Source organism: Apaloderma vittatum, unplaced genomic scaffold (genome assembly GCF_000703405.1).
Source record: "Apaloderma vittatum isolate BGI_N311 unplaced genomic scaffold, ASM70340v1 scaffold32648, whole genome shotgun sequence".
Taxonomy (NCBI): Eukaryota; Metazoa; Chordata; class Aves; order Trogoniformes; family Trogonidae; genus Apaloderma; species Apaloderma vittatum.
Genome location: NW_009729742.1, coordinates 1 through 50,785, shown reverse-complemented (window position 1 = coordinate 50,785; position 50,785 = coordinate 1). Strand labels below are relative to the sequence as shown.

The following is a 50,785-nucleotide window of genomic DNA, read 5'->3' as shown; positions in this document are numbered from 1 at the left end:
CAGCAGGAAAAGCTTCAACTAAATCAGGTTACTCTGAGCCTTGCTTAGTTTAAAACCATTACCTCTTGTCCTATCACTACAGGCCCTGGCAAAAAGATTGTCCCCTCTTTCTTATACAACTTCTTTAAATATTGGAAGGCCATTATAACATCTCCTCAGAGCCTTCCCTTCTGCAGGCTGAAAAACCCCAACTCTCTCAGCCTGTCCCCATAGTGGAGGTTCTCCAACCCTCTGATCATTTTTGTGGCCCCCCTCTGGACCTGATTCATCAAGTCCATGACTTTACTGCGCTGAAGACCACAGAGCTGAACTGCAGGTGGGGTCTCACAAGAGTAAAGTAGAGGGAAAGAATTCCCTCTCTTGACCTGCTAGCCATGCTTCTTTTGATGTGGCCTAGGATATGGGTGGCTTTCTGGTCTGGGAGCACACGCTGCTGCCTCCTGTTCAGTTTTTCATTCACCAGCACCCCCGAGTCCTTCTCTGCAGGGCTGCACACAATCTCTTCATGTCCTGGATGATCTACTGGAGATTGCCCAGCCCATGTGCAGGATGTGTCCACTTGGCCTTGTTGAACCTTGCAAAGTTTCCACAGGACCACTTAAGCTTGTCCAGGTCCCTCTGGGTGGCATCCCTTCCCTCCAGTGTGTCCACTGCACCACATGGTGTCATCTGCAGACTGGCTGAGGGTGGACTCAATTCCACTGTACATGTCATTGATGAAGGTATTAAGCCAGCATTAGTCCCCTGAAACACCACTTGTCACCCATCTCCATATGGACATCAAGCTGTTGACCACTACCCTCTGGATGTGGCCATCCCGCTAATTCTTCAAGGAACAGCTAACATTTGGAATGAAATGAGACAAATGTGACTAAAATGTTTTTAATAGTATTGTCCCTGAGTAGTACTTTATATTTTCTATTCTATAGATAAATTCTGGAAACTAGTTGAAATACTTTTGTAATTTTCATCTGGTAGTACAGACTGAGGAATTTTCATTTAGACCTTTAAATTTGAATTTAATATATGCTACCTAGAAATTTTGGCACAGGTGATTATTGTGTTGTAAATGAGCTTATTTGCAAAGGAAAAGTTTGTGGCATTTTTGTGAATTTATTCCAGGTGAGGGGGAAGAGGAAAATTCTCTTGAGTTTTATTTGCTAAGAAGTTTAACTGTTTTGCAGGGTCAAAAAGGTTAACCTATCTGCTTAAAATATGTTCTGTTCTCTCACCCAGCAGAGATAAAATGTAGGGAGAGAGAGCGCTTTGTACTATATAACGTGCCTACTGCCACCAGTAAAGCTATAATTGTTTGAATCTAAGTGTGAGAGAGTGACAAATTGGTGCTTCTGCCTTGCCTGGTGATGTGGCTCCAGTCATCTCTGTGTGGTTTGCAAGCTGTAGCATTTGCAACATGCCACCCCAGGTTTTATTTTCCAAGTACAAGATTATAACAAAAGCCTGGAAAAAACATTCCCTATAATCCAAATGTAAACATATAACTGTTGATGGTATACCTATGACTCTAATACATCTTTGTTACAGTAGGAAGTGGGTAACACAAAAAGATGTTACCTAAGCTTCAGCATTTGTGTGGAATTGTCCCCTCATTTTCAATGACGCTGCAGAATATGTTTTTCAGAAGACTGTTTACACTTTCTATTGCAAGCTGAATTTCATGCCTAGATTTCTAACTTGAAGCAGTTGAATATGTGAGAATTGAAACGAGTGTGCTGTCTTGTTTGAAAAACACCATTTTTCCATCATGAAGTAAGACAGTAGAGTGGGGACCTGTGAAGTGTATGGACAAGCAATTACGTTTGAAACACAAAAAAATGCACGTTCTCCACACAAAAGTATCTCGTACCGCTTGGAAAAGTGGTTAGATGAATGAGAGTAGTTTTAGAAGCCTGCAGTAATTCTCATTATTGCCTTTGTCCAATTATTTCTACAGTTCTGTTAAAATTCTAGCTCAGAGAGACTATACACTTTCTAAGTGAAAAAGACTATTAAATGTCTGGACACTTGAAATAGCTTTTTTAAAAAATCCAACCAAGCAAGCAAAAAAAACCCCAAACACCTACATGTACAATGTTTTCAGACATCTCTTTTTGGAGTTCTGGAATACTGATCTTAATATAAATCTCTTAGAAATAACTGTGTTGGCTTTATTTATTTGTTTATTTATTTCTTTAATTATACATGGTATATTATCATTATTTCAAGTGAGAAAATGGAAGTATGTTGAAGCACCTTGCAAATAGTAGCATCTTCTGCTATTTAGCATAACTGTGACCCAGGCAGGCATGGTTTCGAAGGCTTAAAAGCACTGTAGGCTAACTTGAACATCTGTATACAAACAAGGTGAGAGGTAAAATTTCATCCCAGTCAAGTAACTCACGTTGTGTAGTAGTGGGGAAATATGCATTTAAAACCATGTGGACTCTTACAAAGCACATGCTACATTTTCGAGAGCGTGCTCAACTACCTCTTTTTCAGACTAACGCTTTTCAGGATAATACTCTGATGCACAAGCATAGAATTTATTTCTCCTTCATGCTAAAGCATTATTTCTTCCCTGTTTGTCAGAGCTGTTCTTTGCTCCAGAATACCTAAAATCCCAGTGGGCATGACATTGATCCATTTTATTTAAACAAACAGTGGATTTGTTTGTGTGCTCTCCTATAGGAAATTCATTATTTGACCTATACTTTAATAATAACAATAATAAAGCAGAAGGAATTTAGCTACTGTAAAAGCATGTCACTTTTTCTTAATGTGGCTAAATAAAATGCAAATGTAAGTCATTTAGCTCTTGTTAAATTATCTGATGTGGAATTTTTCCCAGTAAAATAAATCCTGGTTTATATGTTCTTGTGCAATGAAACCTCGCAAAAAAATCTTATTTATACCTTGTTTTCAGTTGTAGTTGGCTGGCTAACATATACAAAAGGGCTTGTAAGTGATGTATAATTAGTATTTTATATTCTATATATTATCCAGAACTGTAAAAATAATACAAACTTTAATTGTTATTTGATTGTCAAAGATCTGTTAGTCTTTTAGTGAAACCAGTATTGATTAAAGTTTATATGTATTTATCACTGAATAAATATAATTTTTAAAATATTTATTGCCTAGTTTGATAAAACTATAGACATGGTTCGTCTTTCCCCTTTGTGTATTGCTTCTGTGCGGTACGCTGGAGCTGCTGTTGCCAGATGTGGACATGGTTCTTTTGAAAATAACAATATTGCTGTTATACACAAGGCTCTGGATTATTTGCTTCCCCACCAGAAGAACATTGTGTGTGGGCGGATTATTGGCATTTTAAGGTCTGTGCAGAGTCTGGGAAGCAGGATCCTACTGTAAACAGAGCAACAGACAAGAGTGAGAGCGGAGAGGGGCGTACGTCTTGCTGATTATTTTAAGAAGACAAGTTCCAAGAAGTTCTGAACTCAGATGTAGTACAGGAAACTTAAACAGACATTCATGTTTTCAGGGAATTGTGTACATTTATTAAACACAAGAATCCACAGGCTGAGCTAGCACATGAGATATAGAACATTTTGTTGCATTCTCTGCACTGGCACAAATAGTGTCTGAATTTACTTGTTTGTGGTAGAATTGCCTTTTTGCAGATCACTGAAAAATGAATAGGTTCAGCGTTTCCATTACCTTTGGCACATTTATTATGTTAGTGGTGTTTTCTGTTATGCCTCTGTTTGGCCTTGCAAACTGTTAATTAACAGTGTAAAAACACAAGTAAGTGTGTATAAGATGACCTGTAGATAAAATCTCTTCATTTGTATTTCATGATTCATTTTACAGGTCCTTCAGCAGCTTTTAAATCACTTTCAAAAAAACAAGGATAAAGTTCTTCTTTTCTCCTTTTCCACAAAGGTGAGCTCCATATGATTTTTATCAATTAACTACAGCAATGAGTTCTGAAGTGTAAAGGACTGAGGTGACAGCTATCAACCGCATTTTTGTTGTTTCTGTAGTATGGGAAATAATGGTGAGGGCAGTGTGCTGTACTCCAAAAGCATATTGGAACCTTATGTTATTTCATGAAAAAAAATTTTGATGGCAAAACAAATATAACACTGCCTTCCTTACAACTTCTAAAAAATGTTACATCAGGTGTAGATAGCTCATACTGAGTTCAGCTGGTATGTCTTCAGAGCAGTGTCACAGAAAAAGTACGAGTGATAATGTCATGTAATGTCTGTGTTAGCACTGAAAGTAGTTAAATTTCCTTTGCATTAATGGCTTTTGACCATCAGCAGTGATGAAACTTCAGCCATAAGACTTACTACACCAGTAAGCTTGAACTTAAAATTTTGATTGTTTAATTGGAGCAAGAGTTGTATGCACATTTTGCTTTTAATGGACTTGATCCTTGATTTTCTTGTTGGGGAATAATGTGTTTCCTGCAATGGTGCGATCTAGAATATGGTTTTCTTTACTTAAATACTTGTAATGATAGCACTATTTAAAAAAAAAAAAATTGAATAACAGTTAAGAGTCTTAAATCTCTAATAATTTTGTGGCTTTAAGGAGTACTGCAAGCTTAATACTTAGATGCAGTAGTAAAATGCTTGTGTGTCTTAGGCTGTGCTTTGTGGTGTTCAAGACCAGACTGACTCCTGGTTACTGCAGTCTCTTTCATTCCATCCCTCTGAACTCTCTGCATACTGGTGTGTTTCTCTGTGATGGCTCTGGTGCTTATTTACTGTATTTCAAGTCATTGTAACTTGCTAAGACAGTAGGAAACTGTTCAAGTTGCCTGCCAGCTCATTGGATTGAACTGATTCGGCATCACTTGGAGGTGGAACAGGCAGCCAGGGCTAGCGGATTAAGTGGCACCCCAGCAGACCAAGATAAGAACCTTGAGTGCTGTAGAATCACAGCTAGAGTCAAGGATGATAGAAAAATGGTGAAAATTTACTCTCATTTTCAGTGCTTGGTCTACTGAAAATATGTTTGAGAAACATGGCCTCTGTGATTGTGTTTAATTAAAAAGATACAGCAAGCACTTCTTTTTATTTTTTTTTAATTTTATTTTTCCACCCAGTTGCTAGATGTTCTGGAACAATACTGTATGGCATCTGGGCTAGATTACCGAAGACTTGATGGAAATACAAAATCAGAAGATAGAATCAGAATTGTAAGAGAGTTCAACAGTGTTCAAGAAATTAACATATGTCTTGTATCTACAATGTAAGCAAATTTGTCTGTTTTCATTCTGCCTTTCTGAGTGTTGTGTAAACAGGTTACTGTGCATTTTGCTTGATGACCTTATGAGGGATTATTTTTGTTTTGGAAAGCGACTCAAGTCTGTTAGTAAACATATACTCACTGCTGTGCTCTGAAGCTTCTTAAAATATTTTGAGACTTCCTCCTTTCCTCCCACCTCTGCTTTATGAGGATTTCTAGGATCTGAAGCAAGTGGGTCTTCTGAATCTTAGTTTTAGATTTCCATTTGCTGTAGGAGTGAGAAAAGTTTTTAAACATTATTATTAAAATATTATTATGTCATTGTACTTAAAAAGTTTTTGTTTTAATGTAGATAGACTCAATATCTTGTGCTGTACTAGTAGAACTAGCAAATGAGTGTACATGTGAAATGCTATATTGCAAAATTCTCTCTTGGTGTTACTGTAATTTATTAACTGCAATCCTTGGTTTTAAAATCCAATCAATCCTTGTGTTTTTAAAATTTTTTTTACTTAAGCTATATGTTCAACTAGAAGTAATGAAGCTATCATGACTAGTTTATTTTTGGTTTGGCTTTTTCCATTTAGCCAGAAGGTTACTTTCATCTTGGATGAAGTTTGTCAGCAGGCAAGGGCACAAAGGGAACAAAGAAAGACTAATCTTCTTGCCCAGAGGAGGACTGTGAAACTCGATGAAACATGCAAATGTGCTGTTCTTGGCTGTACAGTCACTTCAGTTCTTTCCTAACAGTGTGTATGTTGGCGTTTGATAAACTCTGTTTAATTAGAAGTAAGACATAATATTTAAGACTATTGCAAGTGCATGTCAGAACTCTCTTCAGATACTTCCTGGTGCATGTGGGCAGCAGGGCTGTGAAGAGACTCGTGGTGTTGGTCACACACATTTGTTTGTAATTTTCATCAGCTGTGGAATCTGTCCGTAAGGCTGTCGGGAATCCCTAGTCCTTGCCTCTGTAGACAGCAGGAAATTACTGCATCCGTAACATTAGGAAAGACTGTAGTTTGTACTTCTGTAAGTCTAGTTTAGTTGCGTAAACATAACCTTTTCAACTCCATTAATTTACATGGAAAAAATAAGAAGGTTAAGTAGACAGAGAAGGGCTTTCTTCTCTCTGCTAGAAAAACTTGTGAGTACAGGGACTGGTGAGCTTACCATGCCTGCTGGTGGTGCTTGAGACAAGAGTCTATGGTTCTGTTTTTTCTGGTGTTTCTTGTCTTAGTGAGTAAATGGAAGGATCAAGCAGTGATAGAATTGCAGTCCATGTAACCAGTGTTAACTAATCAAAACAGAAGGTGCAATACTTTGTGTGGTTTATTATACGTTAACAAGAAGTGATCTTTTTGCTTGCTTGACATACAGTAATGGAATCAGCTTTAATTTTGTAATCCTTTGGAAATCAGAAGGTTCTACTCTACAAGAGATTCATCTTCCCTTCAGGCATTAGTCAGTTGACAGAATTGGGTCATACTATTTTGTCTGTACTTTCATGCAAAGTTTTTGGCTGACTGTTTTGTGTAGTCAACTTGTGTGTGTTCTGAAAGTCTCATTACTTGAAGAGCCAAATGTTGATTTTTGCTGAAAATACTTGCACAGTCTTTTGGCTGCAGCAATGCGTTCTGCAAAGGATGAATTCCCTACATAGTGATCTTGAGTCAGTCATTATATTCCACTGACATAGTTAACATACAGCTTTAAACAGGAAGCTCCAGCCCATAAATTAGCAAGTTACAGTGCAGACAGCAGTGCTGACTTCACTGTTAAATCTACAGTGTTCCTGTTCTATGTTCCTTTTTTTTTTATATACTGGCAAAGTGCTATTTTTGTCTGGAATTGCCTATGTATAGCTTGTTAACATTAGGATATCCTGATTTTAATTGTTTGGTAGCTTTTTGAGAAATGAGGCCTTAAACAATTTGTTTTAAAAAAAGAACTTAAGAAGTCTATCTGTATAGCTTGACCTCAAATCCTGCAGTTAGTGGTAGTATCAAACATAGTCCATAATGCTTTTATTGATAGCTATGACTAATATAGCTATATGAGTAAATATATTTTATGGCTATTGAGAGAAAATATGATTTGTTTCTTCAGAGCTTGTAAATTCCATCAAAACATTCGGTATAATTCACAGATTTCAGCCTTGAGTTTTGTGGAAAAATAGGTTTATATCTGTTGGAACTTTAAGGTTTATGAAGTGAAATCTTTTTCAGAATATTTCAGTTGTGCAGGTCTTGCTAGGAAAATGTATGATTTTGTGGAAGAAGAGAAGGGAGATTTTTGGGCATGATTAGAAGGACTGGAGTTGCTGAGAGAATGTCAGAGCTTGCAACTCACTTGCTGCTTAGCCCGTGGAAGGGGAAACACATATGTACAATACTGAAATCGGTGCCCAGTTCCATTGTAGCGTTCTGGAACAACGAAGAGCAGCAAGTATTTCCACCTTTCTGCTTCTGGGTTTCCTATACTAACTAACAGCTAGTTAAAATGATAGTAAAATATTCTTTACAATGCACAAGGTAACTACTGCATTCTGTACATCAAGGATATAGGAACCATTCTTTTTCTGTTTTGGAATATCTGAAATTTATTTGGTATATATAAATATATGGAAAGGTAAAATCTTTATAAAACTAAGTGTCTGTCTTTGTTCATTTTTAGTCAGTATTTTACTTGCACTAAGGCTTGCACTGAGGTTTAGTTCGTATTTGAGTTCCAAATACTGCAATTTTTAATGAGAAAGCATGTGAAAAGTGTCTTATGTTTCAGTCTGACTGCAGTGTGGATTTGGTAAGATGAGAGACTGAATTCTTTCCTCACTAAAATGAAATACACAAAATCTCCCAAATCAAACACAAAGAAAAACACAAAGGTTTTTATTCAGCTTTTCAAACTTTAAGAACACTCATCCTCTGGAAACCTCCATTAATATTAGCAGGTTCCCACATCTTCTCCCTTTCCAGATTTTGTTCACCCAAAACCACACCTGAAAGAAAGAGGACACAACTGTATTTACACTGACAAGGATTCCGTGAAGAGCAAAAAGTGGTGGGGCTCCATAAGCTTGGTTCCATCTCCCTTCATTCTAATATCTGGAAGCTTCACCTTTCACTCTGCTTTGAACAAGCGGAATATAAAGTAATCTCTTAAAAACCAAGCGCTTGGGGAATTAAATGAAACTGACTCTTTCAATTTTGTTGTACCTCAGCCAGGGATGGTAAATTTTAATTTAAATTTTAAATTAGTGCTGCCTATGTCAATGTGAAGAATTGTTTTAATAGTTAAATTAATAGTCATGTTTAGCATGTGTTTGTGTAAGAACTTGTCTCTCTGTAGGACTGTTGGTTGAGCAAGCTGAAAGGAATTTTCAGTATTTGCTTGTTTTGCAGCTGGATGAGAAGTACTATTTTTCCTCACTTTTGTTCCTATTAAATAATTCAGCTATGGACATGCCAAACTCTCATGTAATTGAGCAGTTTTGTTGGATTCAGAGGGCATTAGTTACCTACCATGGGTTTGGCATATGCTCACATTCTTCACTGGCTTGCAGGCTTTACCTGAAAGCACAGTACAGCTGTTGATTGTTTTGGTACCCTTCTGACCCTAACCCCCAGAGCAGATGATTTTTGTACAATGACTTTTTTCCTTGTAATGACTGGTTTGAGTCTTGGTCATATGCAGCTGTGTGGTCAACTATTTTTAACAGTTGACTTAAATACTGGACAGCTATACTTGTGACAATTGTTAATTCTTATAGGTGTTACTTACCCTAGACTGTGACTATTTTAGTGGAAGCTATGTAGTGTTATTGTCAAAACTAAATACTGGGATTAGAAGAAGTAAAATTTTAATTTTACTTTTTATTTATGCTATACTTTATCTGCTTCTGTTAACTGGCATAAAAGTGGTTATGAATTTCTATGTAATTATTGGGGGAGTTGGCTTGTATAGGACTCAGTGAGTACGACGTAGCAATGAGGACTTGTGCTATAATAAGTTCGTAGTGGTTGGTTACGACTCAGCTAGTCATGCAGTTTGTAATCTTCTTGCTACTTAGGTGACAAGACTGCATTTTACAGCAGTGGTTGTTTGAGTATTTGGTGATTGTTAACACAGCTGGAAAACAAAGCTTCAGCCCCTTATTTTCAGTATCCCTGTTATGCTCTTCATTGTTTTATATTTGGGGGAAGGTATGCCGAGATGGATCTAATACAGTGGAAAAAATAATTAATTGTTCTGTTGGGGGTTTTCTTCTTGTTGTTGTTGTTTTTTAATTATTAAATAGTTCTGTTTTTCATTTTTATGTTTTTAGGGCTGGTGGACTGGGTCTTAATTTCGTTGGTGCCAATGTTGTCATCCTGTTTGATCCTACCTGGAACCCAGCAAATGATCTTCAAGCTATTGACAGGTATACTCTCAGATCACAGAACTTGATCCATGTTGTACTGTTCTTTTGCTTTGATTCTGTAATCTGATAGTTCGAGTAAAATTTTCCTTGGGGGAAGAAGTTTTTTACACAGTCTGGCTTGTCCGCAAGACAGTAAGAAATGTCCAGCTAAAATATTTTTAACTTTGTTCTTGTTTTTAACCATGACTGTTGCTGCTGAGTTTCCATTTTATTTTTATGGCACTGATATGGTGGGCTCGTTTAAGAAAAAAAAAGGTAAAAACTGCCAGTATTGCTGCAACTTTTTGGGGCCTCTAGGATGTGTGAGTGCATATATGTAGCTGGCACTTTTCCTGTGTTTTTCAGGACAGAGTACATAGTAGTTGACCCTAGTTCAAGTGGTATTTTGAGTTCTAGAATCCTTAAAGAAAAACATGAATGTTCTTTTTTGCTTCACCTTTGTGTAGATTAGTGTCCCTTAAGCACTCACTTCCGTCTCTGGTATTAGGCCATTGGTATATTTCCAGGAATCTGGATTTTTCTTTCAAGGCATTTTGGCCATAGTGTGTTTCCCTAGAACTTCAGGACAGACCTTTAAATAGCTGAAGTAAAATTGGAAGCCTTCAAAATTAAGTAGATTTATATGATTTCATGAGCGGAAACAAACTTGTTTCTGTTGACCCATCCAGTTATGTAATTCCATTTTAAGGGTCTTTGTGCCTTCCAAGAGGTGTTCATGTGGATTTTTTCTAGAGAAATGTGTGTCAGAAATGTGTATTATTGAAAGTGACTATCTTCAGAGAATCTTTCTAAGAAGCTGTTTCTATAAATTAGTTCAGTCTCTCTTGAATTTTTGGAATATAACCTATTACAAGTCTCAGAATTTACTATTTGGATAGAACACTGCCTTTTCATTATCTGTTTTTATGATGTTGTAACTTCCAAAGTGCTTTATGAAGTTAAGAAAGAACAGACTGCCTCAAGTAATCTATGATCTAACTCCTGTATAATACAAATAGGAGAATATCTTGTGCAAGAGCCGATGGCGGCAGAGAGGGGGGAAAAAAAACCAAAACAAAACTGGGAAGGCATAGTGGAAGATGTGCTTTCAAGAAAGATGAGAGACAGGCAGTATTATACAAATGGAGGAGAAAGCTTTTTCAACTGGATTTGTCTGAGAAGAAATGTAGAGAACTAAGGGCAAAGGAAAACAGAATGAAATACTGAAGAAAATTTTGAAAAGTAAAAAAACAAACAAAAACCCCAAATAAACAACCAACCCCCCCAAAGCAAAACAAAACAAATAGCCAACTTATAAATGATTTAGAGTACTCCTGTTTTATTGAAATGCGTTTAGTTAGTTTTTCATGTCGCTATCCTGAGAGCTCTTTTGTATTTGTGTTGATTTATTTTTTTGCTATGTGACTGTTCTTGCAGAGCGTATAGGATTGGCCAATACAAAGCTGTTAAAGTGTTTAGGTTGATATCCTTGGGAACTGTGGAGGAGATGATGTACTTGCGACAAGTTTATAAACAGGTAAAATTCACAAACTTTAAATTCAGACTTCCTTTTTATCAGTCGCAGTGACTGAAAGGTAAGTTAGCCTATAGAAAAATTGTAGTTTACCTTGGTTTTATGGTATATGCTGTTTCCTTAGTTTACTAAGCAGAGATACATAACTGCAATTTTCAAAGAACGAAACATAATTATATGTGCATTAAAGTTTTTCCGTAACTTTTGACAGCTTAATTATGCAGTACTCTTTAATAAGTTTATACGCAGAACTGTGTTACTTGAAGATTTGTGAACTATATCTGTGAGACTTGTAGCCTCACGGTCTGTAGTCAGACTGCAGCAGTCTGATTCAGGCAGCTTTTTCTTCTGAAAGGTTGGAGAAAGGACAGAAGTCTTGCTGGTGTTATAGAAGAAATGCAAGAAGGCTTTGCTGTTCACCTTCCTGTGAAAACTTGCTTATAAAAGGAGGGGAAAACAGCTTGTAGTTGCCACTGTTATGAATATAAGTTGTTTGCTGGAATCCTCAGCCTGAAACACTTGCTCAAAGTTTTTTTTGTTATCATTGATAAGTTTAAACACCTAAGATTAGAAAAAAACGAACTGTGCAATTTGAGGAACACATAATCTAATAATTGTATCCAGATGAGATCGGAATTAAAAAATAAGCAAACTTGAACATAAGCAAGAGCAGGCTGCAGAAAAGCTAGATGAAATATAGAAATGTTTTTCTCAGCAGAAGTTGCAAGTTAAGAAATAAGATGATTGAATTTAAGATACTGACATTATAGACATAAAATTGGAGGAAGGAAGGAAATCCGTGAGATACAGTTGTTCTGCAGAATGCATTACATAGAAAAGACAAAGTAAGTCCCTTTAGTGGGCAAATGATATTATATATTAAAGAAAGCTTTATGATATTTGATGGATTAGACTAATAAATTTGAATTTTTGGCCATAAATAGGAAAAGTTTGTACGAGCCTTTGGTTACAAGCACCCTCTTGTAGGTGGTTTATTTACAAGGAGGAGGGTAGGGGCTGAATGAGTGGGAAATGCAGTAGCATGCAGATTGTCATTATCCTCTTAAGATTTAAGTAAGTGACAAGGTTCATGGAGCAAATAGTCAGAAAACCCATAGCTGGAAGATCAGATCTTGAGCTGCTCCCGGAACATGTATGGCCTTCTTTAAAATGTTACTTCCAAAAAAGCCTAGCAGTGACACTATCTCACATAATTTCAGTATTTTGTGGAAGCCAAAAAGCCATTAGAGTTCTGTTTAATTTTGATGAAATTATCTAAATAAAAAAGAGGAAACTTCTTTAAGAAGGAATTAAAATTAGTAGGTGATGGGACAAAGTGCTCACAGGTAAGTGAGCAATTTTCAGAGACTATCAAAAGCTCCGAATGAAAAAGATGTTACATTAATAGTTGAAGTTGTGTACTAATGACACAAGTCAAAAATAAAACACAGTCTAAAAACTGTTTTTGAGAGGCTTGAAAATATAGAAGCTAATGATTTAGTTGTCTAACACATTGGGAACAGGAATTGCACTGCTTCATGGGCGCCTTGCAGAAAAAAATACGTAATTTATTCTTTGTAGCCATGTAGCTAGAAAAGCTTAGAGAGCATCCTATTCCAAAGTTTTTCTTGTGTGAAGTACTTTGGAAGATTCATTTCAACACCAAGTATTGGGAGGAGAGGTCTCAGAAAGACTGACAAAGCAAGCAATAACATTAAAACCAACCATATTCACTCCAGTCCTGAAGGAGGGAAGTCATGCGTAGAGGTCGTTGGAGCTGGTGATCTTGTAGATAAAGGAGACCTGCATATTGTCTGTTTTGATTTCAAAAGACATGTATAAAACTTCTTGAAAGGCTCATTTGCTGGGTGGGGGGTTTTTGGTTGGTTTTTTTCAATTTGATTTGTGTTTTTCAAGTCAACTAAAAAACAGTCAACAGAGTAATTGTAGATTTTGGATATATTTTTTTTTTTTGGAGTCTATAGTTGGATGGCATTCCCTGCTATTGACACTTGAGCACAGTTAGGAAATTTTCAGTAAGTTGTGAAGGAAATACATTTTTTGGCTGTTTAAAAATCAGAAACCATGAATGCATGTGGACATGTGGCTTGGTGAACTGTACCAATGTACTCTCTGAGCTAATTATCTACCATCTTTTTCATGAAATGAATTTATGTGAAAATGCTTTATCAAGTTTCTTGTGTATTTTTACTGAGGGATCTACTGGATTTTAATGTTGCTGGTTTTCTTTTTAATTAGTATTGCTTAGTTCTCTTGGTCATGTGTGGTTGAAGAATCTGATGTAAATAAAATTGAAATCTAGCATAACAGAAACCCAAATAAGTTACATATGTATCCTAAAGTGTACTTTTGTAAATATTGTGCATAATCCAAGGAAGTGTGCTTAGCTACAGTTAAATTAGAATTTGACTGTTACTGGCCTGCATAATTCAAGAGATGTGCTGTTCAGGAAAATGCCTGTTCAGTGCTAGAACTAGACGGGAGTAGAACTGAAGAACCACCAACTGCTTAGAGACCGTTACAAAAATATTACAGGTCTGGTATCCATAAAACTATGGTTTTGACGTTCCTCTACTTACAGTCAAAGAAATGAAGTATTTAAGTCGTGGAAATGCAGCTAAACCTCCCTGACTTAGAAAATTTTTTTAATTCTGCCTGACAAAGTATTTACTTGTCATTCCTTTTCACCTGTAAGATTTAAGTCGATTCAGTCTGCTTAGCAAGCATGCCTAATAATTAAAATATTCAGAGATCAGTAGGAGTAATCTTGTGGCTTTTTTAATCCTTCGCAAGTAAGCATACAATGTAAAGTATGAAAAACTATGACAAAATAGTAAGAATTTAATATTGAGGAAAAATAAGCAGTCAAGATGCAGTGGAGTGTCAGTAGTGTGTATAGCAAGTGTCTGATACTAAGCAAAATGAAGTAGAAGACGTGAATTTTTGGTTTTGGTTTTGGTTTTTTTATTCATTTAGGCCAGGCAGTTCATATTATATACCACAATCTTTTATACCAACATCTGCTAGGAAAATGAAAATATTCTCCCTCAGGAACTTCTCCCTGCTCTAACTAAAGCTGTGTATATAATGTGGATGCCAGGAAATTCTGACATGTTGCTGGAGCAAACACTTCTGAAATTGCTTGTGTTGTTCTGTTTTAGCAACTTCACTGTGCAGTGGTTGGAAGTGAAAATGCCAAGCGGTATTTCGAGGCAGTGCAAGGATCAAAGGACCATCAAGGAGAGCTTTTTGGGATCCATAACCTCTTCAAACTGAGGACTCATGGCTCTTGTCTTACCAAAGACATCCTGGAGGTGTGAAGTCCTACACTTAATTTTGGATATTAGTTTTACATTTTTCCTTTTCTCATGAGATATTTTGTGATAATTTTGAATGGAAACACTTTATAAAACAGAATGGTGAAACTTAAACAGCACCTGTCTATGCAGTATCTTCAGTGAAAATAGACATATTAATTTCTCACTCTGATGTAGACAAATTTCCTTAAATCAAACCAGAAAAATTGAAAAAGTTTGAATTACTGTTTTCAAAAGTTTGCTAATGTATTTCTTTTCCTAATAAAAATGCTCACACTTATTTTTGTGATACATTCTCATACTGTCAGCTTTGTGCATACGATACCTTTTATTCATCAATAGCTCAGAGTGACCTTTTAAGCCAGAATTCTGACTGCAAAACTTTTTTTGTGATCACAGTAACTTTTTTATAGTACATTTTACGATGTCAAAAGCTGTTTAATAACATATATATGCTGTATTTCAGAATGCTACAGGGTGGAAGTAAATAACTGAGGCTTCATATTTTAAGATTATTTTCTTGGTTACTCTAAAAAGGCTGTTGGGCCAACTCCATAGCATATAGTGCAAATTAATTTTAAGTATATGTAGTATTATACTTTTTTCTATCCTGCATGTTGCTGCAGCTAACTTGCATCTTGAAATTTACCACAGCTTTATTCTAGGTTTCTTGCCATCCTTCCCTTTATTTTGTTATTTTGCCTATACTAGGCGATGGCTGTGATTCTGTGTGATTCTGTGCTGTGGTACAGCATTATAAAGATAGCATTAACCTCAAAACTTCTTTAAATTAATACAGGGCATGTAATATGAACATTGTAGCAAATAATTTCCTTTGGAAAATAGTTTAAATTTACCAAAACAGTGTAGGCTACTTTGCGTGCAGGTTATGCTTTAGATCAAAGAACAGTTAAGTGTATCGCCAAAATGTCACAGACTTTCCTGATTGTACTTCTGGTGCTTACACGACCGAAAGAAACTTTTTTTTTTTTTTTCCCCTGGGCTTTCCTTTGTTAACTTGTTAACTCAAACAAGTACAGTTTTTATAGTGTATGTTGTTCATTGATTTAGAGGGAAGGGCGAGTAGAAGCAGGAGTCATGACAGCAACCACATGGCTAAAGGAAGAGACTCCTCCGTGCAGCTCAGAAAAGGTAAGGTGTCTGTGGACTGCAAACCAGAGCGTGCCAGTCCCTCTAGTTCCTAGTACTGCAGTGGCAAATGAAGACAGTGTGTTGTTAGGCTGATAATATTTTTTACCCTAGATTGTACTTGTGGATTTTATTGTCTGCTTGCTTTTGGATTTACATATTGTAAAACATCAGATAATGTCATGCTGCCTGTTATTTCTGCATTTAAGATGAAATATTCTGTACATCTGGTAATACAGTGTGCTGTTCAATAGTTGGATATACTCAATCTGGGCGAAGGTATTACTAACCTGCTGTTACTACAGAGCAATGTGGTTTGTTGGAGCATTGCTCTGTAGTGTCTTAAGGGTGACAGCCTTGTGAAATATGACATGGCAGCTTTTTGATCAAGAAGTCTGTTGAGAATCTGACGCCTAGTGTTGTTCAGAAGATTTTGGGTACAAAATTGTGGAAAGGAATGCAATTGGTTTGGAGAATTGAAAGGTTGCGTCAGATATGTGGACCTGTGTGGAAGACGTGGGCTGTTTACTTGATGTCATCAGACAGTGATTCCCACCAAATCAATGGTCTGTTCAATGCTGAGCTTTTATTTTTTTAAAAAGTGCATCTAATTGATTTTCTTTGGGAACAAATTGTTTGATTCTTTTTTTTTCCCCTTGAAAATGTTGAGTTTAATGGGAGCATTTTTATGAGTGTTCTTGACTGAACGCTGTGTTCAGGTGATTTAAAAAACAAACAGCTACGTCTACAATAAGGCCTCTAGGCATGAAAATATTGTTAGATTAGATCACTCTAAATGATATTAAAAATTAGGCACTATTGCTTGTGCTTTATAGAAATTTCTTCAGGTAAATAAACCAGTGTGCCATCACATTGGGCATAACTTCACATTGCTAAAACATCACTGTATGATCACAATGGACTTCATGACAATCAGTAACTTCTTTAGCTCTTGTTAAATTGTTTTTGTTAAGCAGGGTGTTATCAGGATTAATACATTAATTTTAAAACTTCTCTTCATGTACATAAGTTCAGTATTTACCCTTTTCACTTTCAATTTACATAGTGTCATAATTCTTGTCTCAGTAATACACAGTGTTGGAGCTGTATTCTGGACTTTTATATCTTGAAAATGTTTCAGGCTTGCCTGGGGATAATTTTTGTTTGATTACAGTAAACTTCAGCTAAGTTTAGAGTAGACTGTTATGTATTGATAGCTCTTTTAAAATGTCTTAGCACCTATATACAAGGATCTTGACCACTTCTGTGAGATTATTTTTTTGAGTATCATTACACAGTATTATATTATTTCTGTATTATTTGTTTTATATTTGCTTTATATTTATGTTACTGGAATGCTGTTTTGTATATTATTTCCTTTTGATTAACATAGTTAGTCATAATTAACACTGCTTTGGAATTAGGTATGTTCTATATACTGTTTATGTTTTAAATACCTTTGCTGTAAATTATTTTTCTTTTTAGTATGAGCAACCAGACTGTAAAGAAGATGGAGATCCCCGAGGTATCCAGGCACAATTAAAGAGAGAAGAAATGGATTTTTGTGATGACTTTAGTGATGATGATATTCTTGAAGCTTCTGTGAAGAAGTGTGACAGAAGGAAGCCTTGCAATGCAAGTAATTTAGTGGTAACAAAGGGACAGCTTTCCTTAATGCAGTGTGGATTCTCTAAGTTGTTGCAGAGAAAAATTGAAACTGCCAAAGAAGGAGATAATAGTTACAATTCTCATCATTCAAGTTCTGATGATCAGACTATAAGAACAAACATAAAGGACAAGTACAGTGATTTCCAGAAAAGTCAAAGCCATGTGCCTATTGGGGAGCATGGGAAAGCGGCTCAGTCACTGAATGGAACTGATAAAGATCTTCGTAGTACAGACTGGCTTGTTTTATCTGACTCTGAAGAGGAGAAGGACAGAGAAAGCGAGGATCAAGGCATTTCAAAGCAAAGTGATATAGTCATGGAAACTGAAAGCAGTTCTGAACAGGATGATCCTACACAAGTTCCAGCATGCCAACAGCAAATACTTACTAATAAAGTTGAAATACACAGATCAACATCTGAAAATTGTGAAGAATTAGCAAAAGAAAAACATGGATTTTTATTTAAGGGAGACAGTAGGCAATTTGGGTTCCACAGTGCTGAGTCAAATTTCACCAAAGTCATGTCTTTTGAAGATATCAAGGACAACACAAGAGATCTGAAAGGAGCAAGTGATGTAAGTGATGAGTCTGATGATATTGAAATTTCCCATAATTTTGAATCAAGAAAGGTAAGAACTTCCAGGTTTCCGAAATGGAAGGAAAGACATACCCATAACAATGGACTAGGTAACGTCTCCAAATCTATTCTACAAGCAAAGAAGCCCAACAGAAAAGAAGAGGAAAGTGATTCTCAAAATATAGATGAATTTTCATCTTCTGAAGATAACTTACCAGTTGAGAAAATTTGTGCCAGAAAGCAAAACTCTAAACATAAAATCTGGAGAGGCAGAGTTTGGTTTGGGCCTAAAATACTTCATACTATTCAGGATACCTCTGTTGCACAAATGAAGGCTAGCAATTATGGTGTGCATAGAACTTCTGCAAGTAAAACTGAATTTGAAATTCAAGAGCAAAAAATCGAATCAATGGACAGGTATTTAGGTAACTAGTAATTTAATTTCTTTCATTTTATTTCAGTTGAATTACTAATTTATCATTGTTAGGAAGTTTTAAATTCCTCCTGCTATATGTGTTTTTGTTACAAGATAGCATGCTAAATTATTTAATTATGTCTTTATCTTTCTTTTTGCCTATTAGCCTTGTCTTCTGGTGTGATGGGTTGCTTTGTAATGTTTCATTAAACACTTACTGTCTTGAAACATGTAAAGATTGAATATTTGAACTGTAAAGCTTCTAAAATCTTGACAGGGCTGTTGAATAAACACTTGTGTAAATGAAAAACGAACAGTCATCTGGGAATTTGAAATACCATGTAGAGGATTTAATTTTGTTAGAGACTTAACTTTGAACATTAGTAGTGCAGCCATTAACTCATAGATGCTTTGAAATTTCTTTGTCCATCTGAAAAAAAAAATCACACTAAAACGGAAGTAGTATTAAACTGCTTGGATAATTCTGAATAAGTCTAATGCCAGTTGTTAATTTCATAGAGCTGAGAAGCTTTGTGCTGAGTGAGATCACAAATTTTGCAACTTTTGTGTAAAACTTTTTTTTTTAACTTACACCCTGCGCTGAAGAATGGTATTTTATGTTAAGGGTTTTGGAATAACTGACATCTTCAATTATACCTTTCTCCATGTCAGATGGTGTTCAAGAGGTGGCATATATTCATTCAAATCAGAATGTGGTTGGATCCAGCAAGGCTGAGAATCGCTTGAGCCGGTGGGCAGTGCGAGATGTATTTGAATTGAAGCAGTTTTCCCAGCTCCCTGCTAATGTAGCAGTCTGTAGTGCCAAGGTAAAGAGAAATGTTTGGGAAATGTTGTTTTTACTTTTTTTAATCCTCATCTTTCATCTTAAAAAGCTCTAACAAACTTGTTTTTCTGTTAATGGCCACCATGAGTGATCAAAGCCACTGAGGATGGGAGGAGGAGGCTCAAATGGAGGTCTAATAAATTACTTCTGTGTTTTGTTTTTTTGGGGAGGTTTTTACATTGGCCAGCTCTGAAAGAGTTGCAAATTGAGCAGCACAGCACCCTCTGTGGGATTTTTCTGCCAGAGAAATGGTAAGATTAAAGATTGAGTGTTTGAAGCCAAATTCTGTGCCATGTTTTTCTGATTTGAGTCTTGAAAAAAATACAGTTTATTCTAGATGCAGTTAACAAAAATCTAGTTGCCACAGTACATGCCAGAATCTCTGTAGCATGGAAAGTCAAATATAAATCAGTTTGCATATTTTTTTATTTTTTCATTTTGGTGAAGGGAGACATGCGGTTGCTATATCTAGTTGCCACAGTACATGCCAGAATCTCTGTAGCATGGAAAGTCAAATATAAATCAGTTTGCATATTTATTTTTTTTTCATTTTGGTGAAGGGAGACATGCAGTTGCTATAATAAGTTAAATTGCCTATGCTTAATGTCTGAAACACAAAACTAGAGTTTACTGGGAGTGCTCATGTGCAGCAACAGATACTTTTAATGCTTTTTGTTGGTTATGTATCTTGTTTAATTGCGTTTGCAATGCATACAAATCTGGAATAAATTCAGGTACAGCTTCCAGATTTTGTTCTTTATTCCATAGTGGTTTTAATATGCTCTGATTATGGGATGCTTTATTTGCCTTGTAATAAACATTTGCAGTTTTCTAGATTGTTTCTTAAGATAAACCACAAGCATAGAATAAATAATTGGTGAATGTGCACTTTAGGCTTTACAAACATGTTAGCAATCACTATTGGAATTGTAGACATCAGACTATGTTGTTCTGGGTATTGAACATCCACAGTGGCTAGAAGAGTTTCTTCCAATGCTGTTAATGTACTGTTTTTAATTAGACCATTAGGATGGACACCAAAGAATTTTTACACTGGGAAGATCAAACCAGGCCAACCAGCAATTCTAACACATTTGCATTAGAATGTCACTTATTAACAGAAAAGTTTGGTCAAAAATAGTAAAGAATACTGCAGAGAGGTACTTATTTAATAGCAGTGGCTGATAAGATTATCAAAACTAAGTATGAATGAAAGAAGACTTTGAAGAGAGTACATTGATTGACCTATGTTCAAAACTGGTTTGTGGGAGTTCATTTGTGTTGGTCATGTAACTTGTGTCTCATTATTAAGAGTTTGTGTGACCGCAAGTATTACAAATGAAGTTCTCTTGATTAGCTTGTCAGTTTTCCTAAGGTGTCTATTTTTCACTCTGAAGCAACAGTAGTATCAGTTCTCATGGAGATTGAAGTAGGAGGAAAGACATCAGTAGTTTTAGAGAAGGCTGCCTCTTCCTTTACTTCCTCCTCTTTCTTTTACATAGAGGCACTAATCTAGAAATAATCCCTAGATGGCTGCTTATTCTTAAATGAGGAGCTTTGAATTTTTTGTGCTCTGCTTAAAAAAAGAGCTACCAGAGCTTAATTGACAGCTTTGAAATATGATCTACTTGAAATGTTACTGCTACTTTCTTCACTATTTTATTTTTGTTTCAGAAGGTCTTCTGTGAAAAGCTTGATCATTGTTGCCCTTCTGGCCATCACTTTTTGTTGATCACTTTTCACTTATTTGCCATCAGCTTAAGTTAGGACATTCATTGTCAGAGGAAGTAATTACGTTATGATAAAGAGAAAGTTGATTTCAAGTGAGGTTTAATAAAAATGTTTTTCAACAGATTAAAGTAGCGTTATGTGTAATTTGGTCAGCTCAAATTTCTCACTGATACGGCTTTCTAGCATCATTAGTCTAAGAGCGTTTCTCAGAAACTGTTGTGTAGCTGTTTCTGATTGTCTGGGTTTCAATTATCACATTCTTAATTAGAAGCATTTTATATTTATATTGAAGCTTTATTTGATAACATCATGAAGGCTCCTGAACAATGCCATGATAATGTTTATGTCACGTTTTAAGCACACTTAATCAAATTGTCTTATTTCTAAGTAGGAGAGATCAAAACAGGATCCCTACATTTCCTGCATAGTTCTCTTTAGGACAAAAGTAAAATATGCTTTGTGCTGTTCAGTTTACCTGTGCCAACTCTGTCTTCCTGTTTTCAATTTTTACTCTGCAGTCTCTCTGTAATACTACATATCTGACTTCAAATTTTAAATAGATTTATCAAGAAATGACTAGTGTCTCTGGGAAAGAGACGCAAGAGTAATTAAAAGCTGACAAAGTATTCCATTGAATGGATGAGTTGTAAGTTGGGAAATACAGCTTTTCCTACAAATCTTGATTGAAGATCAAATGCAAAATTTTGGCTTCATGCTTGCATATGGAATGACAGGCTTAATAAACTGTTAAATAAGCAATAAGTAAAATTTAATAATAAGCAAAAGTAATTGATAAGACGACCTTCTCTAAGAACACTGATATTTTGTTGATTGCTTGCTGTTGACTAGTCACCTAATCATATTTTGGCTTTACTAAATTCCCATGAACTTTTGTGTTCTAGGTTAAGCTTTCTTGTTGCAGTAGCTCATTTATGGAAATAAGCTGAATATGAATAACAGCAAAAATAAATTACTGGAAAGCAATATAAAAAAAAGTCTTCCTAGTTTTCTACTGGCAGTAGATAGAAGGAGTAGAAATTAGGTTTATTAGTCCTTCCTTTACTGCTGAAGCATGGAGACTAATGTAGTCTTGAGTTGTAGAAACTGCTTAAAACTGGAGCAGACTACAAAACCTGTGAGGACTCTTCCTTCAAAGTGAGAGAGTTTGCATGGGAAGAAGATCATTGAGAGACAGGGAGGAGGGACAAGGAGTTTTGCTCCTCAAAAGAGAGCTTCGAAAGTATGTAGAACATCTCATTTAAGAGCAGGAGTAACTAATGAATAAAAACTTAAGCTTTAAATTGATTATAAAAAATGTAATATTTGAACTTTGGGATAAGAAAAGGTGTTCATCTTAGTGATAATTTCGTTCTATGACTTCAGAAGGTCTGCGTTAGAAATGGATCATTTGCATTAATGACAAATCTTTCTTTAGCTTTTAAACTGGAAGTATCAATCAGGCATATTTTTTATCCAGTAATAAGTAATCAGTCTGGTCTTAGCATTACCTGTGCTAGTATTCATACTACACAGTTACCTTTTCTCTGAAGGAACAGAACGTATTACTTTTATTTACTTTTTTTTTCTGCACCTTTAAAGCCCTAAGGGAACAAAATGTTGGTTCTTTTTATAAGAAGTAGGTCTTACTACTCTTTCTTGTGTTCTTTTTTGCTTTGTGGTTCAGGTAACTCTGGTACTTGGCTTCAAGACTGTTGCAGAGCCTTTGACTCTTCTTTCTCCAGAGGTGATAGAGAGCATAGTTATACTCTGTAATTTGGTTTGTTTTAAGAAGAGTTGTGCAAAATGACTAGTTTAGCTAGAAGGTTCTTGTTTATAGTACTGAATGCTTGTTTTTCTGTGCATTTCCATAAATTCTATATGGCTGTTGAAGATACAGTTAGGTAACAACCAGAATACTAAGTCTGCTGTTGAGACATAAAAATAGGACATCATGAGAGCTCTCTCAATACTTAGCAGTTATGAAACATGAGAAAAAATCTAAAAGTAGTAGAAGCGGCAGTATGAAGTGTGCACTAATTGTACAAGCAAGAGGATCAATTGTACAAGCAAGAAGATATTCAACCATGTTTTGGTTGAATATCATTAGTCAAAATAAATCCTGTCCAACATCTGAATTAAAGACAGACAGCTTGTATACAACTATAATAGAAGCAAACAAATATAAAAGGACTTCTTTTATCTCATGATCCTGAAGGAAGGAAAATAAATTGTGTTTTAAGGAGTATATTCCTTTTATCACAGAAGTCTGTGGGGTTTCATAAAAGTAGAAGATTGTGTAGAGTTGGTTAAAAATTCATTGTTTTTTCATGGAGCAAGTGTAAGATTATTGTCTCTATTACCCCATCACTATCTGTTAAGAAGATAGCTGAAAACCAAAATGAATGAACCTGTAGACAGGTCATAGTGGATTTATAAAGCCAGATTTACAGAGCAGACTTACAGTTACTTCGGCCTTTCAAGAAAAGTCTCGAGTCATTTATGACTTGAGCATATATATTTTGAGCATATAGTGCTCAAAATTGTTCTGACGTTATTAGTTTTTGTGAAAAAATGAAAGTGTTAACAACTTCTGTAAGACCTTAACCATCTACTAAGTAATTTTAGAGGTTTTGATTTTTTTGATCCTTTTTTTCTTTTTTTTTCTACTGGGTTCCAGGCTCTAAAGCAAACTGGCAGATTTTCAGTGCAAGATCTTCTTAGTTATGTTGATTTTTGAATAACTTGCACTGTTACTTGTGAAGTTTTTTCTTAGCTACTGTAAGAAATAGAAGCCTCCCAAGGCAAAATTAAATATCTTTTTTCAATGTTTCCAGTCTATTATGAATTAAATTACTTCATTCAGTAATTTCCTAATTAATTGCCATGTTAATTGGCAAAAATAGCCAATGTGAAATGTTTTACACAAGTATAGAAGTCGAGAATAGGCTTTATATAGTTCCTATAAAGCTTTATTTGGATAATATTTCTTCAGTGGAAATCCTGAGTGGGGGTTGGAGCATGGGGAAGACTTTGGAGAAGGCTTGGAGGCTTCACCAAAAAGACAGAAAATGGGAGCAGGACATGCTAAACAATTTGAAAAGCTGGTGATGTCCCACATTAGAGCTAATTTGCACTTTTTAATATGTGGACAAGTATTAGTCACAAGAAGTTGTACTGTACCTGTTGAGTACTCTAGTCGGTGTTTTTTTTTTCAGCCAACGGCATGTTTTCAACTTAAGTTTACTTAAAGTTTTACTGAAAAGAAATGTACAAAGACAGCCATTCAATTGAGGATTAATCACTATGGCAACAGAAATGTGGTGACTGAAAAGGGGGAGGATGTATTCTCCCCTCAGCTTCCTGCCAGCTGTCATATTCAACCTCTGTGGCATGAATTCAGGCCAAAATATAGACTGTGACCAGCTCTAAGAAACTATATCTGTATTTTTATAAATTCGTACAAGAGTTGCACTATAAAAGAAGACTTAATCCTCTGAATTGGATGACAGACATTTGGCACTCTTGCCAGTGTTTGACAGAGAAATAACGGGATGCTTTGTAGTAAAACCTGGATTAATGGTAAACCCCTCTTTATGTTATTGCAGTGTGGTGTAAAGGAGAGAACTAAGCATTCTGTCAGCCTAGGAAAAAACGTGCCCTTTGTAAATCCAATGCAGATTTAAGTGCTGTTGAGAATACTGTAAATACAAAAGTTGTGTCATTAAGAACTCCTCTTTATCTTATTTGTATTACAGTGACATTTTAGATTATTCAGACAAAGACTTGGATCAGTTATAGTAACTCTGATGCAGTGTGTTTGCACAGCTTCCAGATTCAACAAGTTTAGATAGTTGCTTACAAAGAGTAGGCTTTTGGGAGATAACATTCCATTACACATGGAGAATGCTGTTCGGCTTTAAAATAATTGTTCCCAAATGATTAGCCTGTAATGCAGCTTTATTGACTTTGCTATTCCAGTTTGCAATGGAATTAACCATTTCAATATGGCCTTTCGTTGTTTTAACTATGATGAGTTCATATGTGACATTCTCTGCAGCATGTAGTTGCATTTTCATTATGATATATGTGCATGGCTTTAGTTTTTGCTGCTGTTTGGAAGGATGAGAGAGTGAAAGGAGATAGGTGCAAATCTATGAGCAAGGAATTCTTGTTTCACATGTGTACATGTAGGAGAGAGAAGGAAACAAGACCACCTCCCCCTAACAAACAAACCCAAAACAAAAAAAACCAACCAACCAAAAATAAACCCAAAGAAAACTATAACAGGGAAAAAGATTAGCTGAAATAATTTAGAATTGTTATTTGGGTAGAAAAATTCATTGCAATGCAATATCGCCTGATCAAAATAATAGCAATTATTCAAACCTCATTGCACCTCACAATATATCTGGAAAGTCATGTGTTTACTCAAGTTTTGGTGAGAGTGGGAAAATATGAAGTAAAATGTGGCATAAAGGTTTCTTATTTGTTTGTAAGCTGTGTTTTAAGAGGACAATCATACTGAATTCACTGTGTTTCATGCTGGTTTTTTATGATTTAGGTGACTGCAAGGCAGCTAGGGGTTGATAAGGCCCTTCTTGTTTGCTTTAGAAATGAAAACAAACAATGAAACTGTGAAATGGAAAGTGTCCTGGATATCTGGCAGCAGTGGTTTCATGCACACCTGAAGAGAAAAGCCTATTCACACTGTTTCAGCTCTGAGTGGGGAAGTCAGAGAGAGTTATTGCTGGCTGGAAGTCAGTGTCTGGCAAGATACTTAACCATAGTGATACTTTAGGTAGTCAGGCAGTAGAAGATCCTTGGATGCAGTACAGCTATGGCTGAGAAATAATTATGCAAACATGTTTACAAGTTCGGTTTTGGCCTTTTGAAAGAAGTTAGTATCCTTTAAGTCTGGTGACTTGAGGAAGTGCGACAACACTAAACAGAATTGGTTCTGTTTAGCTCAAACTCGGACATTAGCATTTGTGGCAGTTCCTCATCTTACTCCTAGCCTCTGCTCGCTTACTTTCCCATGCATTTTCATCTTGCTGTATTTGAAAAGATGAACCATTCTCTTTTGCCTTGCAAAAGGGCAAGAGAGCAGGAGGGAAGTCACATGCTTAAGCTGGCCAGTCATCGCTCTGGAGTGTAGAGCCATCTCTTCATGCGTATGGTAGGAAGAACAGACACTGAAGTTCTGTATTTTCAAAGGCAGACAAGAATTGCTTTGGGTAGGTGTGTAATATTGCTAAATCTTCTGTAACTATGCAGCAGGAGATGATTGTCACAGAGCTCTAATAGATGCTCAGCTGCATGTCTTCATACTTTTTGAAGAATGTTACTCATAGGTATGAGCTGCTTTGGCACTTTCAGAGTGCAGATGCCACCACTTTTGTTGGGTTCTTGATTACAGCCTGTATGTAACTGCATATGTAATACATAACTGAAAGAAACAGAAACTTGGTATTAGTAGCCAAAATTTGATAGATACTTTTAAGAACAAGAAACATACATCATAAAAGAAGAAGGAAGGGAAGGAAATATCTTCTGTGGCAGGAAGATAAAATGTATTTGTGTTGAAAACCCCATAGACTAAATAGAACACGAAAGGTGGAAAATGCTTTCTTTGAAGTATATTTTCATGTGTGGTAGGAGTCCTTGGGCTTTCTGAATATTTTAAAAACTAATCTTTGCACAGCTATGTAATAATCTTTCTTCTTTCCTGTTGCAATATATGGAAAGCCTCTTCAGAGTAAGAGCAGTAAATGAAGGGCGGATAGGATAAGAAAACAAGTGTAAAAGGAATGGCTGCAGTTTTGCACAGTATTGTCCTAGTTCACAATAGCACTTCACAGTTCCATTTTACTGTACTTTCATTAACTTTATTTCCTTCTATTTAGTGGGTTGTTTCCTGTAGCGCAACCTTTTCTCATGTCACTTTTTGAATCCAAAAAGTGTTGCCTTCTACTAAACATCCTGCATCTGTGCAAAATAAATTGTTGCTTCCTTTTTAACCTTGCGTGAAGATTTTCTTGTCAAAGTAGAAGTGCATGAAGTTGAACAAAGGAGTAAAATTGTTACTTTCAGAAATTAAATCAAAATCTTTTATATTTGGTGCCAAAGGAATTCTTTTACTGCACGATTTTTCCTCCACCAAGATACTGGTTTGAGAAAGGAGAAAATGTGGAGAACACAGAAATGTATAATGATGTTACAGATTATCCAGTATAGGCTCACTTAATTTATCAGATGACCAATAAGTATGTGGTCAAACTTAAGTGAAATTTTTCCACTTGGAACAGTGGACATTTCTTAACATGCACTGCAAGTGCATATTGGTTAGAAAAGACTAAATACTTTTGTGATTACTGTCAATCTTTTTGTAAAAATTCTTGTAAAATATATGTAGAAGTAGATGAAGAAGGTTTTAACACACAGTATGTATGTGATGATAAAATGTTTGGGAAGAATGCTCTTGGATTTCTATACTGTGATTTTTAGTTGTCATTTGAAATTACTTGGCCATAATCATGTATTTGGAAGATTTAAGCTTTTTAGTGTGAGAGAAAAACATGCTATTACTCATTGAGGTACTGAATGGAATCTTGATTCCAGGACAAAGAATTTGTACTTACTTAAATATATTAATTAACAGTAAGTTAAACAAAGATAATGAGCACTTCCAAATGCACAGGATATGTCTTGTGTCAAAGGATTTTTGTTTCCTTTATTATTCCATTATTTCAGTTGTAACAGTTATTAATGCATAAAGGGTCTAGTGATCAGTAATATATGTAGATTAAATGTGCTAATATCAATAGTGTAAGAAAAAGTCAGAGGTTCCTAGCTGAATCAAATTGCATTGATTTCAGTCTTTCTTTGTGATGTAGTTATGCATATGTTGTGCATGATAATTCAGATTAACAAGAACAGTGCTGTGAAGTCAGCATGGGATTTCATGTAGCAGGAAACAATGGGGGCACGCAGTAGTTTGGTAGAAGAGTGCTTAAGGAGTGAAAAATAGAAAGCTGTTGAAAGAAAACTTTCATTGTGAAGTAGATTTCAGTTGATGAGTTAGAAGGCAGACATAGAAGGAGAATCTGAAGGAGTTGGCCATGAGAGGGAGGAATTAGAGTGATACATAAAGTCAAATTCAAAAGAAAGCAAAATAGTGTGGAATGTTAACAGTGCTGGAACACTGATTGGAATTTTCACTTTTTAAAATGGTAACGCTAGGAGAAAGATACAGGGAGTATTTTCATCTATATTTTCATCTGTTTGTGTAAAACTTTATCTCTACTTAGAACCTCATCCATGTATTACTCAGAGTAACAAACTTCAAATTTGACCTTTAGCAAACATGGAGACATCTTAAGAAAAACTGAAATAAGTGTTTTAATTTTACTGACAAAATGTTTATCATTTTTTCAAAAGAAATTGCTGGATTTGGGAGTTGGGGGCTGGATTTAAGTTGGCAAACTTTCAAAAACCTTCCCAAATTCAACAGAGCCAGTTGTTGTGTTTCAGCCTAACTGGGTGCCATTTAACCAACTGGCTTTGCTCCAGAGAGCTAAGATAAGTTTTTCAGGAGTAACTACAGTGACTGTGGGCTTGCCCTGGAATTAGCTCCTGCAGCTCTGTTACTGTAACTTGTTTACAGTAACTTTTTTTACCTGGAGGAGAAAACTTTGAGCAGCTAATTTAGGTAGAAGAAGAGGAGCTCTTTGTGTACGCGTAGTGGTATTTTGCGGTTTTCGTTTGAGTTTGGCAGTGTGGACCAAAGTACTTAAGACTTTTGTCTATCCATAGTTCAGTACACCATTTTTGAGTTTATTTGCAGTTAGCAGTACTTTTTACATTAATTCTGGTTCTCTCTCTAATTTTATAATGTTCCGTGTGTTTACAGCATTTGGCTTTTTTCACAAAGAGATTTTTAATCTTCTGTGTTTCAGTGAACGTAAAAAACAAAGTATTACTGCTTCCTGTGCTTTCATCTTGTTTAATAATAGGTGGGTGAATGCACATATATGGGCGTTTAGAGTACTTTTAAGACACACATTAATTGATGTGGTTAGGCTTGTATTCTACCCAAGTTACAATTGCTTGAATTAAATAATACAATTCTGATTTCCTGACAGAGCGACAAATACACTAGGTATTATCATAGTGAGATTCAAAATACCATGAATATTTTTTCTACAAAAATTCCATCAAAGTAAATATATATTGAAAGTAGCTTTGCTCTCTTCTTTTAAAATACATCTTCCAAGTAAAATTTTGTATTATCTATGTGTCTCTTAAAAAAAACCAAACACATTAAATACGTGCAGAATTAGCAAGATAACTGCTACAGATAACCTTGTAATTCAGTCTTAATTTTGTTACTGTCATCATAAAATTAGTGGGAGAATAGAATTTTTGTCTCAATAAAGGCCTTGGTTTCAGCTTTGTATAATCTAACTTCTAATAGCACGGTAAGATTTTAATCTTTAGAGTTGTGTGTTTAGCTTAAAGAGTGAAAATTTATGCCTATAGGTTCCTTAATATTGGCATCTCTCTCTGTGCTAGTTTGAGGTTACTCACTAAAGTAATGGATTGAGATCCTCAAGTTTGAGAATGTTGTGAACAGGCCATGGAAATAAAGGAAGTGCACATGGGTCAAATAGAAACACTTTGGGAAGGAGCATTGTAGATCCAAAAGCAAATTTTGAACTGCAGGTGGCAAGGTGTGAACAAAGTTTGTGTTTTCATCTCTAAAGTAGTGGTAGTGGAGGGACCGAGGACATCATTAAGCAGTTATTTTTTACTCTGATCTTATTTGGAGAAAAAAAAAAAAAAAAAGATAATGTCGCTGTTCTGTTTTTTTCTAGTTTTCCCTGCTCTTCCAACACATTCTTCTATTTTTCATATTTTCCTTGGCTGGCTTTTCAACAAAGGGGAAATTTTTTTGACAGTTATGGGAATTTGTGGAAAAATAACTGAGGTGTAAGTAAGATTATATTTTTGTGCAGAACATTGACTGTCAATGCAGGGCGAGTTGGTCTGTAGCACAATCTTCTCGAATTTGATTCAAACATTAGCTTTTTATGACTATTGCATTTAAAATTGGCATTCTCCATGGAAGAAGCATCATGTGCTTGTTACTGTTTTCATTTATTGTAATGTGTGATTTTTTTTCCTTAAGAAGCAGCTATATTGATACCTCTTGTAAAAGTATCTTTACAATTGTTTGTATTATTGTGATACTGACAAAAATGTTTTTACTAAACTTTTGTTCCTTGAGTAGTATTGTGATTATTTATAGTTTATAAGTGTTAAATTGCTGACGTAACTTAAGAGTTCTAGATACATACTATGCAAAAATTATGTAATACATATTAACAAGCAGGAAGCAGCGAATCCAGATAATCTATTATTCATGATAAATTAATCCAGGAAGCTTTTTTTGTAGCCTGTAAGACTATAAGCTATTGACACAGGCGTTTTTTATTTTGTAGTAATATTTGGAGGTTGTAACTGAGATTTGGGTCCTCTGGCACAGGATTAAATATTTGCATAACCCGTTTTTGCATTAGAGAAGATCTGCATTACAGAGATCTTTTGATTAGTCTCACAATTAATCAGTGTGGAAAGATATCCCACTGTACTCTTGGAGAACCAAGACTTACCTTCAGTGTCCCTGAAAGTTTGTGACAGTAGAGAATCTACTCTGCAGCTCTCCATTTCAGTCTCAGCACTCAAACCACTGAGCGCTACCTAAGAGTGACAGAATTGGGTACAGCAGAACTCGTTGTTATGTCAGAGACACGGCTGTTTTGACCATTTCCATGTCTCATTTTACTAGAAAAATGAAGAAAACACAGAAGACGACACAGTGGAGAAGAGCGTTGTTAAAGGAGGGCAAGAAATGTTGACGAGCAGTAATCAGCATCACCTGTATGTTACTTATCCTGTGACCCAGAAAAACAAAAAAGCACACAGAGTAGATTCAACCACCTTCTTGGTTGGAAAGACACCCAAAGGAATTCGCAGGTGAGACTGTTTCGGTGAGATGGAAGTAAAATTCCAAGGTCAAAATGAACTTTTCTCTGGGCAGTTGCTCTGATCTTTGTTTCAGCCATACTTGGGGATATTTTGATAATTTATGATGGCAAGAGCAGAACTAATGGGAAACTTCATGCTATACAAAGAGTAGCCGTAATTGATTAATAAATAGAACTCAATTCACAAATCACTTTAACATGTTGATTCAATGTGTCATATATTACAGAGCTGTGCTTGTGTCATCACCATGTGTGTTCATGGTATGTGCATCATGCCGTACTACCAACCAGTGTTTAAACTGCATAGAAACAAGAATTATATAACATGAGCAGCTGACTGCCTACTGACTGCCTAATGGTTTTGCCCAGGTCTCATGACTTCAACTGAAAGACTCTTAAAAAGAATTTGACTTTGTGTTTATTTTTTGACATAGGGCTCTATTTTTTAGTTTTTATTCTAATGTTCTAGTTTTCCCCTAATTTTTGGAAGGATAGTATTTTTTTCTATCTCTTTGTTTTCCACTTTTCCCAAAACTATTGCTGTTTTTAATACCAAACTTAAATTCCATTGTTGTCTAGACAGAAGTTTGATAAAAATAGCCAGGTGGTATGTGGAAACAGGAGACAGAAAGCTGTAGTTAACTAGGCAAACCTATAGAACTGGGATTTGGTATTTATTTTCAATTTGGCCTTGAGACAACTAAATTACTGCATGAGAGTTAGTATCTAAGTAATACATGCAAGTGTTTTGAACATATTAGCCAGCTAGCCTCAGCTATCCGAACTACTGATGTTGAAGCGCCAGATTTGCTTACTGTTATAGATACTGAAGATTCTAAATATTTAAGAGACAGGTGGGGGAGAACCCTTCATGCTAAAAATATTTAAAATCATAGTCATAGTTATTAATTTCTATAAGTTTTCCGTCAGTGAGATGACTGTTATTCGGAGATCCTAAAGCCATATCTAGCAAAAACCTTTAGCACATTCACTCTTAAATGATAAGCGGGTCATTTGTTAGGACTTAGCTCACAGTTAGACCTTGTAGTACACCTGGGTGCGCTGTGCAATATATGAGGATGGTTGGGTGCCTCAGTTTGTGCTGTAGTTGTAAGGTGGAGTGGGAAGCTGTCTACAGTCACAACACACACAGAGAGAGTGTAGTTGGAGTTAGCCAGTCAAGCAGTATTTGAGGCTAAACAGTGCTAAATCTCACTGCCTGTTGGAGACCTCATACAGGAAGGGTAACACATTTCATATCCTTTTTTTGACAAGGAAGCGTAAACCTATTTCTCCAGCCTTCCAGTTAGGTTACCCGACCCCAAACTGCGGCTAACTCTGTTGGGGTGGTCTCGTTTAGACCTTGGCCTCTTAGCAGACACTGCATAGCTTGGTGGGTAGGATGGAGAGGACAGTTCCTGTCTCCTGTGAGTGCGTTTCTCCAGCTTTTATTCAGCTAGTCTTTTAAAAGGAGTTTGAGCAACTACTCTTTTTTTCCCAAAAAACATTCTACCATCTGTTCTTGTGCATCTTTTTGGTAGCTAAATCTCTGAAGTACCTTTGGTGTGTTAGCTTACCTACACCAAAAGTCAGTGAGTCTTTGAATCATAAGGCTGAGGAAATCACACTGGGTTCTTCTGAGGTCATTATTCTTTATTCTGTTTGCTAAGAGAAGCAATGTTCCTAATAAGGAAGTTACTGTTAGTGATTACTTTCTGGCATATGTGAAGTAGGTCAAATGAATTAATTGATTGAAAGCTGATTTTGCTGCTAGTTAAAGGTGTCAATATTAACACATTTTTCCTTCTTTATCATTACAGGAGGCAATTCAAAGAAATGGTATCCCACTTCAATATGGGATCAGTGGAAGAACTTGCAGAATATATTGCAAAAGCTACATCAGAAATAAGGCAGAAGATGTTGAAAGAATTCTATATTTTCAAGCATCCAGAGATGGAGTCTTTTTTCCCAGCTGAAATACCAGCTAAAGCTTCACATGACTATAGAGAATTGGATTCAGCATACTCCAGAAAAAGAAAGTCCATTGTTAATTTTGGAAGAACTAAGTCTAGATCTTCATCAGCTAAAGGAGTACTGAGTGGAACTACAGAAACACAGAGCCATGAAGGAATAGAGCAGCTTCACAATGACTTGGACTTGCAAGATGTCTGTGTTGATGCAAAATGTAAACCATCACCCACTGTTGCTACTCAACATACCGAAAGCAGAAACAGTCAGGCATTCAAGGATTTTATGGCAACTGGCTCATTAAGCAGTAAATCAGAAATAATTGAGGTGCTGCCTGTAAAAAGTTGTGAAGGGCAGCAGGACTCAGAGGGAGCACAGCTGCCAAGGAAAAGATCCCTGTCTCAGTCAGAAAATGGGGAGACAGAAGCTCAGACTTGTAAGAAGAAGTCTTTTGTGGACTTACTTGGAGATACCTCTATTCTCAGTGATCTCTTCAGAAATGATGGAAATGTACCTGCAGAATCACCAAGGAGATTCCCTTCAGGGCAAGTAGAAAAAACAAAGGAGAGACCAAAAGATTTCTGGGACATGCTGAATGAGCAGAATGAGGAGAGCCTCAGGAAGCTCACTGACATAGCAGTCATAGAGAAGCTATGTGAAAGACCAACTCATCCACCTGTGACAGAAGACAGAGAAGTTTATGAAAGTTCTCTCTGGAAAAAAAATGAAAGTTTTCTGTGGAAGAAATACAGTCCAGATTATTCAGATGAACCACCCACTGCTACATCTTGTAATGTAGTAAAATGAAAATTTTCTATATGAGTTGCACTATAATGACCATTAAAATATCCACAACTTCAGCAGTATACAGCAAAATGTGATACCTTCGTGAAAGTCAAAGCAAAGTGATGAATTCATTATTATATAAGTTTACATTTTATAGATGTGAATATATATGTAATTATGTAATGTGTGGTGCATATGTGTGTAATGGTACTTATGTACTACATATTGTAAACTGTAATGTATTTTAAATTAAATTTTTTTAGATGTTTTGAGTCTGCTTTCTCGAACTGATTATATTCCTAGACTCAGTAGCTGTACTGAGTCGTTTTTCCCCTTTGCTTACATTTGGACACTGTCAGTTATCTCTCTAGTATCTAATGATATTAACAAGATTTGACAATGATATTCCACGTATTTTCTGAGCTACTAGAGACTTAAGGACTTGATGAGGTAATCTAATGTGTCTGATAGCCTTTGATAGATTTTTTTTTTTTAACTTATTTTTTTCCCTGTGCTTTTACTGACTCTCTCTTTGAAGCTGTGGAGCTTCTAGTTTTCTTCAGTATCCCATGGTAGTGAGTTTCTCAGCCTGTTTCATATGAAGAATCACCAGTTTTTGATTGTTTACTCCTTTTCAGTGCAAGGCATTTCAGTGCATGTTAAATGGTGCTAGGTATTTAATCTTTCATTACACTTCTATATCCCATTTTTTATTTTGTAGACTTTTGTGTCTTTGTGAGATAATGTGGTCTGCATGATACGGTAGTGTTGCTTTCTAGGCAAGGAAAGAGGAGAGGGGAATAGTGTTTTTAAATAAAAAAATACATACACTGCTTCCTAGTGATTTTGAGGGAGAATCTGATGCCATTCACTAATGCAGACTGTCAACTCCATTTATTTCATACAGTTGAGTATCTGATACGAAAAAAAAATTATAGTGGGAAAACTGGTATTTCTTGCTCAGCTTAAGAAATGAAACGTTTCACTTTGTGAGCATTGTGTTCTGAAAAAAATTTAAACACAGTATTCAATTGTATGTCCACTTAGAAAATATCATGCAATTGCACGTGCAGATTGCTGATTGATTATTTTTTCTTTAATTATTTGAACCATGAATGTTTAGTAAGAGCAGTTTTGTGGGCATTTGTGCGACTGCTTTTTGGTTTTTTTTAGCTGGGTGCACATACTCAAAATCACAATGAGGTAACTTTTTGAGGAAATTAACTAGAGTCTTCCATTGAATTAGTCTGCCATTAACACTGGATATTGCTGTTCAGTGTATTGCAGCCTCAGTTCAGCTTCTGCTGATAGTCAAAATCTCTGTCAGTCATACTATGTTTGCGTAATTGTAATTATAGCTGTGATACATCAGTGTGCTCCAATATGATATTTAGTTGTTTGTGCAGCAGGAACAACATAAATGTGAGGAAATACTTCTTTACTGTGAGGGTGACAGAGCACTGGCACAGGCCGCCCAGGGAGGTTGTGGAGTCTCCTGCTCTGGAGACATTCAAAACCCGCCTGGATGCGTTCCTGTGTGACCTACTGTAGGTGATCCTGCTCTGGCAGGGGGGCTGGACTAGATGTTCTTCTGAGGTCCCTTGCAATGCCTGCTCTTCTGTGATTGTACTTGGGACACTTCACCAAGGGTTTTGCTTACCATGTTTGAAGTACGCCAATTTAGACTAAACAGCAGTCTAGACCCATTCTGATAAGTCTGTGTCTTTCTTGTACCTGGATGCAGTACTGTAGATGAGTCTTACTAGAGCCAAGCAGAGGGAAGAATTACTCCTCAAAATTGCCACCTGGACAACTCGTAGTGTTCAATCACCCAGTTTCAAGTCAGGCTGTTCTCTCAAACCACTTCCTTATCTCATCAATGCAGATGACGAGTGATTCCAGGAATAAATGACCCAAGTATGCCGGTTGTGCACCCCATGCACCCCTTTGCCATTGAAAGCATAGAGAATCTGTGTTCCTTGAGGTACCTGACTGTTTAACTCCATTGCTCTTTAGGCCTGTTTATACGCAGTCTGTGCTTGACGAAAGAACTGGTACCAGTCTCTGCTTTATGCCACCTCTGCTGCCGAGGCAGATTTCTCTCTGTTGCACCAAGTTATTGTGTTTTCCTCTGTGGAGGCTTTGGCATGGCTGCTGCTGGGTGCGTGTTCTGGCTGATGTGTTTCAATCAAAGCAAATGTATTTTCACGTGTCTTCCATGTTTGACTTCATCCTCAACACCAGAATCAGAATGGGCTTGTTCATGATCATAGCACTTCTCACATCAAATTTGTTTACCATTATTTTGCACTCATAGCCTTCAGGGCAAATAGTTTTTATGTTGGGCTTTTTAAACGTTAGTTCTGCCCAACAGTTCACTAGTAGGGTTGCAGTCCCAAGCTTTCAGGGCAGAGATGTGTAAAACTGAAATCAGGTTCAGCCCTAACTCCTCTCTCTGATGCATGTATCAAATGCAAGCTTTATCAAATAGAATCCTAGTTAATGTTTTTTACCCAGTTGTCAATATATTCGGGCTGCACCCTGTTCATCTATTTCTGTAACAACACATTCATTCTTCCTCCTAAGATGGTGGGGAATGTGACCTCAGGATTCTATTGAGCGTTTTGGATAAAAAACATAGATAAATCTATACATCTCTGGGAACATCGTAAATGCTTTCCAAGGTGTACTCGGGGGACAAAGTAAAAGAAAAAGCTGCTAGATCTCATTTTTATTCCAATAGTTACTATACTACCAGTATTTCAGAATCACAGAATTGTCGAGGCTGGAAAAGACCTCTCGGATCATCAAGTTCAGCCCATGACTCAACACCACCACATTGGCCAGATCACGGCACTAAGTGCCACATCCAGCCTCTCCTTAAACACCTCCAGGGACGGTGACTCCACCACTTCCCTGGGCAGTGCATCCCAGTGCCTGAGCACCCTCTCCGTGAGGAAGGGCTTCCTGAGATCCAACCTGAACCTCCCCTGATGCAGTTTCAGGCCGTGCCCTCTTGTCCTGTCACTGGTTGCCCGGGAGAAGAGCCCGACCCCCACCTGACTACACCCTCCCTTCAGGCAGTTGCAGAGAATGAAAGGGAAGGGAGAGGTTCACTTTTGTCAGCTTTTGAGAATATGCAATACAGCATCTGTAGCATAAGGAATCTCTGCACACTGACAAGTTATCCTCTTACTCCTGAAATGCTGGCTATGATAAAATTTCCAAATGAGAACTATTCTTGACAGCTTGGAGGAGTGGTTATAAGGTTAGCATTGTCATAGCTCATTTGCCTGTCTGTCACGTTTCTCAGTGGTACAGGATCGTGTGACGTAGTACCTTATCATAGCAGATAACACAAAGAGGCCAGGGCTTCATGTTACTCTAGAAACGTTAGCCCTAATCTTTGATTTTTTTGTGTACTCTGAAATCTCAAATGTAATGCTGTGTTAGTATAGGGGTTTGCATTGATTGTACTGCAAAAATTTTTTTATGTGAAGGGTAAATGTTATGAAATTTTAAAACCTTGGACAGTGAAGCTGCATGGCAGCAGTCTGTGAATGGTGGTAGCTTTTGTGGTCTGGATGACTGCCCACTGGAAAATAAGCTTAAATTTGATCTGGAGCAGCTTCTACTTTAGGTCATGGGAAGCTGCTGAAGGCTTTGCTCTGTCTCTGTGTTAACCGTTATGCGCTTACTGTAAGTGGATGCTATCTAGAAACTTAATTGGGAAGTCTCACTTCACTGCCTGGAACAGGGACCTCAGTATTTAACATATATACTAGTAGTAACAGCCTTGATCTTTACAGGCAGCTAATGTTAAGTAAGATAAATGTGTTCACTAGCTGTTTTTCTCATCCTGAATCTATACTGTCAAAACTTTACCCAGTGATACTTAAGATACAAACTGAAATTTAGGATAGTCAGTTGGAGCAGCTTTTAAAAAAAAGCATCTCAACTAAGGAAATAAATAAACTGTTAATTATGGCTACAATTGAATTATAGTCTATGATTCTATGTACAGCTAAAGGAAGTTAACTTAAGAGAAGGATGATCTGCCTCCTCTTGTTGATGTTAATAAATAGGGCATAAATTAAGACTTTTTTTTGGTAGCATCAGTATTCATTTTCTTTACAGATTAATATTCTTCTGCTTAGAGAGGCAAACTGTTACTTTGCTAAAGAACAGAAGATTTGGTGGAATAAAGAATATAATCATCAATGTGTAAAAAAATCCACTATAAAGGGAGTAGTCCTTCCATGTCCACGGCAAAAAGAGAAGAGATAAGTGACGTAACCTGCACCAAAAATTGGTATTAGATAATAGGGAAACTCTGCAAAGGTAAATGTTGTATAATAGGTTGTGTAGTGCTAATACTGGATGTCGTCAAGAATAGGAGAAACAAATATCTCTTAAGTTACATAGATAAAACTAACCTTTGTTCAGGACAGAAGGGAGGGGCTGCTAACTTTTCAATCTGAAGGCTGGAAGGTGTTAAATATCAGCTGAAAACAACGAGGTTATTAAGGCATAAGAGAAGGGCTTCACCTAAGCACTACTGGTTTGTCAGCCATGGTCTGAATCAGTAGGTACTGTCAAGGGCAGAATGTGACTGAGTTAGGCAAGATTTCTCATTTTACTTCTTTGATAAGAGGCTCACTGCAGTGCATCTGTACAGGTAGATGGCTGAATGGCAGAGGTGATTCCAAAGAACAAAGCCGTTGTCATTTTCCTGAAGTAATCAGGAATTTGTGTTTCTCATCTATAAGGTGATGGTATGCATAAATCGGAAGCTGCATAGAAGTACATGTTTTATTCATGTGTATGCCAAGCAGACTTCTGGAAATACATTTGTTACCTGCAATTGAACTGAGCTGCAGGAAGATGTCTTAGAGTAAGATTTATGTCACTCTGTAGCTTCCTGTGCAAATTTAGTGTATCATACTAGGGAATGTCACCTAAACCGTAAATACTGCAATTTAGTGCCCTAGGGGTCTCTGTATAGAGTATTTGTCATGAAGATGCCTGTGTAATTTAAAAAAAAAAAATCTAAAGTTCAAATGGAAAAATTTGTCCTATATTTGAAGGTAAATATATGCCTTCAAATATTAAAGAGATAGGAGAAATATAAGGATATGCCTTATATTATAGGAAGTATGAGGATATGCCTTCAGGTATTAAAGAGATCTGTTTTGTCTTCTTGGAGATCTGTGATTAAGATTTTGTTTGGCTTTGAAAATGAAGGAGGCTTTGGAGGATGCTATGTTTAACATCATGGTAGGTTAGCGTTCGTACAGCTGCTGCGTGCAGGTTCCTGCATGGTTGCAGGGAGGGACAGGCTGCAGGGAAATGGTAATGGGCTCCTAGCTGAGGAAGTAGCTCTGTGGTGGTTATCATCTGATCCCAGTGTAAATCAGCCAGGAGGAGAAAGGTGTCATTCCTTTCAGCTGGAAACAGCTCACTAGGTTCCTTATTGCAATTTCCTTGTTCTTTCAGTGGAGTTCCTATAGGTCTGGCTCTGGGTCCCTGACCTAAAAAGGGGTGCCAGTAGTTTCCGTTGTCCACAATGGAGATTCTTGGATTGGGGGAAAGAAAAAAATGTATGTTGCCAGTGAAATAGCAGGAAAACTAACTCTACCTGAGCTGACATATGCCGGCTCTGTCAGGAACCTGTTTACAAAACTATCGCCCGAATGAGTTAAAAACACTGTGTGTGTCCTGGGTCTGGTGTAGTTTGGATCTTAGGAATGTTTTGCAGACTGGAGCTATGCTTATAATTACATTTGGGAGTAGCCATGTGGTACACCGATTTTGTATTTGGTCTGGGGGAGGGAGAATGAGTAATTTCACATAATGAATATGTTTGAGAAAGCCAGGGTGTGCATGCAAACATTTTGTGAACACATTAAGGCAGTTCGAAAGGATGTATTTGCACAGCTTTAGCAGGTCATGACTTCAAGCACTGAAAGGCAGACTGATGCCAGTGCCGTGACTTCAGCACAGTGAGTGAAAGCAGCGTTAATAGGAGGAAAAGGAAAATGGTAATAGCAAATCAGAGTATCAGTGGATACTTCAAATATGACGATACAGTTACTACATATGGAAAAGGTGGTTTAAGTTACTTGCTTAGGAATCTTAACAGCAGAAGGAGGAGAGAATTCATCTTCTTCCAAGGAAGCATTTAACTGCCTCTGCTGCTATATATTTTTCTGTTCCTGCAGTAGTGCCCTGCATATTTTATTCACCACATACTTTCCAGCTTCTGCAACAAATGAGGTAATATTCTTATGAAAAACCTCTCTCCTTGCATTTCCACATTCCATGATTCAGTGCATCTTGACTCAGTGCATCCTATAAAAAAAAGATAATGACTCTCTAAGTAGACTTGGTACCAGAATCTACCTTCCTGATTAAGGCACCCGAAAACTAGAGAATTGGCTTAAGGTAACTCCAGAGATTCAATTTCTGCTGTCTGAGCTGAATCTCTAGATGTGCAGGTGAGAGAGGTAGGCAGTGATTGAGAGCATTTAGGAGGTATGCCTCTTTTCCTGTAGATCATGTGAGGATCATAGGAAGATCCTTGTGATGCTAAATGAGTCTGTATCTCGTGTGATTCTGCCAACTAAATCTGAAAGAGAAGGAAGGTACATCTAAAGACTGGAGGGCTTCAGAGTTCATAGGATCGTAGATTCATAAAATATGCTGACTTGAAAGGAACCATCTAGTCCAAGCCCCCCCAGTGATCAGGGACATGTTTAACCAGATTGGCTTGCTCAGAGCCCCATCAAGCCTGACCTTGAGTATTTTCGGGGATGGGCTTCTACCACCTCTCTGGTCAACCTCTTCCAGTGTTTCAGCACCCTCATTGTAAAAAAATTTCTACCTTAGATCCAGTCTAAATATACTCTCTTTTAGTTTAAAACCATTTTCCCTTGTCCTATCGAAACAGGCCTTGCTGAAAAGATTGCTTCCATCTTTATTACAGGTTCCCTATAAGTATTGGAAAGCTGCTACAAGGTCTCCCTGAAGCCTTCTCTTCTCCAGGCTGAACAGCCCCAACTCTCTTAGCCTGTCCTTGTAGGAGAGGTGCTCAAGTCCCTGATCATTTTTCTGGTCCTCCTGTGAACCGGCTTTAACAGGTCCATGTCCTTGTGCTGGGCGCTCCAGAGCTGGCGACAGTACTGCAGGGGGTATTGCCAGAGCAGAGTAGAGGGGCAGAATCACCTCTCTTGACCAGCTGTCCATGCTTCTTATTTGCTTGGCATCCTGATCTTTGCTTAGTTGGCATATAAAAAGATGAATTTCCTTTTTCAAAGACTAAGTGAAGATGGTGCTCTAAAATGAGAGAAATAATTGAGTGTGGGTATATTGTATATTTATGATACATGAGGATGGATTATCTCAATTGTTCTCTGAGTTTGCTTGAGCTGAGAGGATGGAATCGAGTGGTCAGAAGCTGACCCCATGTCCGTGTATCTATACACATTATGAATGAATTGAGATTGCACACACAACTTACACAACAAACTGGAGTACGAGCAGGCCTGCTGCGCTAAAGCGTTGTTTTCTGATGTGTTGCGCATGCAGCATAATTACATTAGAATTTACACCAATGTATTGTAACATGTTGCAATGGATGAACGTTGGAACGTGCACATCAGCATTCACAATCCCTAATGCTCTACCGATTAAAGACAATGGCAAAATGGTGGGGATAGCTCACATGCTAAACGAATACCAGCTCAACTCCAAATGAATCTGTGTTTTACTTCAACAGAACTGTTTATGCTAAAGGGATTTTCTTCCCCTATGGTCTGATATTAAGTCATTTCCATCAAGTGAATGCTCATGTAAACATGATCTCCTGTATCACTCTGAAAATCACTCTGTGCCAATTACTTTAAAAACAAATACCAGATGTCTGTTTATATTGTTTGAGGTAAATGCTCACAACCATTGGCAGCACTGGACTCTCCATGATTCAGGCAGTGATGGAAGTTCCAGCACAGTTTCTAGTTGTTCTAGTTTATAATTCAGTGGCAAGGAAAACAAATTCATGCTGAGGGTCTAATTGGGAATGTAATTTCAGTACCTCTGAGAAAGGCTATTTTCTTAAAACTTCTCTTCCATGCTTTGGTCTCTTCACCTCCACAGTAAGTCCAGATTTGAACTTTCCTTGGTCCTTCTATTGCAGATACCATGCTAGCATAGCTAGAGTAATTCAGGCTCCTCTGGCCTCTGTCTCTGCTCCTCAGTGTTTTGTAGTTGTGATTGCATATATTACTGTATTACAACACACTACTTCTACTTTAAGAGTGTTATATTTGGAGGGAATATCAAGGATTATCTCTCTTTAATTAAACGTTAAAATTCTGTTCTGCTTCTGACATGTCACTCTCTGCAGCAACTGACAAAACTAGAATCTAAGTTCCTTGCAATGGACATTATTACTTTACATTACTAATCATTAAAGGTAGATAATATATATTTACATGTATATGTTAAAGAGATAATATATATACTCCATATATTATATATTATACATAAATATTTATAGTATAAATTACAGTTGTAGATTAGCTATACAATACATGGACATATACATGGAGAAGAATAATGACTGTATGAAATACATATTTTAGACTTGTGGCAAACCAAACAATATATATATACTTTACCTACATACTTGGTACACTGTTGTTTGAACCTTGGAATGTAAAATAATGTTGTGGTTTAGAATATTGGACTTCAGAAAACCTTAGGTTGCTAAGAAAACACTGAAAAATCTTTACCTGCATCCGTAGCACATACCTGAGTTCAATGAATTCATGTCTGTTTCTTTGTAAGCTGCACACATGAACAAGGAAGAATAAATTAAATATGAGAATTCACTTGGCTCAGACTGTGGTATTTCTCTTGAAAAATTTCTGAATATTTATGAAGGGATTCTCTTAATAAATTACACTTCAGTGACAGAGATAGAAGTAGTAGGAAGGCACTAAAAGAGTGAAGTTGTACTTGCTATTGTTTATGTAATGGAAAGGTTAAAATCCTCAGTAATAACGAGGAAAACCGTTTAAAGCTGTGGGGTTTTAGAAATTTTCTGTTACCCTTTGGTTCAGGCACTCTACACACTAACATTCATGAATACCACTAAAAGGCGGAATATCCTAACTAGTGACCAAAAAAGCCAAAGACATGGAACCTGTGTGCACCTGAAGACCCTGATGTCCAGCATGTCAAGCTGTTCAGCCACCCTTAACCAAAGAAGAGTAAAAGTTTCAGTCTTTTTGCAATACTGCAGTGTTTTCTCTATGTGGTTAGGTATTTAAACCGTGGTGGTAGGTTCAATGTGATCACAGTTTTTCATCTGACGTGTGAAGTCGTAGCCTCTACCATGAGAAGAGACAGCTGTCTCCTGGTAGTCTTCATGATGTGTCTGGGGAAAAAAAATCATGGTAAGAAAGCAATTTTAGAAAGTTTAAGGGAGTTAAATAAATTAGAACAGGACATTTTTATTTTACTTTCCTCACCATGGAAATCCCAAGAGTCATCTTAATAGAAGACTTTGTGTTTAAGACTCAGAGCTAGCAATAAGACTTTCTGTGACTGAGTTACTATAGTTTAAGCATGTCACTGGTTTATCTTTTGTTGTTTCATTCCTTCAGAAGTGAAGAGTGGATGTTCTGAACTGCTGGGGAGCTGCAGTAAGTCTGTTCCTCCTGGTAGCAGGCCACCTCCGTTTTTAGCCTTGCAAGATTACAGGGTAACAGACATAAAGTCTGTGAGATGTGTCTGGCTTTACCTTGTGCTTTTGTTCAGACAGGGAACTGGGGATTAAGTGGAAAAGATTATAGTTACCCAGTAGCTTGGTTTGGATGAGTTGAGGCTGTAGCCACTGTGCGGCTGTGGCTTTTTTCCGCCGCCGAGGGGTTTGCCGCCGGGTGTGGCTTGGGGCTTCTCCCAGCCGCAGAGACTGCAGCTGATTTTGGGGTGCAAGCTGGAATTTCTTTGTTCTTGGCTTTGTGCTGGGACAGTCACAGGGAAAAACTACAAATCTGAAAGGGAAAGAAATTAGGTGATCTTTCCGGAAATGTGGTGTCCTCTGCAGAAAAGAACAATGATGTCCTTAGGAAAAAGTATCAGTAAGCATACAGTTGAAGACCACACTGTAATGCATTTACACCGTTTCCCTGACCATTTGTAATGCTTTCATTTTCTAAATTTTGAGTGTTTTTTACAGCTTTTGTATTTCTAGTACAGTTTTGACAACGTGCTTTTAAAAACTGTCAAATAAAAAGGGGAATTCTATTACTCGGAAGTATTTGATTCTCACACGGATTGTCATCAACATTTAGAATCACAATTTGCCTTAGTTGACTGGTTGGAGTGGCTAATAGCAGGAAGCAGTAGGTTACAGTCTCTTCTGTGGACTGGCCAGTTGGGGGAAGAAAGGATATAGTTGCTAGTACATGTCACAGAAGCTGGTTGAAAACAAGAGTGCTGCATTTGTGAATTCTTGGTTCTGTTCTACAGTCTGGGGACAGTGTTTGTGCATTTCACACAGTGGATCATTATGCCCTGACTACTGCATCAGCGTCTTGGAGTCTGCTCTGCTTTTCCATCCTTTTCTTGTTACCCCTAGCTCTTCAGCTTTTTTCCAAGCCTGGGCACCATCAACAGGTATTGATGGTGCAATGGGCAGAACGTCTCAGGTCTCAGTTCCGGTGCCACAGCACGTCCTAGGGGCCAGGGCGAGAAACTGTATGCAAAATTCCAAACTGCCCCATAGATCTTTTTGTAACTGAGAGGATACTCAGTTCATCTGTGGGAAGGATGTGCGTGCAGGCTGGTGATGAATGTGTAGGAGGTATGTGAGGTCCAGGTCATCTTCTCTTTCAGTGCAGTTTTCAGAAAATAATAGTGCTAGTCTCTTACGTGGAGCATGGATAAAACACAGTTTTCAAAACCAAAATTTCGCCAAAATCTGGCAATTGTTCAGTATGCTAGTACTGGACATGACCCTGACAGTTTGATCCCTTACAGTAAGGTAACCCCTTTTGTCACCCCCCTAGTATCTCTCGCAAAGCATGAAGATGAAACAGATTCTTAGTGAAATGGCTGTAAGAAAAACAGGGGGAAAGGCAGATTGCTCCCCTTTAACCCTATATTCAGAGCAGCTGTTGTACTATTTTAGTTGAAACTTACCAGAAAAATTCATCTTGACACAGACACTCAGCATGGAAAATTTCAGCTTGAGCACTTAGAGTTTGGCAAAGTTATAAACAACTGAATGCAGAGTCCTATAATGGAGGGTGTTAAGCAAGCTTAACTATTGCTGGAAGTAATAGCAGTGCATGTAATACAAGTATAGATATGCATTTCTATGCATAAGTAGATACAGAAGATCCAGGATGTTAGGGTAGATATCAATGACTCAGTTGTCTGGTATTGCTGATCGGATGCAAAGCAGTGAATGAGGCACAGAAGTCAGCCTGAGAGCTCCCGTGCTTGTTCACTGTAAGCTCTGCAGGGGCAGTTCAGCAAAGGCGCTATGATCGTCAGGCAGGAGAGCTCCTTACCTGTTGAATGCAAGGAAGCTGCTTGGTTTAGACCAGCAAAGAACAAATACTTGAGGGGTGAGCAGGGGACTGGCTAATGTCTCCGTGTTTACGTGCACTCACTTGCTCCAAGGCTGTGGAGAATTAAGCTCTGGAGGTGATGTTGGAGCGATGGGGTAACAGCTTGTGGAAAAGCTTGCCCTGTGCCTATTCTGTGTGTAGTTTGTTCTCACAAGCCATGCAACATAGTTCCTATGCTTGAGAGAGGAAAAGATGAGAGGGGTTTTTTATGTGCAATAAACTTATCTGTCTGCTTTATTTCTCTAGATTATAATGGAGAAAAGTATTGGAAACTTGGTGATTTTGGCTTAACTAAACAAGGAATGACAGAACCAACAGTGTTCTTTAGGGAAATTGTGGGGCTGGCTCTTCCTCATCTCCCTGTGCAGTAAAAATAGCTTTAATAAGTTTGCATCAGCAGTTTCTCCGCTTGAAAACTGTGTTTAGATGGCATAGGCTTTCTGCTATTTCTCTTTGGCGTGGTATTCACATACTGTAGTAATCCATTTTTTCACCAGCTTGTTGCTAATAACGAGCCACCTAAGCTCTGCTCTTAGCTGTAGAAGAATGCGTAAAGGATTTAGGGATGTCAGTCATCATCTTGTTTTTTAGCAGGAGTGTGTGTATGTGTGTGTGGGGACGAGGGGAAGAGAGCCCAAGCTGGAGTTCAGAAATTACACTCTGTGTGTGGTCTGAGGTTATTTCTCATTTCATGAAATGCACGCTTCATTCCTGGCTCAGGCAAAACTTGCACGTCACTGAATAAGTCCCTTATCCAGTTTCCAAAACACTGAGGAGATTTGAAAGGGCTCTGTGGGTGGACTGCTACTATCAGCAAAAGCAAATAAGCTAACCTATTTAGCCAAGCATTTTTTAATACTTAAACAGAATAACCTTCAGCAACACTTGAACAGTTGTGGCCAGCCAAGGGAAGAGAAGAAAAAAAAAAGGCAGAAGTTTAAGCAGTCACACCTTAATTAACATTAGAGGCTGGGTTATAGCTCTTGGCGTGTGAAGGTGCTGTCTGACCAGTGCAGGGAGAGCACTGGGGAATCATTAAATGAGCTGCCTGCGCTGCTAGGAGCCCCCTGTGGTGTGCTGGTCATAGTTGATTCAGCGTTTCACCTTCCTTTAATCAAATGTGGTTCAAACTCATTATAGTCACACCACAGTACCACCACCACCTTCCCTTCCCCCCCCCCCCCCCAAAAAAAAAACCCTCCCCCCCCCACCCCCCCCAAAAAAAAAAGTGAATCCAAAGACTCCTTGTATCAAGCTGTTTTGGTGGCCAGCATAAGTAAGTAAGTGCTTCTACCCTGGAAAACCTTGGGGGTCCAGCAGTAAAGCACTGTAGCAAATGCCAGCTCTGTGCTAAATCTCAGCATCCAAAGTAATTTATGATTTGTTTCATGGCAAAAAAAAACCCCAAACCGAAAAAACAACAAGAAAACAAAACCAAACCAAAACAGAAACAACCAAAAAAAATATTCCAGAATGCAGTCAGGATGCTAATGAACCAACCCAGCAACTGCTGGTGAAACCTAAAGGATAGGACAGTACCAGAAAACGTTATGAAATATTATTATTCATCTAACTGGAAATTATTTGGCCAGAACAGGGTTGAGCACTCCAGATTCTATTCTGAATTCCATATTCAGTGATCAGAATATCACTGACCTTGATAAATTTACTCCAAACTAGCAATGCAGCCAACAACCTAACTGTCGGATCCATGTATTTGCAGGATTATCTTCAATATTGTTCTAATGCTCAACAGCTATAGGTGGAAGAATCTCTTTCAAAGTCGATCTTGGAGCCCGAGAGATCAGGATCTGTGAACGCCCAGGAAAGGTGAAGCACGGGAACATGATTTGGTTAAGGCATGCTGTGACAGGTATAAAGCAACCCTGGGTAGCACAGGATGGGCCCACAACTCTCAGAGGTCTTAGCAGGGTGCAAGGCTAAAGACCTTTTCCCGAGAAGGGTTCCTGCATCACTGTGGCGTGAGAGAGGAAATCATCAAGTTGTGGATGGAGAATTTTGCTGAGACCTTTGTGACCCAGAACACAGCTTTGAATACTTCTCACCTGCCAGTGCCAATGTTAAAATACGTCCCAAGGATCTCGCATTCTAAATAAACAGCAGAGAAATTAATGTTGTTAAGAAGCTGTTGACTCATAAGGAAGAAGGAAGAGGCATTTGATGTTTTTGACTCTTTTGTGACATTAGCAATTCTCACTTGTCTAGTGCAATTAAGGTGTAATTAAAAGTTAAGAGTAAACAGATCTGGACAGCAGCACAATTTAGCTGTTATTGGATAGCAGCAGTTGATGTTGAAGTTCTCCACATTTTCACCATCTCCAAAGCTGAAATTTGTCTTGTGTTGTTGTTTATTTAGTCTGACTAGTTCTGGACAGGGTGTTAGCCCCTCATTCATTTGTGCTTAATGCACAGCAGCAAGTCCAGCTGCTGAATATGGGGCTTTTCTCGGCAGCTATCTGCATTAGTGTCTGGCTACTAAGACCAAGCTGTGCTGCCAAACCTCCATGACACTGCCTAGACAAGGCTTTCCCAGAGCTGGATGAGCCTAGGAAAGAAAACACCAAAACCCTCATAAAGAAATTGATGCCAGTTTCAAATACCGTGCTGTAAAGTGCTTCTGCTTGTGAAGCTAGCAATCAGAAAACCTCTGCCTGGAAGAAGACCCTGAACCAACGCCTGTTGTAGGACCTGACGCTGAGTTCTTGGTGGTAAATGACCGCATTACTCTTCGGGGACCATGGGTGTCAAAGAAAAGATACATGTGAGAAAAGTCACTAGCTGAAAGCAGGGGCATATTTTGAACACTAGAGGTAGTTTAGTAGCCCAAGCCTGTTTCTGATTAAAATAAGAGTCCTTCACATGAATGGAATGTAAACCACATACCAATTATTGGAATCCCATAAAGGAAACTCCCTTTTCCGTCTGTCTATCCATGCATCCGCCCACCCACACATGTACGGTGTCTCAGAAATATCCCTATGTGGAAACGATGGAAAAATTCAGTGCTCGCTTCCTTTTTCCTTACCTCCCAGGTGCTGGATGACAACTGAAGAGATGAAATTGCAGTGAAGCCGCTTAAACACTTATCAAAGAAATGGACCTGCTAATTAAAAGGATAATATTTCTTGGCACCAAGACAAAACACACAAAGCTGAATCTTGAGCCCTTCCTCAAGCAAACTTCTGTGGGAATGTGTCTGTGTGAGGGCTGCAGAAACAAGCTTCAGAGTAAGACTCACTCGAAATGAAAGCATTAGATCAACACACTCATTAGAAAAAAATACTAAGGCATGTGTATACCTGTTTCATTTGCCAAATCTATTGTTGCTTTGCGTTCCAGGTGCACTTTTTATCAAAGATTTTCCATCTAGTTGATTAGTAATTAATGTTCCCATCACTTCTATGAGGCAGGAGGTGTTTCTCCCAGGTCGGCTGTGCGTTGAAAGTATTACAGTAGCAAGACTGGTAAAAAGCAAGACACAAAGTTCAGAGACAGCAAATCAGTGCTGGCGCATGGCGGAGTCCCATTCCTAGCTCTGACCACGATACACAGTTTCTCCTAAGTGTGCACTAATCTGAAACACACTGCTTAAATGAACAGATATTCCCTATATGAATGAAGACAATATATCTGTTTTGATGAGCAGTTTCTGCTTCTAACATCCATGACACCACATAAGGAATTTAGATCCATAATAAAGGTAGTATTATGGCATGCTCTTCCATTCCCATGATACTTGCAGAACAGTTCAGTCTCAATGCAAAAGGCAGCCTTTGGACAGCTGGAAAAAGTTTTGAATTTTAATAATTTGGGTAAGAGTTGGGTCTACTGTGGTATTATGTTTTTGATACTCTGCTGGCCTCTAGAGGGATAGTTTATGCACAGGCTGAAGCAGTAACCTAGGGATTTTAAGCATTACTGCCTGCTCTACGATCCTCTTGCCAAGGTAGTTCTTTTCTATGTTGCAAGGCCTGTAAGTAGTAAGGCTTTGTAGTTCTTTGGAAACACTTCTTTTTCACTTCCATGATTTTCCTTCTCTCTGGGCAATAGATGTAAAGTATGTTTCTCATGCTCAAATAAATACTGGTAGACGATCCTAGCAATAAACACCTCTCAACAGCTAAAGTGAGGAGCTTTAAGGAAAATGTGACAGAGAAGTGAATGAGAGAGAGAAATGCAGAAATGAGAACACAGCATTTTATGAGTAAGATTTATCCGTATTTTAAAAGCTCCTAAATGCTGAGAATTTGTCTAATGAATCCTATCATGTTCACTGAAAAGCATAACTACATTGTGAAAAAAACTACATAAAATCATATCCTTAAATCCCTGAAAGACAACACATCTTTCTTGGCTTTTTCTGCCTTCTGTTTCTCTTTTCACTGCAAGGATTTGCTGTATTTTCTGTATATTTTGCAGACTCCACCTTTATTTTTTTCTGGATACGTGTATTAAATCTGAGAAAAGCACTGAACAAAAAGGCTGACAATTTGCTGCAGAGGGTAAATAACGACCTGTAAGTAGTAACTGCCTTCAGTTAATGTTGTGACTTTGTTCACTATTAAGTGCATGTATTATTAATGCTTAGAGTGTACCTTTCTGTAACCTCAGAGTGTAGCAGGCATCTTGGTACATCTGTGTGAAGGCCTGAGTTATTTTTCCAAAGTGATCTATACCCTTCATCCAGCACCCTTCAACAGCACACATCCTCCAGGTCTTCAGCTCCATCCTGTCTCTTTGCCTCCATTCCTGATGGCCAGATCTCTCACAACTGAAATGTATCCTGCCTCCTCAGGATCTATTATCACCCTATTGGCAGTTCTCCACTTAGACTGAGGTCAGCCTGCTGGACCCCAACTCAAACTAATTTTTAATTTTTCTGTGCCTAATGATATGATAATTATAGAATACTCGTATTAGCTTTTTCTTGTCTCTTTGAGGTGAATATCAGGAGCTTTCAGTGTAGGGAGGAGCCTCCTCTAGAGACCATCCTGATGTGAAATGCTATTTCAATGTCTAAATTGACATACTTATTAACCAGTTTCTCCCACAAAGTCCTGTGCATAGTTTAAACATGTATGACAAATATTACTGGGTGCAGCAAAATGCCAAGTAAGGCTTCTGCTTTGGGATACACATCTGTCATGGGATTTGCTTCTGTTGAGACTTATTCTAGTAAAATGCTGAAGGAAACAGAATGCTGTAATAATCAAGGTCTAAGGCTGCTATCTACAGAAAAAAAATTGTTTTAACTTTAGGGGAGCTCAGCTTCCAGTCTTCTGAGGAAAAACAATAGAACCCATCCCACTCCAGTGTGACTTTCTCCCATGGAAAGATTTTGCAGAATCACAGAATTGTTGAGGCTGGAAGAGACCTCTGAGATCATCAAGTCCACCCTGTGATTCAATATCATCACATTGGCACTAAGTGCCACATCCAGCCTCTC

General features: G+C 37.5%; 1 protein-coding gene across 1 annotated transcript; it reads left to right on the top strand.

Moving 5' to 3' along the window:
- Positions 1–3,831: 3,831 nt before the first annotated feature.
- LOC104277799 (DNA excision repair protein ERCC-6-like 2) lies at positions 3,832–33,697 on the top strand (the record flags this gene model as incomplete). The annotated part of the gene is made up of 10 exons (XM_009874551.1): positions 3,832–3,903; positions 5,078–5,223; positions 9,548–9,643; positions 11,060–11,159; positions 14,339–14,491; positions 15,566–15,646; positions 17,129–18,311; positions 18,974–19,128; positions 30,724–30,911; positions 32,743–33,697. Coding segments are annotated over 10 exons (3,129 nt in total), but the record flags the coding sequence as incomplete, so codon positions are not given.
- Between the last annotated feature and the right edge of the window lie 17,088 nt (positions 33,698–50,785).